This window comes from Rhyacophila brunnea, unplaced genomic scaffold, assembly GCF_057557595.1.
Source record: "Rhyacophila brunnea isolate RB1 unplaced genomic scaffold, BYU_Rbru_1.0 scaffold_24, whole genome shotgun sequence".
In the NCBI taxonomy this organism is placed as follows: Eukaryota; Metazoa; Arthropoda; class Insecta; order Trichoptera; family Rhyacophilidae; genus Rhyacophila; species Rhyacophila brunnea.
The window spans coordinates 14,668,702-14,740,790 of record NW_028232904.1 but is presented as its reverse complement, the minus strand read 5'-3'; the positions used below and the strand labels follow the sequence as shown (position 1 = coordinate 14,740,790).

Genomic DNA, 72,089 nt, shown 5'->3' with positions numbered 1-72,089 from the left:
ACTAATTTCCCGACTAGCTAGACATTTGAAACTTTTAGAATATATCAGAACACGATGCCAATGCATTCTTTTAATACTTTTAGCCCTTTAAGTAGAATTGAATTCATTTTCAGTTAATTCTGTTATGTATGAAAAGTTATTTCGACACCATTATCGGTTGCTAGGGGTCTGGGGTCCTAGCAACTAAATTATTAATATATACGTGCCTTACTATTGAAATCATTATGACATATTGTCAAGTACTTACAATTTTTTTTAAATCGTTTAAGCTAGTCAAGTCAAGTTGATATGGTTCAACAGAATTTAAAAACGTTGTATATATAAAGTTCTTTTTTATCTTGTAATTATTTTTATATAGGTAATATTTTATCTTAACAAATCCAGTATTCTCAAAATATAAATTCATTTTAAATCAAAAATGATGCTTTAGGTAAGTAAGTAGGTACCTAGGTACATACCTAATTCATTTTGCTATTGTCAAAATATATTTTCCTTTCAAGGCTGTCCATGAATGAAAGGTAAAAGAGGATAAGTTTTGATAAAATTGAGTTTTCATATTTCGACGCTTGTTCCCTATTACCTTTCAAATGCTGTCAACCGCAGGCTGTCCATGAATGAAAGGTAAACGAGGATAAGTTTTGATGAAATTGAGTTTTCATATTTCGACGCTTATTCCCTATTACCTTTCAAACGCTGTCAACCGCAGGCTGTCCATGAATGAAAGGTAAAAGAGGATAAGTTTTGATAAAATTGAGTTTTCATATTTCGACGCTTGTTCCCTATTACCTTTCAAACGCTGTCAACCGCAGGCTGTCCATGAATGAAAGGTAAAAGAGAATAAGTTTTCATTGAACTCTAAATTGCAATGTTTACTAAGTTTAACTAAGATTTTAAAATTCAATTAAATCCCACTGATCTAAGCGATATAATACTAAAAAAATATTCGACTATTAGCTGCTGTCTTTCTAATGATTTTTTTATTACCACCTTTAAAATGCACGTTAATTACATCGATCGGCCGCCTGGTCATTACGCGCCAGGTGCGTCTTCAGCGTCCAAAGTATTAATAGGATGTATTCTTAATTCAACGAAAATAAATAAATACGACTGTAAACGAGTGCACCATTTTCGTCGGGTCGCGCATAGCACACCTGAACTATAATGGTTTGGAGAAGGCAGGGCTTAATTGAATTTTAAAAACTAACAGCACCATCTGCCTGTATTCTTAGTTCAATGAAAACAAATAATTATGACTGACAAAAAGTATAGTGCGCACTATTTATGTTGCATGTCAACAGCCTACCTCCACTCCTCGCCACTGCCATTAGACACAGAGATCCATAATTAGAGCTATTAGTAAAAAAAACTTCATCATTTAATATTAAAATATATAAGTAATAATATACTTACAAATAAACTATCACACACATATAATTATGTGTAAACTTACCTACATATGAAACGTAATATCTGCTTCTTACTTCTCAGTACGGCTATTATAATTTTCAGTTAGACCCCTTTTTCTGATTCTATTTTTGTGACCGAATTGCATAAGCGACACTAATTCTTAAATTGAGTCATATTTTTAAAAAGTATGAACACCACCACTTAGACACAATCTTCAGAACCTTATAAAAGTGCAAATTTTAAAAATCGAACCATTGGGTGATTTAGAATGATTTTTTTTCCAAAATTCTTAACTTTTGAACATTTTGTATTTTGTCGGTTATTCCCGATAGCCTTTCACACGCCGTCGACGTATGAAAGGCTTAAAGGAATAAGCGACAGTTTTGATGAAATGGAGTTCTATGTAATGGATGTTCTTTTTCATGTGTAAATAAAACTAGCTTAACGGTGCATAAAAAACATACAAACTATTAAATTTCCATATGTACCTATGTGATAGTTTAATACCTATTAAATGTGTTTTTAAATAAACAGTTCGGTTGTTTTTACAACGTTTTTCTTAGCTTGTATTCTTATTTGTCCGGTGATGCTTTGTCCGGTACAAATCTTGCAATCGATTTTTAACTAATTTCCCGACTAGCTAGACATTTGAAACTTTTATAATATATCAGAACACGATGCCAATGCATTCTTTTAATACTTTTAGCCCTTTAAGTAGAATTGAATTCATTTTCAGTTAATTCTGTTTTGTATGAAAAGTTATTTCGACACCATTATCGGTTGCTAGGGGTCTGGGGTCCTAGCAACTAAATTATTAATATATACGTGCCTTACTATTGAAATCATTATGACATATTGTCAAGTACTTACAATTTTTTTTAAATCGTTTAAGCTAGTCAAGTCAAGTTGATATGGTTCAACAGAATTTAAAAACGTTGTATATATAAAGTTCTTTTTTATCTTGTAATTATTTTTATATAGGTAATATTTTATCTTAACAAATCCAGTATTCTCAAAATATAAATTCATTTTAAATCAAAAATGATGCTTTAGGTAAGTAAGTAGGTACCTAGGTACATACCTAATTCATTTTGCTATTGTCAAAATATATTTTCCTTTCAAGGCTGTCCATGAATGAAAGGTAAAAGAGGATAAGTTTTGATAAAATTGAGTTTTCATATTTCGACGCTTGTTCCCTATTACCTTTCAAACGCTGTCAACCGCAGGCTGTCCATGAATGAAAGGTAAACGAGGATAAGTTTTGATGAAATTGAGTTTTCATATTTCGACGCTTATTCCCTATTACCTTTCAAACGCTGTCAACCGCAGGCTGTCCATGAATGAAAGGTAAAAGAGGATAAGTTTTGATAAAATTGAGTTTTCATATTTCGACGCTTGTTCCCTATTACCTTTCAAACGCTGTCAACCGCAGGCTGTCCATGATTGAAAGGTAAAAGAGAATAAGTTTTGATAAAATTGAGTTATCATTCCACACAAGTATATTTCGCATATCTAAAATTTTTTTAATACTGTTATAAATATACATAAATAATAACTTACTTCGCATGCTTGTACGTTGGTTCTGTTTCGACATCTCCACAATCATTACCTCTTCAAAACATTGTTTATATGCAAATATGACAGCCTGCGGTTGACAGCGTTTGAAAAGTAATAGGGAACAAGCGTCGAAATATGAAATCTCAATTTTATCAAAACTTATCCTCTTTTACCTTTCATTCATGAACAGCCTGCGGTTGACAGCGTTTGAAAGGTAATAGGGAACAAGCGTCAAAATATGAAAACTCAATTTTATCAAAACGTATCCTCTTTTACCTTTCATTCATGGACAGCCTGCGGTTGACAGCGTTTGAAAGGTAATAGGGAACAAGCGTCGAAATATGAAAACTCAATTTCATCAATCGATCATGACGATAAGAATGCCAAAACTATATCCGTCTTCTTTTCAGTGACGAAGGGTGGACGTAGGTCGTGCATATCGAGTATACATAGTGCATACTAAATTTTGTCAGTCAAACATAACATAAGTTTTCATTGAACTCTAAATTGCAATGTTTACTAAGTTTAACTAAGATTTTAAAATTCAATTAAATCCTACTGATCTAAGCGATATAATACTAAAAAAATATTCGACTATTAGCTGCTGTCTTTCTAATGATTTTTTATTACCACCTTTAAAATGCACGTTAATTACATCGATCGGCCGCCTGGTCATTACGCGCCAGGTGCGTCTTCAGCGTCCAAAGTATTAATAGGATGTATTCTTAATTCAACGAAAATAAATAAATACGACTGTAAACGAGTGCACCATTTTCGTCGGGTCGCGCATAGCACACCTGAACTATAATGGTTTGGAGAAGGCAGGGCTTAATTGAATTTTAAAAACTAACAGCACCATCTGCCTGTATTCTTAGTTCAATGAAAACAAATAATTATGACTGACAAAAAGTATAGTGCGCACTATTTATGTTGCATCTCAACAGCCTACCTCCACTCCTCGCCACTGCCATTAGACACAGAGATCCATAATTAAAGCTATTAGTAAAAAAAACTTCATCATTTGATATTAAAATATATAAGTAATAATATACTTACAAATAAACTATCACACACATATAATTATGTGTAAACTTACCTACATATGAAACGTAATATCTGCTTCTTACTTCTCAGTACGGCGATTATAATTTTTAGTTAGACCCCTTTTTCTGATTCTATTTTTGTGACCGAATTGCATAAGCGACACAAATTCTTAAATTGAGTCATATTTTTAAAAAGTATGAACACCACCACTTAGACACAATCTTCAGGACCTTATAAAAGTGTAAATTTTAAAAATCGAACCATTGGGTGATTTAGAATGATTTTTTTTCCAAAATTCTTAACTTTTGAACATTTTGTATTTTGTCGGTTATTCCCGATAGCCTTTCACACGCCGTCGACGTATGAAAGGCTTAAAGGAATAAGCGACAGTTTTGATGAAATGGAGTTCTATGTAATGGATGTTCTTTTTCATGTGTAAATAAAACTAGCTTAACGGTGCATAAAAAACATACAAACTATTAAATTTCCATATGTACCTATGTGATAGTTTAATACCTATTAAATGTGTTTTTAAATAAACAGTTCGGTTGTTTTTACAACGTTTTTCTTAGCTTGTATTCTTATTTGTCCGGTGATGCTTTGTCCGGTACAAATCTTGCAATCGATTTTTAACTAATTTCCCGACTAGCTTGACATTTGAAACTTTTATAATATATCAGAACACGATGCCAATGCATTCTTTTAATACTTTTAGCCCTTTAAGTAGAATTGAATTCATTTTCAGTTAATTCTGTTTTGTATGAAAAGTTATTTCGACACCATTATCGGTTGCTAGGGGTCTGGGGTCCTAGCAACTAAATTATTAATATATACGTGCCTTACTATTGAAATCATTATGACATATTGTCAAGTACTTACAATTTTTTTTAAATCGTTTAAGCTAGTCAAGTCAAGTTGATATGGTTCAACAGAATTTAAAAACGTTGTATATATAAAGTTCTTTTTTATCTTGTAATTATTTTTATATAGGTAATATTTTATCTTAAAAAATCCAGTATTCTCAAAATATAAATTCATTTTAAATCAAAAATGATGCTTTAGGTAAGTAAGTAGGTACCTAGGTACATACCTAATTCATTTTGCTATTGTCAAAATATATTTTCCTTTCAAGGCTGTCCATGAATGAAAGGTAAAAGAGGATAAGTTTTGATAAAATTGAGTTTTCATATTTCGACGCTTGTTCCCTATTACCTTTCAAACGCTGTCAACCGCAGGCTGTCCATGAATGAAAGGTAAACGAGGATAAGTTTTGATGAAATTGAGTTTTCATATTTCGACGCTTATTCCCTATTACCTTTCAAACGCTGTCAACCGCAGGCTGTCCATGAATGAAAGGTTAAAGAGGATAAGTTTTGATAAAATTGAGTTTTCATATTTCGACGCTTGTTCCCTATTACCTTTCAAACGCTGTCAACCGCAGGCTGTCCATGAATGAAAGGTAAAAGAGAATAAGTTTTGATAAAATTGAGTTATCATTCCACACAAGTATATTTCGCATATCTAAAATTTTTTTAATACTGTTATAAATATACATAAATAATAACTTACTTCGCATGCTTGTACGTTGGTTCTGTTTCGACATCTCCACAATCATTACCTCTTCAAAACATTGTTTATATGCAAATATGACAGCCTGCGGTTGACAGCGTTTGAAAAGTAATAGGGAACAAGCGTCGAAATATGAAATCTCAATTTTATCAAAACTTATCCTCTTTTACCTTTCATTCATGAACAGCCTGCGGTTGACAGCGTTTGAAAGGTAATAGGGAACAAGCGTCAAAATATGAAAACTCAATTTTATCAAAACGTATCCTCTTTTACCTTTCATTCATGGACAGCCTGCGGTTGACAGCGTTTGAAAGGTAATAGGGAACAAGCGTCGAAATATGAAAACTCAATTTCATCAATCGATCATGACGATAAGAATGCCAAAACTATATCCGTCTTCTTTTCAGTGACGAAGGGTGGACGTAGGTCGTGCATATCGAGTATACATAGTGCATACTAAATTTTGTCAGTCAAACATAACATAAGTTTTCATTGAACTCTAAATTGCAATGTTTACTAAGTTTAACTAAGATTTTAAAATTCAATTAAATCCTACTGATCTAAGCGATATAATACTAAAAAAATATTCGACTATTAGCTGCTGTCTTTCTAATGATTTTTTATTACCACCTTTAAAATGCACGTTAATTACATCGATCGGCCGCCTGGTCATTACGCGCCAGGTGCGTCTTCAGCGTCCAAAGTATTAATAGGATGTATTCTTAATTCAACGAAAATAAATAAATACGACTGTAAACGAGTGCACCATTTTCGTCGGGTCGCGCATAGCACACCTGAACTATAATGGTTTGGAGAAGGCAGGGCTTAATTGAATTTTAAAAACTAACAGCACCATCTGCCTGTATTCTTAGTTCAATGAAAACAAATAATTATGACTGACAAAAAGTATAGTGCGCACTATTTATGTTGCATGTCAACAGCCTACCTCCACTCCTCGCCACTGCCATTAGACACAGAGATCCATAATTAAAGCTATTAGTAAAAAAAACTTCATCATTTGATATTAAAATATATAAGTAATAATATACTTACAAATAAACTATCACACACATATAATTATGTGTAAACTTACCTACATATGAAACGTAATATCTGCTTCTTACTTCTCAGTACGGCTATTATAATTTTCAGTTAGACCCCTTTTTCTGATTCTATTTTTGTGACCGAATTGCATAAGCGACACTAATTCTTAAATTGAGTCATATTTTTAAAAAGTATGAACACCACCACTTAGACACAATCTTCAGAACCTTATAAAAGTGCAAATTTTAAAAATCGAACCATTGGGTGATTTAGAATGATTTTTTTTCCAAAATTCTTAACTTTTGAACATTTTGTATTTTGTCGGTTATTCCCGATAGCCTTTCACACGCCGTCGACGTATGAAAGGCTTAAAGGAATAAGCGACAGTTTTGATGAAATGGAGTTCTATGTAATGGATGTTCTTTTTCATGTGTAAATAAAACTAGCTTAACGGTGCATAAAAAACATACAAACTATTAAATTTCCATATGTACCTATGTGATAGTTTAATACCTATTAAATGTGTTTTTAAATAAACAGTTCGGTTGTTTTTACAACGTTTTTCTTAGCTTGTATTCTTATTTGTCCGGTGATGCTTTGTCCGGTACAAATCTTGCAATCGATTTTTAACTAATTTCCCGACTAGCTTGACATTTGAAACTTTTATAATATATCAGAACACGATGCCAATGCATTCTTTTAATACTTTTAGCCCTTTAAGAAGAATTGAATTCATTTTCAGTTAATTCTGTTTTGTATGAAAAGTTATTTCGACACCATTATCGGTTGCTAGGGGTCTGGGGTCCTAGCAACTAAATTATTAATATATACGTGCCTTACTATTGAAATCATTATGACATATTGTCAAGTACTTACAATTTTTTTTAAATCGTTTAAGCTAGTCAAGTCAAGTTGATATGGTTCAACAGAATTTAAAAACGTTGTATATATAAAGTTCTTTTTTATCTTGTAATTATTTTTATATAGGTAATATTTTATCTTAACAAATCCAGTATTCTCAAAATATAAATTCATTTTAAATCAAAAATGATGCTTTAGGTAAGTAAGTAGGTACCTAGGTACATACCTAATTCATTTTGCTATTGTCAAAATATATTTTCCTTTCAAGGCTGTCCATGAATGAAAGGTAAAAGAGGATAAGTTTTGATAAAATTGAGTTTTCATATTTCGACGCTTGTTCCCTATTACCTTTCAAACGCTGTCAACCGCAGGCTGTCCATGAATGAAAGGTAAACGAGGATAAGTTTTGATGAAATTGAGTTTTCATATTTCGACGCTTATTCCCTATTACCTTTCAAACGCTGTCAACCGCAGGCTGTCCATGAATGAAAGGTAAAAGAGGATAAGTTTTGATAAAATTGAGTTTTCATATTTCGACGCTTGTTCCCTATTACCTTTCAAACGCTGTCAACCGCAGGCTGTCCATGAATGAAAGGTAAAAGAGAATAAGTTTTGATAAAATTGAGTTATCATTCCACACAAGTATATTTCGCATATCTAAAATTTTTTTAATACTGTTATAAATATACATAAATAATAACTTACTTCGCATGCTTGTAAGTTGGTTCTGTTTCGACATCTCCACAATCATTACCTCTTCAAAACATTGTTTATATGCAAATATGACAGCCTGCGGTTGACAGCGTTTGAAAAGTAATAGGGAACAAGCGTCGAAATATGAAATCTCAATTTTATCAAAACTTATCCTCTTTTACCTTTCATTCATGAACAGCCTGCGGTTGACAGCGTTTGAAAGGTAATAGGGAACAAGCGTCAAAATATGAAAACTCAATTTTATCAAAACGTATCCTCTTTTACCTTTCATTCATGGACAGCCTGCGGTTGACAGCGTTTGAAAGGTAATAGGGAACAAGCGTCGAAATATGAAAACTCAATTTCATCAATCGATCATGACGATAAGAATGCCAAAACTATATCCGTCTTCTTTTCAGTGACGAAGGGTGGACGTAGGTCGTGCATATCGAGTATACATAGTGCATACTAAATTTTGTCAGTCAAACATAACATAAGTTTTCATTGAACTCTAAATTGCAATGTTTACTAAGTTTAACTAAGATTTTAAAATTCAATTAAATCCTACTGATCTAAGCGATATAATACTAAAAAAATATTCGACTATTAGCTGCTGTCTTTCTAATGATTTTTTATTACCACCTTTAAAATGCACGTTAATTACATCGATCGGCCGCCTGGTCATTACGCGCCAGGTGCGTCTTCAGCGTCCAAAGTATTAATAGGATGTATTCTTAATTCAACGAAAATAAATAAATACGACTGTAAACGAGTGCACCATTTTCGTCGGGTCGCGCATAGCACACCTGAACTATAATGGTTTGGAGAAGGCAGGGCTTAATTGAATTTTAAAAACTAACAGCACCATCTGCCTGTATTCTTAGTTCAATGAAAACAAATAATTATGACTGACAAAAAGTATAGTGCGCACTATTTATGTTGCATGTCAACAGCCTACCTCCACTCCTCGCCACTGCCATTAGACACAGAGATCCATAATTAAAGCTATTAGTAAAAAAAACTTCATCATTTGATATTAAAATATATAAGTAATAATATACTTACAAATAAACTATCACACACATATAATTATGTGTAAACTTACCTACATATGAAACGTAATATCTGCTTCTTACTTCTCAGTACGGCTATTATAATTTTCAGTTAGACCCCTTTTTCTGATTCTATTTTTGTGACCGAATTGCATAAGCGACACTAATTCTTAAATTGAGTCATATTTTTAAAAAGTATGAACACCACCACTTAGACAAAATCTTCAGAACCTTATAAAAGTGCAAATTTTAAAAATCGAACCATTGGGTGATTTAGAATGATTTTTTTTCCAAAATTCTTAACTTTTGAACATTTTGTATTTTGTCGGTTATTCCCGATAGCCTTTCACACGCCGTCGACGTATGAAAGGCTTAAAGGAATAAGCGACAGTTTTGATGAAATGGAGTTCTATGTAATGGATGTTCTTTTTCATGTGTAAATAAAACTAGCTTAACGGTGCATAAAAAACATACAAACTATTAAATTTCCATATGTACCTATGTGATAGTTTAATACCTATTAAATGTGTTTTTAAATAAACAGTTCGGTTGTTTTTACAACGTTTTTCTTAGCTTGTATTCTTATTTGTCCGGTGATGCTTTGTCCGGTACAAATCTTGCAATCGATTTTTAACTAATTTCCCGACTAGCTTGACATTTGAAACTTTTATAATATATCAGAACACGATGCCAATGCATTCTTTTAATACTTTTAGCCCTTTAAGAAGAATTGAATTCATTTTCAGTTAATTCTGTTTTGTATGAAAAGTTATTTCGACACCATTATCGGTTGCTAGGGGTCTGGGGTCCTAGCAACTAAATTATTAATATATACGTGCCTTACTATTGAAATCATTATGACATATTGTCAAGTACTTACAATTTTTTTTAAATCGTTTAAGCTAGTCAAGTCAAGTTGATATGGTTCAACAGAATTTAAAAACGTTGTATATATAAAGTTCTTTTTTATCTTGTAATTATTTTTATATAGGTAATATTTTATCTTAACAAATCCAGTATTCTCAAAATATAAATTCATTTTAAATCAAAAATGATGCTTTAGGTAAGTAAGTAGGTACCTAGGTACATACCTAATTCATTTTGCTATTGTCAAAATATATTTTCCTTTCAAGGCTGTCCATGAATGAAAGGTAAAAGAGGATAAGTTTTGATAAAATTGAGTTTTCATATTTCGACGCTTGTTCCCTATTACCTTTCAAACGCTGTCAACCGCAGGCTGTCCATGAATGAAAGGTAAACGAGGATAAGTTTTGATGAAATTGAGTTTTCATATTTCGACGCTTATTCCCTATTACCTTTCAAACGCTGTCAACCGCAGGCTGTCCATGAATGAAAGGTAAAAGAGGATAAGTTTTGATAAAATTGAGTTTTCATATTTCGACGCTTGTTCCCTATTACCTTTCAAACGCTGTCAACCGCAGGCTGTCCATGAATGAAAGGTAAAAGAGAATAAGTTTTGATAAAATTGAGTTATCATTCCACACAAGTATATTTCGCATATCTAAAATTTTTTTAATACTGTTATAAATATACATAAATAATAACTTACTTCGCATGCTTGTACGTTGGTTCTGTTTCGACATCTCCACAATCATTACCTCTTCAAAACATTGTTTATATGCAAATATGACAGCCTGCGGTTGACAGCGTTTGAAAAGTAATAGGGAACAAGCGTCGAAATATGAAATCTCAATTTTATCAAAACTTATCCTCTTTTACCTTTCATTCATGAACAGCCTGCGGTTGACAGCGTTTGAAAGGTAATAGGGAACAAGCGTCAAAATATGAAAACTCAATTTTATCAAAACGTATCCTCTTTTACCTTTCATTCATGGACAGCCTGCGGTTGACAGCGTTTGAAAGGTAATAGGGAACAAGCGTCGAAATATGAAAACTCAATTTCATCAATCGATCATGACGATAAGAATGCCAAAACTATATCCGTCTTCTTTTCAGTGACGAAGGGTGGACGTAGGTCGTGCATATCGAGTATACATAGTGCATACTAAATTTTGTCAGTCAAACATAACATAAGTTTTCATTGAACTCTAAATTGCAATGTTTACTAAGTTTAACTAAGATTTTAAAATTCAATTAAATCCTACTGATCTAAGCGATATAATACTAAAAAAATATTCGACTATTAGCTGCTGTCTTTCTAATGATTTTTTATTACCACCTTTAAAATGCACGTTAATTACATCGATCGGCCGCCTGGTCATTACGCGCCAGGTGCGTCTTCAGCGTCCAAAGTATTAATAGGATGTATTCTTAATTCAACGAAAATAAATAAATACGACTGTAAACGAGTGCACCATTTTCGTCGGGTCGCGCATAGCACACCTGAACTATAATGGTTTGGAGAAGGCAGGGCTTAATTGAATTTTAAAAACTAACAGCACCATCTGCCTGTATTCTTAGTTCAATGAAAACAAATAATTATGACTGACAAAAAGTATAGTGCGCACTATTTATGTTGCATCTCAACAGCCTACCTCCACTCCTCGCCACTGCCATTAGACACAGAGATCCATAATTAAAGCTATTAGTAAAAAAAACTTCATCATTTGATATTAAAATATATAAGTAATAATATACTTACAAATAAACTATCACACACATATAATTATGTGTAAACTTACCTACATATGAAACGTAATATCTGCTTCTTACTTCTCAGTACGGCTATTATAATTTTCAGTTAGACCCCTTTTTCTGATTCTATTTTTGTGACCGAATTGCATAAGCGACACTAATTCTTAAATTGAGTCATATTTTTAAAAAGTATGAACACCACCACTTAGACACAATCTTCAGGACCTTATAAAAGTGCAAATTTTAAAAATCGAACCATTGGGTGATTTAGAATGATTTTTTTTCCAAAATTCTTAACTTTTGAACATTTTGTATTTTGTCGGTTATTCCCGATAGCCTTTCACACGCCGTCGACGTATGAAAGGCTTAAAGGAATAAGCGACAGTTTTGATGAAATGGAGTTCTATGTAATGGATGTTTTTTTCATGTGTAAATAAAACTAGCTTAACGGTGCATAAAAAACATACAAACTATTAAATTTCCATATGTACCTATGTGATAGTTTAATACCTATTAAATGTGTTTTTAAATAAACAGTTCGGTTGTTTTTACAACGTTTTTCTTAGCTTGTATTCTTATTTGTCCGGTGATGCTTTGTCCGGTACAAATCTTGCAATCGATTTTTAACTAATTTCCCGACTAGCTAGACATTTGAAACTTTTAGAATATATCAGAACACGATGCCAATGCATTCTTTTAATACTTTTAGCCCTTTAAGTAGAATTGAATTCATTTTCAGTTAATTCTGTTTTGTATGAAAAGTTATTTCGACACCATTATCGGTTGCTAGGGGTCTGGGGTCCTAGCAACTAAATTATTAATATATACGTGCCTTACTATTGAAATCATTATGACATATTGTCAAGTACTTACAATTTTTTTTAAATCGTTTAAGCTAGTCAAGTCAAGTTGATATGGTTCAACAGAATTTAAAAACGTTGTATATATAAAGTTCTTTTTTATCTTGTAATTATTTTTATATAGGTAATATTTTATCTTAACAAATCCAGTATTCTCAAAATATAAATTCATTTTAAATCAAAAATGATGCTTTAGGTAAGTAAGTAGGTACCTAGGTACATACCTAATTCATTTTGCTATTGTCAAAATATATTTTCCTTTCAAGGCTGTCCATGAATGAAAGGTAAAAGAGGATAAGTTTTGATAAAATTGAGTTTTCATATTTCGACGCTTGTTCCCTATTACCTTTCAAACGCTGTCAACCGCAGGCTGTCCATGAATGAAAGGTAAACGAGGATAAGTTTTGATGAAATTGAGTTTTCATATTTCGACGCTTATTCCCTATTACCTTTCAAACGCTGTCAACCGCAGGCTGTCCATGAATGAAAGGTAAACGAGGATAAGTTTTGATGAAATTGAGTTTTCATATTTCGACGCTTATTCCCTATTACCTTTCAAACGCTGTCAACCGCAGGCTGTCCATGAATGAAAGGTAAAAGAGAATAAGTTTTGATAAAATTGAGTTATCATTCCACACAAGTATATTTCGCATATCTAAAATTTTTTTAATACTGTTATAAATATACATAAATAATAACTTACTTCGCATGCTTGTACGTTGGTTCTGTTTCGACATCTCCACAATCATTACCTCTTCAAAACATTGTTTATATGGAAATATGACAGCCTGCGGTTGACAGCGTTTGAAAAGTAATAGGGAACAAGCGTCGAAATATGAAATCTCAATTTTATCAAAACTTATCCTCTTTTACCTTTCATTCATGAACAGCCTGCGGTTGACAGCGTTTGAAAGGTAATAGGGAACAAGCGTCAAAATATGAAAACTCAATTTCATCAAAACGTATCCTCTTTTACCTTTCATTCATGGACAGCCTGCGGTTGACAGCGTTTGAAAGGTAATAGGGAACAAGCGTCGAAATATGAAAACTCAATTTCATCAATCGATCATGACGATAAGAATGCCAAAACTATATCCGTCTTCTTTTCAGTGACGAAGGGTGGACGTAGGTCGTGCATATCGAGTATACATAGTGCATACTAAATTTTGTCAGTCAAACATAACATAAGTTTTCATTGAACTCTAAATTGCAATGTTTACTAAGTTTAACTAAGATTTTAAAATTCAATTAAATCCTACTGATCTAAGCGATATAATACTAAAAAAATATTCGACTATTAGCTGCTGTCTTTCTAATGATTTTTTATTACCACCTTTAAAATGCACGTTAATTACATCGATCGGCCGCCTGGTCATTACGCGCCAGGTGCGTCTTCAGCGTCCAAAGTATTAATAGGATGTATTCTTAATTCAACGAAAATAAATAAATACGACTGTAAACGAGTGCACCATTTTCGTCGGGTCGCGCATAGCACACCTGAACTATAATGGTTTGGAGAAGGCAGGGCTTAATTGAATTTAAAAAACTAACAGCACCATCTGCCTGTATTCTTAGTTCAATGAAAACAAATAATTATGACTGACAAAAAGTATAGTGCGCACTATTTATGTTGCATCTCAACAGCCTACCTCCACTCCTCGCCACTGCCATTAGACACAGAGATCCATAATTAAAGCTATTAGTAAAAAAAACTTCATCATTTGATATTAAAATATATAAGTAATAATATACTTACAAATAAACTATCACACACATATAATTATGTGTAAACTTACCTACATATGAAACGTAATATCTGCTTCTTACTTCTCAGTACGGCTATTATAATTTTCAGTTAGACCCCTTTTTCTGATTCTATTTTTGTGACCGAATTGCATAAGCGACACTAATTCTTAAATTGAGTCATATTTTTAAAAAGTATGAACACCACCACTTAGACACAATCTTCAGAACCTTATAAAAGTGCGAATTTTAAAAATCGAACCATTGGGTGATTTAGAATGATTTTTTTTCCAAAATTCTTAACTTTTGAACATTTTGTATTTTGTCGGTTATTCCCGATAGCCTTTCACACGCCGTCGACGTATGAAAGGCTTAAAGGAATAAGCGACAGTTTTGATGAAATGGAGTTCTATGTAATGGATGTTCTTTTTCATGTGTAAATAAAACTAGCTTAACGGTGCATAAAAAACATACAAACTATTAAATTTCCATATGTACCTATGTGATAGTTTAATACCTATTAAATGTGTTTTTAAATAAACAGTTCGGTTGTTTTTACAACGTTTTTCTTAGCTTGTATTCTTATTTGTCCGGTGATGCTTTGTCCGGTACAAATCTTGCAATCGATTTTTAACTAATTTCCCGACTAGCTAGACATTTGAAACTTTTATAATATATCAGAACACGATGCCAATGCATTCTTTTAATACTTTTAGCCCTTTAAGTAGAATTGAATTCATTTTCAGTTAATTCTGTTTTGTATGAAAAGTTATTTCGACACCATTATCGGTTGCTAGGGGTCTGGGGTCCTAGCAACTAAATTATTAATATATACGTGCCTTACTATTGAAATCATTATGACATATTGTCAAGTACTTACAATTTTTTTTAAATCGTTTAAGCTAGTCAAGTCAAGTTGATATGGTTCAACAGAATTTAAAAACGTTGTATATATAAAGTTCTTTTTTATCTTGTAATTATTTTTATATAGGTAATATTTTATCTTAACAAATCCAGTATTCTCAAAATATAAATTCATTTTAAATCAAAAATGATGCTTTAGGTAAGTAAGTAGGTACCTAGGTACATACCTAATTCATTTTGCTATTGTCAAAATATATTTTCCTTTCAAGGCTGTCCATGAATGAAAGGTAAAAGAGGATAAGTTTTGATAAAATTGAGTTTTCATATTTCGACGCTTGTTCCCTATTACCTTTCAAACGCTGTCAACCGCAGGCTGTCCATGAATGAAAGGTAAACGAGGATAAGTTTTGATGAAATTGAGTTTTCATATTTCGACGCTTACTCCCTATTACCTTTCAAACGCTGTCAACCGCAGGCTGTCCATGAATGAAAGGTAAAAGAGGATAAGTTTTGATAAAATTGAGTTTTCATATTTCGACGCTTGTTCCCTATTACCTTTCAAACGCTGTCAACCGCAGGCTGTCCATGAATGAAAGGTTAAAGAGAATAAGTTTTGATAAAATTGAGTTATCATTCCACACAAGTATATTTCGCATATCTAAAATTTTTTTAATACTGTTATAAATATACATAAATAATAACTTACTTCGCATGCTTGTACGTTGGTTCTGTTTCGACATCTCCACAATCATTACCTCTTCAAAACATTGTTTATATGCAAATATGACAGCCTGCGGTTGACAGCGTTTGAAAAGTAATAGGGAACAAGCGTCGAAATATGAAATCTCAATTTTATCAAAACTTATCCTCTTTTACCTTTCATTCATGAACAGCCTGCGGTTGACAGCGTTTGAAAGGTAATAGGGAACAAGCGTCAAAATATGAAAACTCAATTTTATCAAAACGTATCCTCTTTTACCTTTCATTCATGGACAGCCTGCGGTTGACAGCGTTTGAAAGGTAATAGGGAACAAGCGTCGAAATATGAAAACTCAATTTCATCAATCGATCATGACGATAAGAATGCCAAAACTATATCCGTCTTCTTTTCAGTGACGAAGGGTGGACGTAGGTCGTGCATATCGAGTATACATAGTGCATACTAAATTTTGTCAGTCAAACATAACATAAGTTTTCATTGAACTCTAAATTGCAATGTTTACTAAGTTTAACTAAGATTTTAAAATTCAATTAAATCCTACTGATCTAAGCGATATAATACTAAAAAAATATTCGACTATTAGCTGCTGTCTTTTTAATGATTTTTTATTACCACCTTTAAAATGCACGTTAATTACATCGATCGGCCGCCTGGTCATTACGCGCCAGGTCAGTCTTCAGCGTCCAAAGTATTAATAGGATGTATTCTTAATTCAACGAAAATAAATAAATACGACTGTAAACGAGTGCACCATTTTCGTCGGGTCGCGCATAGCACACCTGAACTATAATGGTTTGGAGAAGGCAGGGCTTAATTGAATTTAAAAAACTAACAGCACCATCTGCCTGTATTCTTAGTTCAATGAAAACAAATAATTATGACTGACAAAAAGTATAGTGCGCACTATTTATGTTGCATCTCAACAGCCTACCTCCACTCCTCGCCACTGCCATTAGACACAGAGATCCATAATTAAAGCTATTAGTAAAAAAAACTTCATCATTTGATATTAAAATATATAAGTAATAATATACTTACAAATAAACTATCACACACATATAATTATGTGTAAACTTACCTACATATGAAACGTAATATCTGCTTCTTACTTCTCAGTACGGCTATTATAATTTTCAGTTAGACCCCTTTTTCTGATTCTATTTTTGTGACCGAATTGCATAAGCGACACTAATTCTTAAATTGAGTCATATTTTTAAAAAGTATGAACACCACCACTTAGACACAATCTTCAGAACCTTATAAAAGTGCAAATTTTAAAAATCGAACCATTGGGTGATTTAGAATGATTTTTTTTCCAAAATTCTTAACTTTTGAACATTTTGTATTTTGTCGGTTATTCCCGATAGCCTTTCACACGCCGTCGACGTATGAAAGGCTTAAAGGAATAAGCGACAGTTTTGATGAAATGGAGTTCTATGTAATGGATGTTCTTTTTCATGTGTAAATAAAACTAGCTTAACGGTGCATAAAAAACATACAAACTATTAAATTTCCATATGTACCTATGTGATAGTTTAATACCTATTAAATGTGTTTTTAAATAAACAGTTCGGTTGTTTTTACAACGTTTTTCTTAGCTTGTATTCTTATTTGTCCGGTGATGCTTTGTCCGGTACAAATCTTGCAATCGATTTTTAACTAATTTCCCGACTAGCTAGACATTTGAAACTTTTAGAATATATCAGAACACGATGCCAATGCATTCTTTTAATACTTTTAGCCCTTTAAGTAGAATTGAATTCATTTTCAGTTAATTCTGTTTTGTATGAAAAGTTATTTCGACACCATTATCGGTTGCTAGGGGTCTGGGGTCCTAGCAACTAAATTATTAATATATACGTGCCTTACTATTGAAATCATTATGACATATTGTCAAGTACTTACAATTTTTTTTAAATCGTTTAAGCTAGTCAAGTCAAGTTGATATGGTTCAACAGAATTTAAAAACGTTGTATATATAAAGTTCTTTTTTATCTTGTAATTATTTTTATATAGGTAATATTTTATCTTAACAAATCCAGTATTCTCAAAATATAAATTCATTTTAAATCAAAAATGATGCTTTAGGTAAGTAAGTAGGTACCTAGGTACATACCTAATTCATTTTGCTATTGTCAAAATATATTTTCCTTTCAAGGCTGTCCATGAATGAAAGGTAAAAGAGGATAAGTTTTGATAAAATTGAGTTTTCATATTTCGACGCTTGTTCCCTATTACCTTTCAAACGCTGTCAACCGCAGGCTGTCCATGAATGAAAGGTAAACGAGGATAAGTTTTGATGAAATTGAGTTTTCATATTTCGACGCTTACTCCCTATTACCTTTCAAACGCTGTCAACCGCAGGCTGTCCATGAATGAAAGGTAAAAGAGGATAAGTTTTGATAAAATTGAGTTTTCATATTTCGACGCTTGTTCCCTATTACCTTTCAAACGCTGTCAACCGCAGGCTGTCCATGAATGAAAGGTAAAAGAGAATAAGTTTTGATAAAATTGAGTTATCATTCCACACAAGTATATTTCGCATATCTAAAATTTTTTTAATACTGTTATAAATATACATAAATAATAACTTACTTCGCATGCTTGTACGTTGGTTCTGTTTCGACATCTCCACAATCATTACCTCTTCAAAACATTGTTTATATGCAAATATGACAGCCTGCGGTTGACAGCGTTTGAAAAGTAATAGGGAACAAGCGTCGAAATATGAAATCTCAATTTTATCAAAACTTATCCTCTTTTACCTTTCATTCATGAACAGCCTGCGGTTGACAGCGTTTGAAAGGTAATAGGGAACAAGCGTCAAAATATGAAAACTCAATTTTATCAAAACGTATCCTCTTTTACCTTTCATTCATGGACAGCCTGCGGTTGACAGCGTTTGAAAGGTAATAGGGAACAAGCGTCGAAATATGAAAACTCAATTTCATCAATCGATCATGACGATAAGAATGCCAAAACTATATCCGTCTTCTTTTCAGTGACGAAGGGTGGACGTAGGTCGTGCATATCGAGTATACATAGTGCATACTAAATTTTGTCAGTCAAACATAACATAAGTTTTCATTGAACTCTAAATTGCAATGTTTACTAAGTTTAACTAAGATTTTAAAATTCAATTAAATCCTACTGATCTAAGCGATATAATACTAAAAAATATTCGACTATTAGCTGCTGTCTTTCTAATGATTTTTTATTACCACCTTTAAAATGCACGTTAATTACATCGATCGGCCGCCTGGTCATTACGCGCCAGGTGCGTCTTCAGCGTCCAAAGTATTAATAGGATGTATTCTTAATTCAACGAAAATAAATAAATACGACTGTAAACGAGTGCACCATTTTCGTCGGGTCGCGCATAGCACACCTGAACTATAATGGTTTGGAGAAGGCAGGGCTTAATTGAATTTTAAAAACTAACAGCACCATCTGCCTGTATTCTTAGTTCAATGAAAACAAATAATTATGACTGACAAAAAGTATAGTGCGCACTATTTATGTTGCATGTCAACAGCCTACCTCCACTCCTCGCCACTGCCATTAGACACAGAGATCCATAATTAAAGCTATTAGTAAAAAAAACTTCATCATTTGATATTAAAATATATAAGTAATAATATACTTACAAATAAACTATCACACACATATAATTATGTGTAAACTTACCTACATATGAAACGTAATATCTGCTTCTTACTTCTCAGTACGGCTATTATAATTTTCAGTTAGACCCCTTTTTCTGATTCTATTTTTGTGACCGAATTGCATAAGCGACACTAATTCTTAAATTGAGTCATATTTTTAAAAAGTATGAACACCACCACTTAGACACAATCTTCAGAACCTTATAAAAGTGCAAATTTTAAAAATCGAACCATTGGGTGATTTAGAATGATTTTTTTTCCAAAATTCTTAACTTTTGAACATTTTGTATTTTGTCGGTTATTCCCGATAGCCTTTCACACGCCGTCGACGTATGAAAGGCTTAAAGGAATAAGCGACAGTTTTGATGAAATGGAGTTCTATGTAATGGATGTTCTTTTTCATGTGTAAATAAAACTAGCTTAACGGTGCATAAAAAACATACAAACTATTAAATTTCCATATGTACCTATGTGATAGTTTAATACCTATTAAATGTGTTTTTAAATAAACAGTTCGGTTGTTTTTACAACGTTTTTCTTAGCTTGTATTCTTATTTGTCCGGTGATGCTTTGTCCGGTACAAATCTTGCAATCGATTTTTAACTAATTTCCCGACTAGCTAGACATTTGAAACTTTTAGAATATATCAGAACACGATGCCAATGCATTCTTTTAATACTTTTAGCCCTTTAAGTAGAATTGAATTCATTTTCAGTTAATTCTGTTTTGTATGAAAAGTTATTTCGACACCATTATCGGTTGCTAGGGGTCTGGGGTCCTAGCAACTAAATTATTAATATATACGTGCCTTACTATTGAAATCATTATGACATATTGTCAAGTACTTACAATTTTTTTTAAATCGTTTAAGCTAGTCAAATCAAGTTGATATGGTTCAACAGAATTTAAAAACGTTGTATATATAAAGTTCTTTTTTATCTTGTAATTATTTTTATATAGGTAATATTTTATCTTAACAAATCCAGTATTCTCAAAATATAAATTCATTTTAAATCAAAAATGATGCTTTAGGTAAGTAAGTAGGTACCTAGGTACATACCTAATTCATTTTGCTATTGTCAAAATATATTTTCCTTTCAAGGCTGTCCATGAATGAAAGGTAAAAGAGGATAAGTTTTGATAAAATTGAGTTTTCATATTTCGACGCTTGTTCCCTATTACCTTTCAAACGCTGTCAACCGCAGGCTTATTAGCTGCAGTCTTTCTAATGATTATTTATTACCACCTTTAAAATGCACGTTAATTACATCGATCGGCCGCCTGGTCATTACGCGCCAGGTGCGTCTTCAGCGTCCAAAGTATTAATAGGATGTATTCTTAATTCAACGAAAATAAATAAATACGACTGTAAACGAGTGCACCATTTTCGTCGGGTCGCGCATAGCACACCTGAACTATAATGGTTTGGAGAAGGCAGGGCTTAATTGAATTTTAAAAACTAACAGCACCATCTGCCTGTATTCTTAGTTCAATGAAAACAAATAATTATGACTGACAAAAAGTATAGTGCGCACTATTTATGTTGCATCTCAACAGCCTACCTCCACTCCTCGCCACTGCCATTAGACACAGAGATCCATAATTAAAGCTATTAGTAAAAAAAACTTCATCATTTGATATTAAAATATATAAGTAATAATATACTTACAAATAAACTATCACACACATATAATTATGTGTAAACTTACCTACATATGAAACGTAATATCTGCTTCTTACTTCTCAGTACGGCTATTATAATTTTCAGTTAGACCCCTTTTTCTGATTCTATTTTTGTGACCGAATTGCATAAGCGACACTAATTCTTAAATTGAGTCATATTTTTAAAAAGTATGAACACCACCACTTAGACACAATCTTCAGAACCTTATAAAAGTGCAAATTTTAAAAATCGAACCATTGGGTGATTTAGAATGATTTTTTTTCCAAAATTCTTAACTTTTGAACATTTTGTATTTTGTCGGTTATTCCCGATAGCCTTTCACACGCCGTCGACGTATGAAAGGCTTAAAGGAATAAGCGACAGTTTTGATGAAATGGAGTTCTATGTAATGGATGTTCTTTTTCATGTGTAAATAAAACTAGCTTAACGGTGCATAAAAAACATACAAACTATTAAATTTCCATATGTACCTATGTGATAGTTTAATACCTATTAAATGTGTTTTTAAATAAACAGTTCGGTTGTTTTTACAACGTTTTTCTTAGCTTGTATTCTTATTTGTCCGGTGATGCTTTGTCCGGTACAAATCTTGCAATCGATTTTTAACTAATTTCCCGACTAGCTAGACATTTGAAACTTTTAGAATATATCAGAACACGATGCCAATGCATTCTTTTAATACTTTTAGCCCTTTAAGTAGAATTGAATTCATTTTCAGTTAATTCTGTTTTGTATGAAAAGTTATTTCGACACCATTATCGGTTGCTAGGGGTCTGGGGTCCTAGCAACTAAATTATTAATATATACGTGCCTTACTATTGAAATCATTATGACATATTGTCAAGTACTTACAATTTTTTTTAAATCGTTTAAGCTAGTCAAATCAAGTTGATATGGTTCAACAGAATTTAAAAACGTTGTATATATAAAGTTCTTTTTTATCTTGTAATTATTTTTATATAGGTAATATTTTATCTTAACAAATCCAGTATTCTCAAAATATAAATTCATTTTAAATCAAAAATGATGCTTTAGGTAAGTAAGTAGGTACCTAGGTACATACCTAATTCATTTTGCTATTGTCAAAATATATTTTCCTTTCAAGGCTGTCCATGAATGAAAGGTAAAAGAGGATAAGTTTTGATAAAATTGAGTTTTCATATTTCGACGCTTGTTCCCTATTACCTTTCAAACGCTGTCAACCGCAGGCTGTCCATGAATGAAAGGTAAACGAGGATAAGTTTTGATGAAATTGAGTTTTCATATTTCGACGCTTATTCCCTATTACCTTTCAAACGCTGTCAACCGCTGGCTGTCCATGAATGAAAGGTAAAAGAGGATAAGTTTTGATAAAATTGAGTTTTCATATTTCGACGCTTGTTCCCTATTACCTTTCAAACGCTGTCAACCGCAGGCTGTCCATGAATGAAAGGTAAAAGAGAATAAGTTTTGATAAAATTGAGTTATCATTCCACACAAGTATATTTCGCATATCTAAAAATTTTTTAATACTGTTATAAATATACATAAATAATAACTTACTTCGCATGCTTGTACGTTGGTTCTGTTTCGACATCTCCACAATCATTACCTCTTCAAAACATTGTTTATATGCAAATATGACAGCCTGCGGTTGACAGCGTTTGAAAAGTAATAGGGAACAAGCGTCGAAATATGAAATCTCAATTTTATCAAAACTTATCCTCTTTTACCTTTCATTCATGAACAGCCTGCGGTTGACAGCGTTTGAAAGGTAATAGGGAACAAGCGTCAAAATATGAAAACTCAATTTTATCAAAACTTATCCTCTTTTACCTTTCATTCATGGACAGCCTGCGGTTGACAGCGTTTGAAAGGTAATAGGGAACAAGCGTCGAAATATGAAAACTCAATTTCATCAATCGATCATGACGATAAGAATGCCAAAACTATATCCGTCTTCTTTTCAGTGACGAAGGGTGGACGTAGGTCGTGCATATCGAGTATACATAGTGCATACTAAATTTTGTCAGTCAAACATAACATAAGTTTTCATTGAACTCTAAATTGCAATGTTTACTAAGTTTAACTAAGATTTTAAAATTCAATTAAATCCTACTGATCTAAGCGATATAATACTAAAAAAATATTCGACTATTAGCTGCTGTCTTTCTAATGATTTTTTATTACCACCTTTAAAATGCACGTTAATTACATCGATCGGCCGCCTGGTCATTACGCGCCAGGTGCGTCTTCAGCGTCCAAAGTATTAATAGGATGTATTCTTAATTCAACGAAAATAAATAAATACGACTGTAAACGAGTGCACCATTTTCGTCGGGTCGCGCATAGCACACCTGAACTATAATGGTTTGGAGAAGGCAGGGCTTAATTGAATTTTAAAAACTAACAGCACCATCTGCCTGTATTCTTAGTTCAATGAAAACAAATAATTATGACTGACAAAAAGTATAGTGCGCACTATTTATGTTGCATCTCAACAGCCTACCTCCACTCCTCGCCACTGCCATTAGACACAGAGATCCATAATTAAAGCTATTAGTAAAAAAAACTTCATCATTTGATATTAAAATATATAAGTAATAATATACTTACAAATAAACTATCACACACATATAATTATGTGTAAACTTACCTACATATGAAACGTAATATCTGCTTCTTACTTCTCAGTACGGCTATTATAATTTTTAGTTAGACCCCTTTTTCTGATTCTATTTTTGTGACCGAATTGCATAAGCGACACTAATTCTTAAATTGAGTCATATTTTTAAAAAGTATGAACACCACCACTTAGACACAATCTTCAGAACCTTATAAAAGTGCAAATTTTAAAAATCGAACCATTGGGTGATTTAGAATGATTTTTTTTCCAAAATTCTTAACTTTTGAACATTTTGTATTTTGTCGGTTATTCCCGATAGCCTTTCACACGCCGTCGACGTATGAAAGGCTTAAAGGAATAAGCGACAGTTTTGATGAAATGGAGTTCTATGTAATGGATGTTTTTTTCATGTGTAAATAAAACTAGCTTAACGGTGCATAAAAAACATACAAACTATTAAATTTCCATATGTACCTATGTGATAGTTTAATACCTATTAAATGTGTTTTTAAATAAACAGTTCGGTTGTTTTTACAACGTTTTTCTTAGCTTGTATTCTTATTTGTCCGGTACAAATCTTGCAATCGATTTTTAACTAATTTCCCGACTAGCTAGACATTTCAAACTTTTATAATATATCAGAACACGATGCCAATGCATTCTTTTAATACTTTTAGCCCTTTAAGTAGAATTGAATTCATTTTCAGTTAATTCTGTTTTGTATGAAAAGTTATTTCGACACCATTATCGGTTGCTAGGGGTCTGGGGTCCTAGCAACTAAATTATTAACATATACGTGCCTTACTATTGAAATCATTATGACATATTGTCAAGTACTTACAATTTTTTTTAAATCGTTTAAGCTAGTCAAGTCAAGTTGATATGGTTCAACAGAATTTAAAAACATTGTATATAAAAAGTTCTTTTTTATTTTGTAATTATTTTTATATAGGTAATATTTTATCTTAACAAATCCAGTATTCTCAAAATATAAATTCATTTTAAATCAAAAATGATGCTTTAGGTAAGTAAGTAGGTACCTAGGTACATACCTAAATCATTTTGCTATTGTCAAAATATATTTTCCTTCCAAGCGGACCAACTCATCACGCTGATAGTGAAGAGGCGACGTTGGACCTAGCTCGGCCACTGCGGACGCCTGAAGAGAAGTTCAACCTGACTGACCTGTTTCTTACAAGCCACCATATTCCAACGGAAGGGCACCAAATAACATCTACAGACCTACAAAGTTATCTAAAGAATGGATGGGGGACCCGCCGTCGAAAACTACCCATCAAGACTCGCAGCTGGACACAATCTGACATTCGAATGACGTTTTCAAAATGGCGTCCATAGTGTAGTTCGTAGTTCAATTTTTGACCATTCTTTAGATAAGTTTGTAGGACAGTACGCTATGGCCCCCACATCCTTAACCGGGCCCCCAGGCTAGGATCTTTGGCGGGAGCCCCTTACCTATCACTAAGGACAAATACAGTGTGACGCTCCACATAGCGTTTTCCAAATGGTGTATACGGTAAAATTAATGTGTATATTTGGTGTTTTTTGCATATTTTAATACATCCATTTGAATCATAATCGCAGGCGACTTTTTTTTACTGTGGAAGCAATTTTGTGATTTGTGTGTTTATCTCACTTTTCTGATGGACTCGCCTCACCGGGCCCCTAGGCTAAGGCCCTGCCAGAGCCTCCCTTGTGGGGGCCATGCTGTACACGGTGTATACGGCGGAGCCACGGAATGCTGGAATGACGCAAGGAGACTGATGAGTGACAGGGATTCTTGGAAGCGCCGAGTGGTGTCCATAATATGTTTCAACTAAGTGGCGGACAAGACATTTATAACAAAATACATCGAATTTGAAAAAAAAAAAACTTCGCTATAACCTTTCTAGTAAAGCAACCAGCAGCCCGGTAAGTAGGTACTACTACCTATGAGAGAAAATATGGCGTTTTGTGGTAGTACCTAGGTATCTAGTGAAGAATATTAGCTTAGAAAAACTATTTTTTCTCCCATGAATAATATTTGGGAGATTTTCAAAAATTGCTTTATTTTTTAGTCTTTTCCAAATTATTTACTTGTATTAAAACAACAAAAAAATCAATAGTACATAATTCTTGTTAAAATTATTAATTTACAAGTCTGAAAGGCATTAAAGAATCGCTTGTACTCAAAACATGACATCGACATTAGGTACTTCTTTTACCAAAAGTCCAGAAATATAATATTATTATTTATTTACAACATTGAAGTAAATAATGCTATTTCGGTTAACCTATAATATTCATGTACAATACATAATAATTACAAGATAAAAAGAACTTTTTATATACTAAAAACGTTTTTAAATTTTCTGTTTAATAATCATATAAACTTGACTTGACTAGCTTGAAACGATCAAAAAAATTTGTACTTGATAGAAATGAGTCGTATAGTTCCTATATACGATAAGTGCACTTTTGGTCAAAATTAGGATAATGATGACATTTTTTTCTACCGCCAGCGCTCCACAATTTGGTTCAGTTGATTCGTTCCTAAAAACTATAAATTCATATGAAAAGAGAGTTTCAAAATCACGATGAATTCCTATCGGCGATAAATCCACGGTGCGGTTGGTTCCTAAGGCCGATAAATCCATGCGACCTTGTAGACAGCCAATTAGCATTTGCTAAAATCAACATGGCCGTTGTAGCAGTTCGCGTTATCAAAAGTGTCTCATGTTTTTAGTAGAAATACAACGAAATAATGTTTGATCTTAGCCAGAATGTTGCTAAAATGGAAGGAAATACATCAAGGAAACGATTCATCAATTAGGAATTATGGAAAAAGAACGTGGATCATCGGGAAAGGTATTTAAAATAAGACTATTTTGCATTAAATGTTGGCAAATACTGGGTGATTGAGAATTTCTCTCGAATTAAACAATTGTTTTTATTTTAGTTATTTCCGTACTTTTTTGTAATTGTTCTACCTGCACAAAATAAAATCTGTGTGAATGTAAACTTCCCTCGTTTCAAATAATGGTTTTTTAATAAGATTTTTTTATAACATTTTTTTCTGTTAAAAATTACTCGGAATACGTTTATTTAAAAAAAAAAATATTGTGATTACATTCTTGATAGTAAAAAAGTGTCAAAATTATACATAATAGGTACATTGTGTAAAAGTACATGTTGTTTTTTCATGGTATGCTTGATCCAGTGCAAGGGCCTAATGGGTTGGGCGAATGGCTAACAACCATTCCTCGAAAAAAAGGGTCTCTTAATATAACCTTCACTCTGTGGAGGTTCCTATGCTCTGCTTAAGAGCGAAGACGGTAATTACATTTGTGTATCTTTTTCTACTATCACTTACCTAAAAAATCTTTTTAAGCTACCTAACCATGTTATATTTTTTTGATTTTATTTTACTAATCATTTGTCTATTTGATAAAGAGAAGACAAAACTTATGTTCGATTCGTTCTAATGTATTAGGTTTTATGATAATAAATAAATTTAAAAAAAATACGATTTTTATTTTACTGACGAAAATTCCCAGATCACCAATGAATGAAATCATTCTAACAAATTATTTTTGTATTTATTGAAATAATAATTGTTTTTTATTTACCCTATACTTGTCAACCACTCATCGTTAGCGTTGAGAAACAAAGACCGATAAGTCACACCTACTGGGTTCCTAAATACGATAAATTTGACAGTTAGTTCCAAATGCCGATAAATCCATCACTGTTTTGTCAATTTCTCCTTTACTGCTATGAAAATGATTAATTTTATTGTGAATATTTGTATAAAAACAACACACCACCATAATATAAATTCAATCATAGGTTTTCATAAGAAGAAGTAGTTTTAAATGAAAATATTTAGTTTGCAAACATTTTATCAAAGTGGAATTATCGTATATAGGAACTATACGACTCAAATACTGAATAATGAAAATGTCATTTCATATTGATTTCCATAGTAACATACGTATTATTATTTAATAATTTAGTTGCTAGGACCAGCTAGCAACCAATAATGGTATAGAAATAACTTTTCATACAAAACAGAATTAACTAAAAATGAATTCAATTCTGCTTAAAGATGGCTAAAAGTATTAAAATAATGCATTGTCGTCGTGTTCTGATATATTCCAAAAGTTTCAAATGTCTAGCTAGTCGCGAAGTTAGTTTAAAATCGATTGCAAGATTTGTACTGGACAAACAACCACCGGACAAATAAGAATACGACCTAAGAAAAACGTTGTAAAAATACGTAATATAACCATCGGAATATAAGGGAAAAGAAGAAAATAGGTACCTAGGTAATTACATCATAATTACAATCACATCGTATATATAAAATTTACCTAGTTCATTATTAAAAATATTTAAAACCAATAAAGACATCTCATAAAATTCGTATTGAATCTAATTGGAATTTTACTATTTACAAACTATCGCCGCATTGTGTAAGATACGTACAAAATATAAATATTCCACGGTGAAATGTTGAACGAAGAACTCGTCATTTGATTAAAATAATGTTATAGGAACACATGTTCCACGTACAACGGCATACGAAGAAATGTCCTGCGGTGAACTGTATACGTACAAATTTCAAGACACCTCACAAAAGGGGGTCGCAATCAGTGCGCCATATGATGACGAGCCGACCACTCAATAATTCAAGTGAATTTATTTACCCTTTCACCGCATAGCATTTAATTATATTTAATAACCACATTTAAATAACATGCTAATTATATCTAATGGGCAACTAATGAGGGCACAATAGCTGTGCCGTCAGTAAAATACAAAAAATACTCTTCATTTTATTTCGTGGAACCGTGGGTTCGGATTTGGAGAACACTATTGTAGAACATCACAGCCCTTAACCTTAGAAATAGGTAGGGGGCCCATCAAACTTCCTGGCCTAGGGGCCCGCTTCAAAATGTGCAGGCCATAGAGAAACCACTGTTTTTCCATTATTTATTTTTTCTTCCCTCAGACCCACGATGAAAGACCATGAGTTTTGTTAATAAGTACAGAATTGCGATTACTACGGATAGTGGGTATGCGAGTGCACTTTTTTAGCAGTAACGAGAAGGTAAGAGAGCAAACCAAACAGCCTCTTATCATACTGAGAGTAATAACGTTGAACCAGGCTCGAATTTCAATCTAAATTGCCTGTTCTTCAAGCCAACTGGATTGCAGCGTTCTGGAAGACGGCTAAATACTATCCATAGAGTTTATATGGCGGGTATCTAACATAGGTAACCTAAGAAGACATATAAGATTGGCGAGAAGAAGGGATTCTTGTAGGCACTGTGTGGTGTTCATACACTCCAACTAAGGAGCGGACATGGTCAAAGAAAAAAGAAAAACAATGCATATCAATATTATATAAAATTTATTGTAGCAATTATTAATGCTTAATTTATAATATAAAACAGTATTTATACTTATGAGATGGATACATAAATGGAAAATATTTGATTGGAAGTAATTAATATAAGGATTATAATAATCGTATATAGGTAGGTAGGTAATTGAATTGAAATTATTATTTAAACATGACATAGACAGTAATTAAAGAAAACAAGAGAAACATAACTTAAACCAAAGGTTACCATAATAATTATAATACTTTCGTGTTCACACTAATGGTTAAAATATTGTCATGGATAATGTTACCCTAAGACACTTGGTTACAGTCTATGGGTGACAGATAGCCATGTCATGACTTTAACTCGAGAATCCATGTACTTAGTAATTTATAACTGTCATTTCAGTTGTACCGCAGACCCCCCATTATTCAGCCTAATGGCGGGGAGAGACGGCACGAATAAACAAAAAACACAGATAATCCGAACTATGCTTAAAATACTACATATTATTATATATTTCTAAAGCAGACAATTATTTTAACATGTTTAATTATCATTATTTATCAAGAAAATCTGTGATTTTGGTTTGTTTGCAGGAATCTTTCTAATATCAGTTCGAATTTAATTACGAAGAGATAATATATCGTTATATTCGAATTCCCATTGGTCGATGTATTCCAATAAAGTGTCAACAGCTGACACCAGATGGGTTGCCGCAACACATGATTGTGATACATTTTTTACTTATAGGACCCGTAAACATGAAAGTGAGTGTTTTTTTTTAAATTAAATTCATGCATGGATAAACCACACACGCATTATCGGAGGTTTACTGTACTAAGGATCCCATTAGACCAATGACATTATTAATGGCACTCAATACAGTGGCTAGCAAGTAAATTCGCGCATAGCGACATTCGCACATGTATAGGTAGACGTCACGCAATATCCATTATGCGATATCACGTATCGGGAATTTATAGCAATATGACCTTTATTGGAATGGTGTTAGAACAGTGTTTCTAGTGTCAATGTTCATTTGAGCCAACCTGTTTGAACCGAACCATTCGGCGGACCCAACAAAAACATCGGGAATTTATAGCAATATGACCTTTATTGGAATGGTGTTAGAAGAGTGCTTCTAGTGTCAATGTTCATTTGAGCGAACCCTTTCGAACCGAACCATTCGGCTGACCCAACAAAAAGCATGGGGAATTTATAGCAATATGACCTTTATTGGAATGGTGTTAGAACAGTGTTTCTAGTGTCAATGTTCATTTGAGCGAACCCGTTCGAACCGAACCATTCGGCGGACCCAACAAAAACATCGGGAATTTATAGCAATATGACCTTTATTGGAATGGTGTTAGAAGAGTGCTTCTAGTGTCAATGTTCATTTGAGCGAACCCTTTCAAACCGAACCATTCGGCTGATCCAACAAAAAGCATCAGGAATTTATAGCAATATCACCTTTATTGTAAGTGCGTTAGAACAGATTATGCCATTCGGCAGACCTGACAAAAAAGTGAGTGTCATTTTTTTCCCCAGATGCTTCGTCCATATTAATGTCATTGCATTGGACACATTTATTTTAATACTAATTTAAACATTCGACAAAGTAAATTCATTTGATAGTTTTTACACAGTTATGTAATCGATTTTTTTAATCATATCGGAAAGGGCTGGTGAGTTAAACAATGTATAGAAAATTTCAACAGAAACATTAGCGAACTAGTCAAAAATGTGTGACGCAAATTTGTAACAATCACCTTGATCGCAGTGTAGAGTATAATTATGCTTCATAACTTTGCACACCGGCGCTAGGATAAAAATGATGTAATATATTCTAAAAATATTTTTTTTTACATATATTATTTATTACTAGATCTATTAATACAATTTAATATCATTTGATCTAATTTTATGCGAGGTAATCAAGCAGAGGCGTATTACTGTAGTAAAAAGTGCAAAGTTATAAAACGTATACTCTACATGGGTAGTTCATTTTTCAACTTCATACAGGACGTATTGCATGAATATAGAATAGGATAACAGTGTTGTAAAGACACTAACGTCAATTTGTTGTCAAATGTTATTTTTATTTTTTTGACACTACAATAGGCTACAATCACAGTGGTGTAGTTAATCATAGAATTAGTGAGACAATCACAAACACGAGGTTTGGGGAAAGAAAATCACATTGTGACCTCACCAGGAGTTAAATCCAGAAAGGCCAGCGCCAGTGTTACCAACCGTACTATAATTATAGTATTTGTACAATTTTGGTCCGCGTACTATGTACGATATAAAACAGGTATAGTACGCCCAAAATACTATAATTTGGAATATCAGAAAAAAATGTGTAAAAAGACGCTTTTATTGACATAATGGTGCATGTATATATTGATTTAGAATAGTGGTCCTCAGAAAGTTTTCTGGTGGTCCGCGATTTTTTGGCGTCCAAATGCTTATGCTAAATTTTTAATAAAAACCTGTGCAACTGTAAATATTTGAGCATTGTGTTTTTGTCCTTAAATATATTAATGGTTTTACGTGACGAAATTAACTGCTATCATACGTTATTATATTTATATAATAATATGTTTTCCTTATACGTTAGCGGTGCGTAAAACGTTTCTAATAATTTCAGTAATCCGCAGCTGTCAAAAGGTTTAGAAACACTGATTTCGACCATTTTAAGGGACAAATAAACATTTTAAACATAGTATGGAAGTTTAAGTCAGAAATTTGAATACCTGAATTGAAAACTATTTCAGTCAAACAAATAATTTAGATGGACTAAAATACCTTGTTCAGCAAGAAAAGAAAAAATACCTACGCCAGAAGTGAAAAGGAATCTGACAAAATTACTGAAAAATATGTGTTTACAATAGACCTACAATGCGTTTTGGTATATCCAAAATCTAATGTGTCCAGCGCATATTTTAAAACAAAACTTGCCATTCATAATTTTACTCTCTGCAACCAAAAACGATTGATGGTCTTTGCAATGTTTTGATTGAAGTCGAAAGTGGGCTTACTGCAAATAAGCTTTCCAGTGTAATGTGTCAATAATTTACTCTTCCTCTTCTGCCTCTTTCTACGACGACGACGACGACGACTATAAAACCACTATTCTGTATAGTGATGGAGCAGGGAAAAAAAACCAGGAAAAAATTTAGTACTCACCAATGCTTCATTAAATTAATATTGCAATGCCACGTAATATCACCAATGTACATTAAAAAAGGAGAAGGACCACACTCAAATTAAGGTTGAACGATTCGCTCTGTAATTGAAATGAGGTTGAGAAATAAAAAAAACGTGTTCATGCTGATTATATAACTGCGTTTAAAGAAGCCAGGAAAAACCTAAGCCATACCATGTCACAATCTCCACCTATAGTAATAGGGAACGACTCTACCTACGCTATGGCCGGTCCCAAGCCCGGATAAAGGAGGAGGGTTCGTCGTAGGGTTAATCACCCAACATGGTAAAAAAAACCCTGATTACGGACACCAAAACAACTGCCTTGGACCCCGGACTCCCCATAAACCAACGACCCAAGCAAAGAATTAAGGACAAACGATTATATTATATAGAATGTGGGACATGGAACGTACGCACTATGTTGCAGCCGGGCAAGATGGAGGAGGTTGCAATAGGCATGAGTATAAAATGAGCGTGACTGCATTGCAGGAAATAAGATGGGAGGGCGCAGGTTTCATAAACAAGAGAAACTACACTTTGTATTACAGTGGATCTGCAGGTACGCAGGGTCGCTATGGAACTGGGTTCTTAATCAGCTCTGATATACGCAGGGCAGTAACTAGGATTTGAGCCAATTAGTGAGAGATTATGTAAACTTAAACTGAAAGGTACACTTTTCAATATTACGTTCATCAACGTTTATGCCCCAACTGATGATGCGACCGAGGAAATTAAGGATAGATTCTATGAAGATCTGCAGAGAGCCTGCGTAAAAGTCTCCCCACATGATACTCTAATTATCTTGGGAGACTTCAATGCAAAAATTGGAAAAGAGGAAGCATTTAAAGAAGTAGCTAGGCAGCACAGTTTGTATGAAACGACAAGCGATAATGGTGAACGTCTATGCTTTTTAGCGGCTGCAAATAATTTCATAATTAGTAATAGGTACATGGTTTAAACATAAAAATATCCACAAAGGAACCTGGAAAATACCTGGAAGTAATACATGCAACCAAATAGATCACATTCTTATATCAAAAAGAAGAGCGACAACAGTGGAGGATGTGATCGTCTGCAGAGGAGCCAATTGCGATTCTGATCACTTCCTGATGAGAGCAAAATTAAAACAAAAAATCTCCTTAATACTGAAAAAATAAGGCCAGAGAAGAACTAAACGGAGAGCTGAAAAATTGAGGGATGAAGAAATTTCGGATAAATACCAGGAATCTATAGAAACAAACTTTAAAATGACTTTAATAACCGATGATGTGAATGTGGACTGGGAAAATACAAAAAACTGTATTATCACGAGTGCCACAGAAATTCTGGGGGAAAACAAAGCAAAAATAGATGCAGGATGGTTTGATGATGATTGCAGGCAAGCACTGTTTGAAAAAAATGAAGCAAAGAAGAAATGCCTACAAAGGGAAACGCGCCAAAATTACGAAACTTATAAAGAAAAGAGAAAAACTGCAACAAAGCTCTGTCGAGAGAAAAAGCGATTGATGCTCAAGAGAATACTTCAAGACATGGAATGTCAAAGAAGAAACAATGATCCCAGAAAATTTTACAAGATTCTTCGAAATCTAACGAAATCCTATCAACCCAGATTAAACTCCTGTAAGGATAGTGAAGGACAAATGCTGATCGAAAAGAAGGACATTATGGAAAGATGGAAAGATGAAAAGGTTATTTCACAACACTTTTAAATCAGGCTTATAGTAATGGTCATGAGGAAACGGAAGAAGTATTGTACCACACTGCTGAGGAATTTATTAATGAGCCTACTCTGCCTGAAGTAAGAAGAGCATTAAGAACGCTGAAAAACAATAAAGCACCTGGAACCGACAGGATAACAGCCGAGCTGATAAAGAGTGGTGGCCCTACACTGGAAGCAAATATCCACAAGATAATTCTCAATATTTAGGAAAAAGAAATTCTACCTGAGGAATGGAAGATGGGTATAATCGTGCCTATTCTGAAAAAGGGAGACAAAACAATGTGCGATAACTACAGAGGGATCACAATTCTAAACACAGCTTATAAAGTTTTCTCATCTGTACTGTATAGCAGGTTAATGATCTATGGTGAGGAAATCCTGGGAGAATACCAATGCGGCTTCCGACCAAATAGATCCACCATAGATCACATCTATCTCGTGAGGCAAACTATGGAGAAAGCGCACGAATACAACCTGACACTCCACCACCTGTTTATTGATTTTAAACAAGCTTTCGCCAGTGTGAATAAGGATAAGATGCTGCAAAGCCTAAAAATACTGGGAATTCCCTTAAAACTAGTAAGGCTAATAAAGACCACACTGACGGATACTAATTACAAGCATCTGCTTGTAAACAGAGGATGATCGACCATGGTGGCACTATGAAAATAAAAGCAAAAAACGTTGGGATGGAAATAAACCAGTCAAAAACTAAGTATATGGTCAGCACACGCGATCAGGTACCGCTGCAGAATATAGTCATAGGACAGCATGCATATGAAGGGGTGGACAAGTTCATGTATCTCGGATCCAGCCTAAATACCCAAAATAAGACAGCAGAGGAGATAAAAGTCCGCCTTATCTCCGGGAATAAATGATGGCATGCCTGCAAGCGACTGGTGGGGTCGAAAATTCTAGGCCGAAGAAGTAAACTTCTAATTTATAAAACGATTATAAGGCCAGTGGTCACTTATGGCTGTGAGAGTTGGTGCTTGACTCAAAACGAGGAGAACAAATTAGCTGTCTTCGAGCGCAAAATACTCCGCAAATCTTTGGACCCACGTTGGAAAATGGGAACTACAGAATTAAAATGAACCACGAGTTGGAAGAGCTGATTGAACAGCAAACAATCATAAGACACTGTAAGTCCCAAAGACTACGATGGGTGGGATATGTGGAGAGAATGCCTGAAGTTAGAGCGCCAAGGATCATGACGAAGTGGCTACCCCAACGAAAGAGACCCAGAGGCCGTCCAAGCAGGAGATGGGCTGACGCCGTAGAAATGGACTGGCTTCATATAGGAAGATCCGGTAACTGGAGAAGTGTGGCGAGAGAGCGGAGTGAGTGGAGAGCGGTTGTGGAGGAGGCCAAATCCCACCCCGGGATGTAGCACCGTGGAAGAAGAAGAAGATACCATGTCACATATTTATGCCATCATTTTAATAAAAAAAATATTGGTGTTAGATTTTACAAATCCATAGGTACGACCAGGAGGAAAACTAATGACTTATATTCGAGCACCGCAATATAATGGATCTAATAAATGGAAATATTAATTTCAAACTGCGTTTTAGTGAAGAATATCAAGAGCTCCCTGTACTAATAAATTAAAGTACTATTATGCAACCAAAATTCTTTGCAGCCTTCCTCAACTATATCATGAAAGGCATGAAATAAAATAAAATAACTAAGAATACCTTCAGTTCTTGAAAACAAGTATGGTGGCTGATTATTACTAATTTTATAATAATCTGTCATTTGAAGCTAACTCGAAAATTAAAATGAATTAAATATTATTTTGTTCATTTATGTGATGCTTATTACCCCTATGTATGCGATTTTATTGAATTTTCCAACATAATGTAGACAAGCAATAGATACTGTAAAACTTGGTGCTGTTTATTTTAATTCAAACATTGTAACTTCCAGTTCAAATCTCAAAAAAACAAAAGCAAACCATGTAACTCCTCTATATTCTATCTTAATAAATATTTTGTAAAAATTACCAGATTTACTCATTTATAACATTAAAATACTAAAAGTGTTCAAATTTCCTAAACCAGTTCGTTTTATTTTAAAACAGTTTTTTCTTCCTTCTGTGAAGTTGGTTAATACGGAGTTACAAGTTCCGCGCATTTAGTTGACGAAATGTCATTCCAATATTATCTTTTGAAGAAAATATCGTTGCATAAAAATACATTGCATTTTTCAAAAATATGCATACCAACCTAATTATTGTATTATAACTTATTTATTTTTTATTACGGATCATAAGTTAAAAACAGTAGGTAAGTATAATTATTATTTACTGCATTTTTGCTTATGAAACTAACATTGATCCATTCAAAATCATAAATAAAAAGACAAATTTTAAGTATAATAATGTTTTTTTTTAAATTTTGACACTTTTGTGAATACAAAATATTTATTTTTAAGTAATCTATTATAAACCGAAATATTTAGAGAGCATAATTACACCGTTTTGGCTATTTTGCGAGATTCTTTTGAGTGGATCTTCCAAACGGATGCGGTTGTTTTTGTTCGGGATATTTTGACGGGGTACTTAGTAAAAATGGAAAAATGGGAATTTTTCGCGTAATTTAATCGTATCGCAAAATCAAATTTATAGCCTAATATAAGAGATAAAAAATTAAAAAAATCATGTTAAAAGTTTAAAAAAATATATGTAATCGTATGCACCTAACAACATAATTTTAAGGTAAATTTAATGGTTCAAGTATCAAGTCACTAAATTTAAAAGAATAATATCTCTCAAGATATAATCTCGAAATCAATAAAAGTACGTGCACAAACGTAAGCCAATAATAGACACATTGATGACCTAATAAAAGGTTAAAAAAGTTTGTTGGGTTGTTCTACTTAACGTTCATCAAATATTTCATATCGAATAACTCACGCACTATATGAGAAAAAAATAAAAAAAGTATGCAGAATTGCGCATTAGCTATGCGAGAAGAGATTTCACTAAAAAAAATATTTTTTAACCTACGCAGTCAGGTTTTGCATACAAACTTAAAAATTAAATAGCGCGCTGAATACAGGTGAAAAGGCAAAAAAAAATCGTGCACTAACGTTCACTACCAACGCACTGGTGCTTAAAATTTAAATTTTGAAAATTATCTAAGTTTAGTAACACAAGTATCCAGCATTTAGCTGGGTCACCAAATTGAAATGCGAATAACCCCCTTAATGTGCGTGCACAAACGAAAAAAACGCGTGCACAAACGAATGCACTCAAAAAAAGTTGAAATTTCAACATTGGGTGACCCAACGTTTAGCTGGAACACTCAATTTGAAATTGGAATTTTTCGGTTATTATAGGTGCACAAACAACGAAAAAAAATCGTGCACAAACAAACGCACCCAAAAAAAATGGGTGATCCAGGTAAATGGACCTTTTGATATTTTACCTCCGAGTTGCCAGACTTCGTCCGTCGATCGCAATGCAAATTCGATTTGACTTTAAAAGCCTCCCCAAACCAAAGCGAATATTCGCAGCGAATTCGCAACGCCCTCGCTATCGCTGTCGCTACCGCTTGGATTTGATGCGAATTTCGCGTTTGGCCCCACACCAAAGCGTCAGCGACGCAGCCATAGACTAAATAATTTTATTTACGCGCCAGATTTAAAATTGTAAATATTATTAATATTTTACGCCAATTATTCTATAATTTTTATGAATTAAATATAAAAAATACACATACACTATAGCGCTTTCAGAATTGCTACAACTTTTACCCATTTTGCGTAAAGTGTATTTTAATTATCTGAAACAAGGTGGCAGCATTGGATGCAGCCATAGACTAAATACATATACGAATGTCAAAGTGACAGTTGTGTGTTGACAAAATGTACACGTCTTCTGAATGCTTATTACACGCTGAAGATATAATGAGATGGCGTGCGACAAATTACATCGACATTTAATATAACCTTACTTTATGACAGGGCAAGATTGCCATGGCTCATAGGTAAGATAGATTTACTCAGTTTCATAACTGCACATATTATAAATAAGCATTTACCATGAAGGGTTAACAGGAATTGAAGGTAATATGCTATTGAAAGAACATGTCTCCGTTATTTGAATTGTAGGTTTTGACTATTTTGCGTTTCTACGCAGAGGGAGCGTACCAAAAACGGGTAGGCCAAGTCTTCTGCGCAATGAGCCAGGCATCAGTAAGCAGATGCATAGGAAACGTGTCCGATGCTATAATAGCAGTGCTTAGTAATACTTACATACAGTCGCCATACAGCGCTGACAGTCTTTAGTGTTGTGTTGATACCCTCTGATCAATTTATACAATATTACAATGTACATGTCATGTAACTAGAGTAACTGCGCATAGACACAACAAGTAAATTACCTACTCAATAAGAATTTAACGGGAATATTATTTTGTGTCGGTAAAAATATTTTTTAATTTCAGACTTCAAGAAAGGGCAGGTTTCCCGAAAATCATTGGGTGCATTAACTGCACCCATGTGCGAATATACCCGTCATACTTGGAGACTTTCAAAAATGAGCGCAGAAAATTTTCTGTAAATGTGAAATTCGTAATAAAATCTATGTTGTTTCTGATACATTCATATTCATTACGTATAATATCATAACATGACATTTATTTTTATGCAGGTATCTGACATGGACATTCTGGCAGTGAGTGCCAGATTTCCTTTGAGTGTTTATGACCAATTCATATTTAGTGGATTGTTGGTAAAAACTGAAATGAAACATCTACAGAACGACAAGAATTGGGAATTTTGTTTTATTAGGGAAGTATGTTAAACTTTACTTTACTATGGCAGTACCAGTAACAAATATTTTTGTTTGGTTTATATTCATCCGTATTTTGTATAGGTACTTCAAAGGAATCAAAATTTTGCATAGGTATTAATATGATATTTAATGAAACAGTTTTTTAATTATTTAAATCCTGATTTCTAATATTTTTACAACTTTCAGTCGAAAACATATTCAAATTAACAGACTGTGTATATTGAAATCATTCTAGTGCCACCATAGGCCAGCCAGACTCACTACACGGCTGCCCGCTGTTTGACCAGGGATGTGATTGAGTGTTTTTGGATAATGGACCACACCAGATCGCATAGCTACAGCAACAAGTGCAAGACCAACCGTGGCTATACATACAGTATACATGTATATATTAAATATAATTTATGTATATTTATTTATGGCTTATACACCGAAACAAAATATGTCACTTAACTGTACTTGAATATTTTTGCAGGATCATTCAATAAAAAATACTTGGTTTAGGTTAAGAAAGTTTTAATAATCATTTTTGCACAGAATACAAGAAAAATATTTATATAATTATTAGAATTACAATGAGCTTTAAAAGTAACACGATATTGTAATAAAATGGACAAATATGAAAAAAAATAACAATAAATTGTATATAGATAGGTAGACAGGGTTCAGATGATTCTGGCAGTGCAGGCGACTCATTTAGGTGTCAGTATTGTTACTTTCAAATGACAATAACACCGTTCCAATGTGATTCGGTCGTGCCAGAAGACTCTGTCCTTCCTCTATTTAGTAACCGGGCGTTTTACAACTTTAAATGAAAATTAAGTGGGTATATAGATAGTATATGTTTTCTAGTATATTATTTAATTAGGTAACTTTTTATTTCTTTATTACTTGAAATGGTGTTTATATGGTAGATGGATTATAATGGTTTTGAAATATGGTTATTTTTGTTAATTCTACTTTAACTGAGTCATTTACCTTGACAGCTGTTTCGGCACATAAACTTATTTTCGGAACATTCAACAATAATTTGTGATTATAAAAGAGCTACAGGTCACGTAGCAAATTAAATACGCTTAGTTAAATAATAAATACGTACCAAATATTTTACAAAATACACCACATACATCCATCGAATATGGTATATAAAATACAGATTCAAGTATCAAATAATTCTTGGATAAATAATGTTTATGTAAGTATATGTTTTTTTAAATACTTACATGATACTGTGTTGTATAACATTTAAATTTATATTTTTGATTTTGATTTACATACTTAAATGTACCTACATAAATTTGTAATGTACAGTAGGTACTTAATTACATTTTTAACATTAGGAAATTACCATTATTCGATTCTATCCACCCGCCATGTCTATAATCACCCCAACGCTGGATAGAAAGAGACATCACACAAAATTGGCTGTTTGATAATAAATGGTAGTTGAAAAATATTTTAGAGTATGATTATGTCCATAGAAACAGGTTTTAAGTCATTCATATTTGTCCGAATAATGTGTAGCAGAAAAATAGAAATTTTAAAAAGGGTCTATTCAGTATTCACCCCATTCTACGGCAAACATTTTTCTTAATAAAAATAGGTACATCAATAGAGGAATCATAAAATGGACCTTGGCCCTCGCCCACGCCTTATTCATCCTTGTATATTATATTATCACACTTAATGTTTTGGAAAATTCATTAACATTGTGCACAAATGCCACTTTTGTTGATTGACACTTCACTTAGTTGATCTCTTTGTTCACGTGAAGTACAATAAAAGTATGTAGCAGCGAAGAACTAGAGACCGAAAATAGTAGAAGGAGCTAGAAGAGGCTTTCATCTAGCAGTGGAATGACCCCGACTGATGTTTATGATGAAATATTATTTTATTCCTGTTAATGCCGGGGGTTTCATTTTTAATTTCTTCTGGTGCTTTGTACCTACGTTGAAAGGTTGAAGATCTTTGCTAAAATTAAATTCATCACAAAGCATTAGTATATCTCCAACATCATTCAGGTAGGTATTCATGATGATAATATAATATTATGTACTTAGAGGAGGTACCTGACCTTTATATTTACATGCACATAAAATTATTAATCTTATTGCCTAATGCAGACCAAGATATACCTACCTACATAATATTACATGAACAGAAGTTTAAGAACATCTCAATTAAGTTTAAAATGTTTGTAGGTATACAAATTAATGTGAAACAGAAAACATTGGTTATGTTAGGTAGGTACATGGAACATGTAGATATTATCTTGGTTCGCGGTCGGCACTGGGCAAAACCAGTTTATTAGCTCAATATACCTATACATAATGAAGGAAATATATACCTAGTAGGTATATAGGTACATAATATCGTTTTTGTGATTGAGGTCTCTTGAGATCAAAAAACAAACACAACCTAGGTATGTCCTACTGTAAATAACCCGATAGTAAGTAGTTAACCTTACAAAATACCACAATGACGACATGGAGTACCTACTTATCTACCTATATGTATATTATATCTTTAGCTAGGTACAATAGAAATGCTATGCTGCATAATGTTAGATGCAAAAAAATAATCTTAAAGACTACCTATCTAACCTAAAAAAATATTATCAACGAATATAAAATGGGTATTTACGTGACCGATACCGAATATGATTGAAGTAGGTATTGTAAATGATACCTAATTATAACATTATTGATATGACTGCTCGAAAGTCGAAACCAAAACGTCAAACGATCGCAATAAGTTAGAACTGTCAGTGCACTAACAATCAAAGTTATAAAGTTTCTGTTATTAAAGGCTGTGCATGACGCAAATTAATAATATGTATTTTTTAAATATCGGGACCTTAGATTAAAGTTATTTATTTATAATAGCGTATTCATCCTGTCAAAAAACTTTACATACTTTGGTTAGACAAAGATACCTACATAATATTATTATGACGACCTTCATACCATTTTCAACAATTTCCCTGCCAATTTCATCCCATATCTTATCTTTCTTTCTTATGTTTTGTAGTCACTGTCAGAGAAATCATAAAGGATTGGATATTTCCGGACCAACTCGATCAGCTGCTCAATGTCTTCGCCATTTTGATTTTACTAATTCCCTTGGCGAAATTGTCCGCCGCGAATAAATTCGCTGTCGACAGAGTTCCCGAAAATCGCAGCGAATATTCGCTGCAAATTCGCACTCAAGACGCAAGGCGGTCGCGCAAGCGTGCTCTGTCCCGTAAGCCAATACGAGCTTGATTGGCGAATAATTCGCTGCGAATATTCGCCGCGAATATTCGCTTTGGTTTGGGGGAGGCTTAATACGCAATCATTCGGACCGCAAAAAAATCTGTAATTGTTTTAAACATTTTCATTGATTTATTTGTTAATTTACACATTATAAAATGAGAGATTTACCAATTATTTTTTTATTTGTATTTATGAAATTCATAAAAGAAAACGTAAATCTTGTGTTGTTTTCACTGCTATATTATTTTACGCAAGTCTACATATAAATAACACAAAATTATAGGGTTATCAGAAGACATTACGATAATCGCAATTTTTGACTTTTGACAGCTCGACTTTTTTATTCGTTCATTGATCAGTTGCAGAGCATAGACAAATCGGACGATTTATTGTCCTCGTACTTTTGGCTCGCCAATCAGCATCAATAGACAGTCAGCATAGATAATATACGTGAGGTCAGGCTTGGCAACATTGTAATTTGTAATAGCAGAGCAGTAGCAGTAAAATTGCGCCTTCGGTCTCAGCGCGTGTTTCTTGTGTTATCTTTTCAATTTGTTCATCATGGCCGGAGATCGGGCTCAATTTTATCAGATTTTAAGTACACTACTCGCCATCGACAATGACAGCAGAAGCCAAGCCGAGGTATGTAATAATCCTCTTCATTTTATTCCGACAGCGCCTGTTCAATTTGAATGATTTGAGATGCCGAGTCCAAAAAATCTTTCGCGACAACGTGCTTTACAAGCATAGGATGTTGGCTCAAATTTTAATTAACGCGATGACTCACACTGCGATACCTGTCTGTCATTGATAATTGAGGTTGAATTAATGAAACTACTCACCGAAAGAATTATTCACAAACAAAATTGTGAATTTTCATGCAATAAAAAAATCTATTTTATTCGGTGTTCATTTGTCACACATACGTGTGACGCGCCGATTACCGCGTTTTTCTCAAGCATGCTCGATAATAACCTATTACATTTCCTTATTGTACATTGTAATACCATCAATTCACATTAATATGGTTACCAAAATGAGATTTTTAGGAATACTTTAATAGTTTATTACAAGTTATTCGATCTACGAACGTCGAAATTTGAATTGAAATGTCATATGGCAACGGACGTTCCTAACGACAGCTTTAATATTATAAAATGTATTTTTAGACTACTAGATTACAGTACCTACTTATATTAATTTATTATCTGACCAATTTAAAACCCGGGTCAGTCAAGGGCAACCTTTCGCAGGAAAAACGAAATAATTTGATTAATTCGTCATGCATTGTCATCTTAAAATTAAATAGACACTAATGCCATGCTGTACATTCTCGCTTATCATGAGTCACTATACCTATACCTAAATAACATGGATGAATTTCTTATTTTTATTAATAAATAAATATAATTATTGAACATCAATAATTGTGCCTTCTAATTACCATACCTACTCCATATTGTAAATAAAAACTTGGATAATCATACCAAAATTCACACTTCAATGTAGAAACATACAATATATTATTATGAAACAGATGGACTCTAGTCATATTTTCAAATAGGAAAAAATGCAACCATGTCTCTTCCGACCCCCTGCTCCTTACCTCCCGGCTTATGTTGTCTGTAAGCTAGCTATACACCTACATTCTTGCTCGATCGAACATGTTGACTTGCATGCTCGTCGTTGTGTCCACACACTCGAGTAAGTACACACGCACGTTCTTGCTCGATGGTTTTACGCTGATTCCAACATGTCTCAGCGTGTGTACCATCTGGCTCGAAGGTCTGTAATTCTTGCGCGATTGTAATTTAAGTGAGGGGAGGACGCACTGGCAAGGCTAGTGTGGCCTCGCTCTCACTCGTGGTCGAAGTCGTGGCGGTGCGACGGTGGCCTCACAGCGTCTTGTGTTGAGTTGCTCGACTGTGTGGACGCAACGACGAGCATACTTCCAAGTCAACATGCTCAATCGAGCAAGAACGTGCGTGGGTGCTAGGCTCAAGACGCTCAGTCAAAGCGCTACATGTTGAGACATGCTCGAGTGAATTTCTGTCTTTACATCGAGCAAGAATTACGGCCCTTGAATCTTTTTCGCCTCAAGCCGTTTGCTCAATATCGAACAAAAAAGCATAGAGCGAGATGGTACACACGTTGAGACATGTTTGAATGAGCGTAAAACTATCGAGCAAGAACGTGCGTGGGTACTTAATTTATGTCACATTTTATGAACGCTTTCAAAATTTATAATTTTTAATAATTTATATGTTCATTATATATTATGTAAAATAAATAAATTTGAATGAAGACAATTTAAAATTACATCACCAACAAATAACATAAACCTTTCGATTTGGTTTATTTATTTATTTAAGAATACAAAACATTGTGGACATTATAAGTCAAACATTACCCTCACAAGAGAGAAGAGAATATAGAAAAAGAAATATATATATAATAACAATAATAATAACAAAAAAAAAAAATTAAAACATACTTAAGTACAATTTAATACAGAAAAATATAATTTTTGAGAACGAAAAAAATACAATTTTATACAGAAAAATACAGTTTCAAAAATAAAATGCAAAGTACATCATTGAAAATGTCTATGTCTTTAGGGAGCGCATTTACTAGTCTTGCACCCCTCGCTAATGGTGCCTGATAGGCTTGACACGAGGAAACAGTTCCAATCCAGAATAAATCATGACTGCGACCACGTAGGTAATTGACAGGCGCATGGAAATTCAAATTCATTAGGACACCAGGATTGGAAACCATCCCTCGCGATAACAGGCAAAAGTGTTTCAACAGCAGAAGAGACCGACGAGATTCAAGAGAGTGAAAAGTAAGCATGCCTTGTAGAAAGGCAGTCGGAAAATAATCATCTGACGAATTATCGAAAGGAAAATAGTTAAATGTTTTAAAATAAAGACATCGAAGAAATTTCTTCTGGACGCGTTCTAAAATAAGCTTATAGGAAACCTCATAAGGACTCCAGATAATCGACCCATATTCAAGAATGCTACGCACTAATGAGACGTAGAGTGTACGTAATACATTAGGACTCTTGAATGGTTTGGATTGTCGCATGATGAATCCTAGAAGCTTACTCGCAAGTAGAGCCATGGAAGTTATATGCGAGTGAAAGGATAATGAAGAATCAAAAATTATCCCAAGATCTTTCGCCTCAGATTGACGTTTTAAAGAATTTTTTGACATAATATAATTATATTTAATCGGAGTTCTTGACCTAGAAAAAGTAATACAAAAGCATTTGTCAGTATTAAATTCTAATTTATTCTTTTTTGACCAACTTTCAATTGAACAGAGATTTCTCTGTAACATGCAACAGTCCAACTCATTGCGAATCGGTGCATATAATTTCAAATCATCCGCAAAAAGTAAAAATTCTACTCCATCCATGGCTTTAACTATATCATTGACAAATATGAGGAACATAATTGGTCCAAGATTTGATCCTTGGGGAACACCTGAAAGAGTTTGAAAGACTTCAGATGCACACCCAGCGTACTCGACATATTGACAACGATGCGAAAAATAAGATTTGAAAAAATTTACAAAATTAATAGATGATGACAGAAGCACCAGAATGCAAGCAGAAGATGACATGTGGCCACCATTAGTTTAAAAAACAATACAGTCTCAGCAAATAGATCTAAATATCCAATCTAATGACATTGTGATATTTTACCATGTTTTTATTAGCTCGTATTCTTGTTTGTCCAGTAGAAATGTTTTCTTATTTGTCCAAGATTTGTATTGGATGATTGAAGATTTTTAACTGACTTCCCGACTAGCTAGACATTTGAAACTTTTAGAATATATCAGAACACGATTACAATGCATTCTTTTAATACTTTTAGCCATTTTTAAGCAGAATTGAATTCATTATTAGTTAATTCTGTTTTGTATGGAAAGTTATTATTGTTGGTTGCTAAGGGTACATGTGTTACTATGGAAATCAATATGAAATGTCAAAATGACATATCAGTATTCTATATTTATTCAGTATTTATATCAAGTACAAAAAAGAGTATTTATTAATACATAGAATTGTCAAGTTTATATGATTCAACAGAAAATTTAAAAACATAATAGGTAGGTATATCTATAAAAAGTTCTTTTTATCTTGTAATTATTTTATTTATTCTGGCCTCTATTACACATAAGTATAGGCCTTAGTAATCCAATATGTAATATATTTATATAATATATAAAATGGCTCTTCAGAAATTGCCACAGCTCTTATGATTTTTTTTAAAAGAGTGTTTGATTGTTAGTTTTTAAGAGTGAAAACAAAATTTCTAAGGCAAAATATGCAGATCAGCTGATCAGATATTGCTCAGGAAATACTGCAGTTATTAGACTTAAAGATTACAAGGATTACTACCGCAGACTGCCTCTGAATAAAAATTAATAAGTCCTCACTGGATTTTATGTCTCGATTTATAAACTTTTCTTCATTAATTAATAAAGATAATTTTATCTTTGTTTTATTATATTATTTTAGTAATCATTTTTCTTTTGTAATTTGGTTTGTCAGTTTGGACGTAACTATAAATAACTCTTTTTAAATTACTCTTTTTCTATATTCTAAAATTTGGACCTGACAAAGAGCCATATGTGAAATCAAAGCCTTTTTTAAAGCATATCTTTGCATTAATTTAGTTAATGTGTATTAATATTAAGCCACCAACTATTAGCAAGAATTACGACCAACTTTTATTTGCCTCGATGGCTTTGTAATCAAAGCACAGATTTAAACGTTTAGTAATCGGGCAAAAACAATGGTTTTTTGGCTCTACTGAAAAATAATTGAAAATGAGTCTAGTTTATACTCTTATTCACAATGGGTCAATCAATTGATTCAGTTAACATTGGTAAAGCAAAGATTAATTTGTACTAACTATTTATAATTTTTCAATTATATTGTGCTGTTTGCATACTTTCACATATCGTAACAAACATGAAATCAATTTTTTTATGGCAGTAAGCAGCATTGCCTTGCTAATTAAGATTTTTGCATCTGGCATTTTCATTTGACTCATTATTTTGATTTTACGTAATGTCGATATACAACCCAGCAAAGCAACCGTGTCTGCAGGAGTGCCACAAAATATAGAATACGGCTTATTTTATGACGTTATTTAAGAAATCAAAATGTGCCGTAATGTGCCCACTGTTGGCAAACAGCTCAGCAATTTAACGTGTTTTTTTTTTCCTTTCAGGAAGTGTACTCGAAGATGCAGATGGAGTCAAAGGTTTCGCACTTGCTAGCGGTGTTGCACGATGCGTCAGTGGGCGAGGACATGCGGCAGATGGCGGCCGTCCTCCTACGGAGGGTGCTTTCCACTGACTTCCAGGACTTCTACCCCAAGCTGAATGCCGAAGAGCAGACACACTTCAAAGAACAGGTGCTCAGGACCCTCCAGGTGGAGCAGACGCAGAGCATCAGGCGAAAGGTTACTAAATCGACATATTATAATTTCACAGTTTCGTCTTTAGCAATATTCTTCAATTAAATTTACTCGGGTGTATTACTGAAGCTTTGTAGGCTCCATGTTGTGTTCATAAACCCGTGATCAAAAAAGAAGACTCATGAGTCAAATCTCAGGTCTGGTGAATTCATATGTTGTTTTTCAACGTGTAATTAGACCATGAGTATGTACATGGACATAATAGGTTGAGCAAAGTGGCTAACATCCATTTCTTATTACATTTTATTAATATAACCTTCACTCTGGTGAAGTCCATATTCTCCGCTTAGGATTGAACATTATAGGTAGATCGGTATATTATATTTGTGCACATTGATATGATGTGCTCGTAAACATTTTACTTGAATTACATATCACATTTCCCAAATATTAAACATGTTATTGAGAATTTGGGAAGAGAAAACTATTTATACATCATATATAAAGATTATGGATACTCTCATATTTATGTACCTATATATTATGCGGCCCTGGCTATGTTCAAAATTTGTATTGCACCCTCCGTGGCAACAAGATTGCCGACCCCTGTCTAGTGAATACAATCTCCAATAGTTTTCAGTGATTTTGTAGTCGTCAAGCTGACCAATAGATAATTATTTAAAATTTAAATAATTGTTAACACTAGCAACACAACGTTATGTTATGAACCAATTAAAACAAGAGTGGATTCAATCGAATAGGTATCTCTAAGGGCAATGTTGACTATTGCTCTTGACGATAGGCAGAGTCGTGCTCGTCTAATTTGGACATTAAGGTCCTAACGAGGCATTTCAATCCATTCAGACTCTTAGGGCTTCATTGTCATTTCTTGAAAGTCTATTTGTTCTTTGTCAGGTATGTGATGTGGTCGCAGAGTTGGCCAGAAATCTGATGGACGATGACGGCAACAACCAATGGCCGGAGTTCCTTCAGTTCTTGTTCCAGTGCGCGAGCACAGCGGACCCTCACCTTAGAGAGGCAGCCCTCAGGATGTTCACGTAAGACACTTTCTTTCTTCTAAACTAAACTGATAGCTATTCTGATTCCTTAAAGTACAATCAGCTTATAAATCTAAATGACATTTTCAAAGTGTGCACTTCTGCGTTCCACAATATTTGAAAGTTTTACTAATTCCGAAACAATTCACCGACTCTAGGTGGATCTGTGATTCGGTGGCTATTTTCTTTCATACTGCTCTTGTCACACATTGCACACTGGGGTTAAAATCAAATTTTAATTGACTTCCTGACGAATGTACATCACACCGTGATTCAGGCGTCCGTACATATTTTATTGTTTTGGTTGGGAGCTGTGATTAAATTTTTATAAACGGGCTCTGAAATAAAGAAGTTTGAAAACCACTGAATTGACAGATTTGGATAAAACATCTAGTCACGGATGACCAGTGTTCTGTTTTTTTTAATGTATTTTATTTTTGTCAATGGACTGCAATAAATGGCATGGAGGGTTTGATTTCATTGTACAGTCGAACTTGGTTATTACGAGAAAGATGGGACCAACTGAATTTGCTTGTTATAAGCATTACTCGTTATATCAGAGAATAGGTATTTTTAAATGAAATCACATAACAAAAAAGTCATAATTCAAACAAAAATAGAAGTAGAACATAAAAAATCTGAAAACCATTGTAAAAATCCTTGAGACAAGCATGGCATTCATAAACTATAAAAGATGTTCCTTATTGTAATGAACGCTGGTAGGTACCTACTGACTTCAGTTTGGATTTTTTACATGAAATTTCAACCATATGCGTGGATACTTTTTCAAGTTGTCAGTGAAAACACCAATTAGGTACTTTAACACTTAACTAGTGTCATAAGCTTAATCCGATCCCAGCGGCATCGGTCTACAGCCGAATTTTATTGCTTAGGGTCGAAAATGTTTTTAAACGGTCGTCACATTATCAGTTTTAAAATTTTTGCTCGGTATATCCGATAAGTAGCTCGTTATAAAAGTGAATAAATGTATGGAAAAAATCGTAAATTAAAATGTCAACGTATGTTTCCTCATTACATCCAAGATCTCGCTATGTCTGATCGTAATAACCGAGTTTGACTGTATAAAACTGTACTTACAGCTGTTGTAAACCGGGTGCAAGACGTTCAGCGCTTAAATCAGACCAGCCCTGGCAAAGGCAAATGAATATCAGCACACATTCCACGTTTGCTACAAACGAATCTACAATGTTAAATGACAGTTAATTATTATAGCATTAGTCTTTGGCTAAAACAAATCTATCGTGCCACGGTGAACTGATTGATGGATTCATATTTGAAATTGATGAAATAATTTTGCAATATTCCAGCTGTGTTCCTGGAATCTTTGGCAACATGCAAAACCAATATTTGGATGTCATCAAGCAAGTCTTTGGCTAAAACAAATCTATCGTGCCACGGTGAACTGATTGATGGATTCATATTTGAAATTGATGAAATAATTTTGCAATATTCCAGCTGTGTTCCTGGAATCTTTGGCAACATGCAAAACCAATATTTGGATGTCATCAAGCAAGTCTTTGGCTAAAACAAATCTATCGTGCCACGGTGAACTGATTGATGGATTCATATTTGAAATTGATGAAATAATTTTGCAATATTCCAGCTGTGTTCCTGGAATCTTTGGCAACATGCAAAACCAATATTTGGATGTCATCAAGCAGATGCTGAGCGCGTCTCTCATGCCCGAGGTGGACTTTATCGTGCGTTTCCAGGCTGTCAAGGCGGTGGGAGCCTTCATAGCCACACATGACAAGGAGCCTAACATTCAAAAGCATTTTGAAGACGTCTTGCCGCGCTTCATGCAGGTCAATATCATCGTTTAATACACTATGATATTTAAATTACTCTTATTGTACTTTGGTGGAATCGTTATTTTAACGCACAAATTACAGGTTTTCAAGACAATATTTTGCATAGCAATCATCTAATGAATGAGGATTTTTTTTTTATATTTCCACCACAAGCTTTGATGATTTTGACAGAAAATTGGATATATTCTGAGCGGTGCCAAGCATAAAAACAATGCTAGACTTGATGTTTGTGTTGGGTGGTCAGGAATAGTAACTGTAATAAAAGTAGGTTTATATTGCAAAAGTGCCTATTTCCATTTCTGCACTTTTCTGTGAGACATTTAGAAGCAAAATACATGTACAATTTAAATACATTGTGATAGGTAGAGTAAGTTTTTATATTCTCTAAAAAAATTAGACCAGTTACGTTATTAACAGTAATTTAAAAAAAACCAATTTTGTATTTTTCCAAAACTGACTGTTTCCTATGTCAGTTTAGTCCTAGTCAATTTTAAAGAAAATCTTTTGTGTAAGGAATTAGTGCACTATGAAATACATCGCACGCTCTTAGTGTTGTAGTTTAATGGAAAATAGTCAGTTTTGGCTACAAACACAAATACCTAGTCAGTTTTAGAAAAAAACAGAATAATGTTTATACTGGAAATAGTTTGTTTTGAAAAAAATCGTAATTTTCAAAGAGCAAAATCATATGAAAATATCGCGATTTGGTGGGAATACAAATATGCCGATCGATTCCTGGCATATCAATGTATAATTCGCACTGTGAGTGTAAAACCAAGGCATCTGCAAATTTTTCAATTTTCGAGATTAAATTCAAAACAACTGCAAAAGTCGTGAACTAAGTAACTGAGAACATGCAATATTATGTAGATATAAACCATATATTATGGGATTTTTTTTAGAAACGATTTCTAACAAAACGAAGACTTCAAACCCTAATATATCGAAAATATGTCTTTTGCACATGCCTTGTGAATTGTGCATATTTAACTCATTTTTGGAAATAGTCACTTTTGCATTAGAACCATGCGCACTAGAAAAAATGGCATCCTGTGCATCTTCAAGGTTTAATTGTTCCGCTACTGTTTATACTGTTTCATATTTTTATTTGGTTATTGAATGTGAACAGGTTTTTTAAAAGCCATCTTAATTAAAGTATCATAGGTTTGCATCGAAATATTGAAAAAGTAAAATAATAATCTTATTAGTATTTGACTATTAATAACTATTTGTTTTTTTATTCACTTACAAATTATTCCACTAAAATCGTACATCGATCAATGTTACTCTGGTCATTAATGAACTTAGCGCCAAAACGTTTGAATGTGTAAAACGTGCGAAATTAGCTAAATATAGTCTCCCAAATGATATCTTAATGATCTGAAATATTTATTGTATTTGAAGTTTTGAAGTCACTTTTGAATAACATTGGATTGTAATTTGTAGGTTGTTGTAGAGAGTTTGGATCAAGCCGACGACAATGATGCCCTTCTAAAGGTACTCATCGATTTGGCAGAGTCCACTCCCAAATTCCTGAGGTCACAGATTCAGCCCATATTCGCCTTGTGCATGAAGGTAATTATTACACTACTGCAGTCGTTCAGTTTTTCTTGAACTCCTTGCTACTTCGGTAAATATACAAGTATTATCTTTAAACACCACACCGAATTAATATTTTATTAAAATATTTCTTTATTTTCAATTTTGACATGATGGTGTTTACGGCAATACTCTTTTATGGCATTAATTTATTTTATGTGGTCATTAAATGTTAATTTCTAAGATTAGAAAAGACCTCATAATGTCATGCATAGTTCTACAAAGCAGGGCTTCGAATCGAAAACCGAAATCAAACTGATATATATATATTTTTACTTGAACCGAAACAAAACCAAAATGAAAAAAAAATAACAGTTCAAAGCCCTGTCAGTATCACACAGTACACCCCCAACCCTTCAATCACTACAATTATCATTATGTAATTACATATTCCAGGTATTCTCAGATACAGACTGCGAAGACTCGACACGGCAGTTGTGCCTGGAGGTAATGGTGACAATGTGCGAATCTGCCGCACCCATGGTCCGCAAGCACGCCATGGATCACATCAACGCCCTCGTGCCCCTCGTGTTAGCCACAATGGCCGATCTCGATGACGAAGACGACTGGGCCACACGAGACGACATTGACGACGAAGACAACGAGAGCAACAATGTGGCAGCGGAGTCAGCGCTCGACCGGCTGTGCTGTGCGCTGGGTGGAAAGACCATGCTGCCACTCATAATGGCCTCAGTGCCCGCCATGCTGTCCGATCCCGACTGGCGCAGACGCCACGCTGCCCTTATGGCTGTCTCCTCCGCTGGAGAAGGGTGCCACAAGCACATGGAAGTGCTGCTCGACAGCATCGTCATTGGTGTCATTGGATTCCTCACAGACAAGGTAATGAATATTCATAGTGAGGTGCCGTCGTGCCTACATTGCACAGTATACGGTATCATAGTTTTATCTTCAACCAACATGCATATTTGGACTTGGGGCATGGATCCTCATAGAGTCTGATATAATTAAAGATAGCCTTGGAGCTGTCATTATTTAGGTAAGCAGTCACTTAAAATCAGAAACAACTGTTTGTTTACTCTTATTAAATAATTATCAATAGTGTTTTTTTTTCGATACAATATTGACACTACTGAGTATGTTTCAATAAATATGTGTTCAATAAAGCGAATGTTATATTAAATTTTACATGTACCTATTTAAATCAGAGCGTTGGAACGGAGCACTGGAGCAATGGGATTTTACCCGAAGCACCGAAAATTTGTAGTGCTCGACTGCGCCGGATGATTTTTTTTATTATTAAATTTTCCTCCTAAAATCCAACGAATATGGTAAAATGGTACACTTAGCAACACTGGAATTATTTGAAATATGGTAACACTGCCGAGTGATAAATAACGAGAGACTATTTGCGTTCAGAAATTTTGTTTAATAGAATTAATATTGAAACCTGACAATTATTGTAAAACTACTACTCATTTTTATAACATTTATATACATAATAACTACATAACTTTTTACTCGGAGCGGAGCCTGAGCAAGTATTAGGTCCCGGAGAGGAGCAACTCAAAAAGGGTCCGCTCTAACGCTCTGATTTAATTAACAATTCTGTATAATTTGTCTGACAATATAAAATGGCTGTTTCAGCACCCCAGAGTGAGACATGCAGCCTGCAATGCCATCGGGCAGATGTCCACAGACTTTGAACCCATCTTCGAGAAGAAATTCCACGACAAAGTCGTCCCCGGTCTCCTCATGGTGCTGGACGACAGCGAAAATCCTAGAGTTCAGGTTAATACCTTCCTCTGAGTACTCAAAATAGATTTCCTAAGGTGGATTACTGACATAAACTGCATGACTGCAACAAGCGACAACTTTGTACATTCATAAGACACAAATGAATCTTCGTCTAACAGTGGGTGTAATGACATGTCTTTTATACAAGAGTTTGAAATATCAAATAAAAACAATTTTGACTAGATTAAATGGCATCTATGTACTTGGTTGGCAATGCAATTTTATTGGGATGTCTGCCTAAGAGGGTATTTATTGTAGGGTATCGCATTTGCGTGTATTCATATGATGGAACTGTCCTATGTTTGATCATGCCACGCTAGTGCTATATTAAATTTGTCAAGCAATTAGCATTGCAAGTCAATACTTGTACATGTCAGTATCTTGCCAGCAATATTATTGTTGTAATCACGGTTGTGCAGTGAGTCCTAAAGGCTGTGATCCTTTACCAGGATTTTGCAAGAATTTACAATAGCCAATTTGAAAAACTGCACTTTTCGACACTAAGGTGACAACCATGTACGAGTGTAGCTTTACCGAATGAAGCAGCAGGTCCCGATGGTGACTGATCTCTGATAGAGGATTGCATGGGTACTATGAGTGAATCTATTGAAAAATATGTGGCAAATTAAAACAACTTACATAAATAATTGATACTAAATTCTACAGGTAAGTCAATGGCTATTTCGGTTGTAACACCATGATCATGGCACTGGGACAACTGGACGTTACACTGCCCCTTGAAATAACATTCATTAATGAAATAAATAAAACGTCTGTTACAATTTGATACAGAAAATAGACAAGGAAGTTTAATTCTAATAATAATAAGTTACTATCTATTGGTAGTTATAATTGATTTTGCTCTTAACATAATGATTTTTATTGCGGATTAAGAATCATGCCTGAGGCATTATTAAAAAAAAGTCTTCTCGTTGGAACTTAAACATATGCACAATTAAATCATTATTTACGTGTACATATTTAAATTCTCAAGTATTAAATATATATTTTACAAGTACCTATAATTCACGAACGTCTATTCTCGAATTTCATTCGATTGCGTAGCACCCGTTTGTCCCAGCGCCGATTCGTCCTAGACCCATCATCATTTAGTAACTTCCATAATGTTGTTTTCAGGCTCACGCAGCGGCCGCCTTGGTCAACTTCAGCGAAGACTGTCCCAAAAACATACTGACGCAGTATCTCAATGACATCATGAACAAACTAGAATCCATATTGACTGCCAAATTTAAAGAGGTAATTCACCATTCAAAATATAAATTATACTGCAACCACTACAGAATTAATCATTACTCGCATTCGTGATTGTGGCGTAGTTGCGTGGCCAATGTTCGTTAGTGGCGGATTATGCCTTTCAATGCTTCCGTCACTTCCAAAACATTGGAAAATGAAACAGTGCCCTGTTACCGTCCTGTCAATATTTTGGCAACGGATGGTTCTATTTGGCACTAACATTTAGAATAATCCTTTTCATTTTTGACATTTCAAACACCAAAAATTTTAATCATATGAGTATGTTACACCATTCCTACTTATATACTAGAGCTAGGATGACGAGAAGAAGGCTATTCACATCCTTGACTTCTGAATCAGCATCAATGATTTTCAGTCTACTTACACCTTGATTTCAATCTGCCCACTGCGCGTGGAATGTATCGCACTGGGATTATTGGCTTCAATGGAATAATCACTGGCCACCCTGAAAACTCTACGATCAATCTTATCATTTTTTTTCTTCAACGATCATTCTTGAGCATCATTTCTATACGTAAAATCTGACATCAGCTCATTGCATTGTGTGTTCCAGTTGGTTGAAAGCGGAACTAAACTGGTGCTGGAGCAGGTGGTGACCACCATCGCATCAGTGGCTGACACAGCAGGCAGCGACTTCATCGTGTACTACGATAGACTGATGCCCTGCCTCAAGTACATCATCCAGAACGCAAACACAGAGGAGTTGAAGATGCTCCGAGGAAAAACTATCGAATGCGTCAGCTTGATAGGTAATACATATTATAGTACTTTCATTGCATGTGATAACCAGAATCCCTGCTGCCCGTGATTTCTTCAATGTAGGAATTACTTTTCTTACTGTGTAAAATTCATGAATTTTGTGATGAATTGATACTTCAGGAAAATCATTCACACCTCAGAACAAGAATATTTACGAAATAGCTCATCGTCCAGCTAATGTGGCCAGTTTCTATAATATGTATTAAATACCATTAAATTACTACATTATTATGATCGGTTGAAAAATTAACTCTGCTTAGATTGAGATAAGGGTGATTATTAAAAATCTCTGTTCATGTCCTTCAGCATTGTTGTCCTATTCTGCATTGATCGCTGTTAAAATGTTATTGTGTAAAGCATACCTACATTGCAATAACATTGATTATTGTAATGTAATGAACCAGCATGCCATGGTTGTGATTTCATTGTGCTGTAGGACAAAAGTTATGGTCAGGTTACAGATATGTATGTGAAATAGCAAAGGGGCCTGCAGCCATGATATAAGATTATAGTTTTCAATTTGCAGAAAAAAAAATATTTGATCAATGATACAATACATTTATTATTTATGACAATCCAATTCATCATCAGCCGAGGTTGATCCACTGCTGGATGAAGGCTTCCAAACCGCGAGCCGCATGTGGCTTTTTTGGTGTTGGCATGCGACTCTTCGCCAAATTCCCAATTTTTACAAAAACTTGCGAAATTCACAATTTTTATTTTTTGTCATTGATTTGTACACTTATTATAATAAAATGACATTATCGTGAGATTGAAAATTGTGACAGACTTTTCGTAAAACATTATAAATTACTTATTTTAAGAAGGTAATAAAAATAATCCTGACATTTTCTGATCCATTAACACACACGGAACTTTGAAGCTACAATCCAATAAAATTACCACATTTAAAAAGAATGCTTTCATTATAGCCAGATGTACACAATGTTGAGAACTTAATAAATGTTTATGTTATGCGAGTGAAAAAAATGCCCAATGTCCTACTCACCATCTAAAATACGCAAGTTTATTTTTGTTCCTAAACAAATATTAGTGTATGAAGAAATAAATCAAACAAATGGTTATTCTTATAGTAGTAGTCTAAATATAAAATCAATATATTGTGGAACTTAGCCAATATGTTTTACTCTTTTACTCCTGTAACGAAAATATAAAGTGAAGCTTTTTGAAATCAGGTTGTTATTGTATTGGAATGGGATGATTTGGCGATGAAATGTGCAAAGAAATATAATTACACAACTCTGTCGTACACATAAGTGGACTACCGAGACCAATATAAAATAACCACCTACAATAAAGCGAGGTGTATGTTTATTGCGCAATCTTGATGATTGTTCAGGTTAGCACATTGAAAGTTTGTGCCAATAGAATGGTTGTTGAATATATCGAGCATTTGCGAAATATTATTGTACTATCACTGCAGTTCAGTGCGAGATTGGAGTGTGAAAGAGTACATCGACATGGAGTCTCAAATGTCACTTTATTATAGGTGAATATTTTGTATTAAGACTATTTATAACGGATGTCCGCTGATCGATCAATCGGTTTATCAATTTGTGCCTATTTCATAACGGTGAGCTTTAGAATTCTTGGATAATACGTATTGAAATGAGGCTCGGATCCAATCTTACCTGTATGGAGTACAATTGGATAACTTTTTGCATTTGTAGATGGAGCAACGTTTTATGCCATGTATAATGTCCTTCTTCTTCCACCTTTGTCACGCCCCAACATTGGGGCATAGGGCAAGCATAAGGTCATGCCACTTCCCTCGGTCCATCGCAAACTCTTGCGCCTCCCGCCATGTCAGACCTGCAGCACGTAGGTCGCTTTTGTAACACCGTTGCAGGGTGAGGGAGGGCCGGCGATGGAGCCCTTGAGGTTATTCCACAAGAGTACGAGGTGTCACACTCTTTGGGCGGCATCCGGAACACGTGTCCCAGCCACGAAAAGCGTCTCATCGCCGAAGGCGACTGTGTCTGCTCACGAACTCAGGTGTTTGTGGTCGTTGTTCCACGGGATTTAATTTAATATTTGAAATAAAATGTTTCATACAAACCAGTCCCATGTTTGAATCTTGTTTCATGCATAAATAGATATGCGGTGAGGTGAAAATAGCTCCTGACTCATTTATTGTATTCCTTCTCCAGGATTGGCTGTCGGCGAAGAGAAATTCATGAGCGACGCTTCCGAAGTGATGGATCTACTTCTGAAAACTCACAGCGACGGAGATTTACCAGATGACGATCCGCAGACTTCGTACCTCATTTCCGCCTGGTCGAGGATATGCAAAATATTAGGTGGACCTTTTTTTCTTTTTCTTCCTATAAAAATTATCAGGGATCCGTTACGCATGTCTGATTTGATTCGTCCTTCTAATGGAAGATGCGAGTATAAAACGTGCAAGATTATTGTTGTCAAGCAATTAGCATTGCGAGCTCCATGTGCTCAAATATGTCAGTATCTTGACTACAAAGTTATTGTAATGTCTTTTGATTATTTTATGACTGTCTAGCATTGTATCATGTCTTTTTCAGGTCATTGCTGCAGTTGAGTACATATAAAATAATATATCAGCCATTAAGTAATAGGTCTTAATTAAATTCATGGGACTACAAGATATTATATTCTTTCATGGCGCCCTGTGTACTTATTGGTCGATTGAAAATTTTCCTTGTGGAGTCTCAAATCACATTCAACATAAATTTCAAAATAACCTACAAATATGATTGAAAGGTGAAGCACAGCACACAGTACTAAATGATGAACATGTCTTATGGCTGATTGAGACGTGATGAGATATTCTGTAAATAAACGGTTGTGAAATTGTGTCCAGGCAAGAAGTTTGAGCAGTACCTTCCGCTGGTGATGGGCCCTGTGATGCGCATGGCGGCCATCAAGCCTGAGGTGGCTCTGCTGGACAACGAGGACCTGGAGAACATCGAGGGGGATTTAGACTGGCAGTTCGTCAACCTTGGAGAACAGCAGAACTTTGGCATCCGGACTGCCGGTAACTGATTTTAAAATATGGGTTTATTTCCGATCAAGTTTCCAAGGATATGGTTAAGGAGAGATCGAATGACTTGTCTGCCATATATCACTTTTATAGTTTGGCTTATTGTGAAAGACAAGCCATTGGGCAAATTTGTGAACTAACCTACAATGCACTTGCAATTATTTATGCTTATAAGCCAATGAAATGATTTTACTAGATATAAGAATAAAGCTGTATAAAACAGGCAAGTGATGTTATTCAAAAGATTCATAGTCTCTCATTCTGGTGCCGTGCAAGTGAGGGGCACTCCGCGGAATGTACGGTGGGTGCCTCTTTACAATTCTAGATGAGGGTCTCGTATACAAGTGAAATGTTATTTCTGTCATTGACTATTGCCCATATTCCATTGGCAGATTGCGTCTGGCCCGATCGTCTGCCACGACTGTCAAACTCTATTCTCTATGGTTTTCAAGGATCGTGAGCGATCGGGTCGAAAGTGGAAAATTTTCTATTATCTGTCGTGCGATCCTTTCATTATCAAGCGAAGATTGCCGAAAGCGTACGAAAATAGCCGAATATGCGCCTGAGTCATGCAAACGGTCGTTCATTTCATTCGGTCGATTTCAACTGAACAACTACAAGATGGCGAAAACTTAAAAAATATATATGGAGTATCACCGAGGACACAGTCCTCGTCGAATAAATACACGCCAAAGATATAGTGTGGAACGTAAAAAAACTCGCCATATTTAATGACGATCACGCTGTTCTTCAGTTAGCCAACTTTTGACCCAGTGTTTTCGTTTACGGCGAGTCCTGACCGCCTGAGCCAGTTGAAATATAGCCATACTCGCTACAATAAATTAGTCTTTGGATTATTCGATTTCGATATTCGAATTACTCAATTGGTTTGGAGATTCAAGCTCGCCCAGTTATTCATGATGTAAATTAACAATAAGTATACAAACTTTCTATAAATGTCAAACGGCCGCATAAATTTTAACAGATCTGAAGCTCGCTAGGTTTGACAGCTGACAGCTCAGTTTTGTTGACGTAAAATTGCGCGGGAATGCGTTCAGTGTAGCCACCAACCTAAGAAATATCTAGTTTTCACTCAACCTATATTTTTAATAATAGCAACACTAGTATTATTTTAACCAATCAAATCAAGGACCAACGAGATTGAATCGTTGCGTGTAATTGCAAATAGCTAGCGACGACGGTTGGCGTCGATCGTTGGATCGGGTTGGGTCTGTGCGTCTGCCAATGGAATATGGCCTTATGAATGGCTCATCTGTGTTGTGGCATTTAATAATATGATGGGTCGTAATTGGTCCAGGTCTGGAAGACAAAGCGTCAGCGTGTGATATGCTGGTATGCTATGCGCGCGAGTTGAAGGATGGCTTTGCGGAGTATGCGGAGGAGGTGGTCCGGCTGATGGTGCCACTGCTCAAGTTCTACTTCCACGACGGAGTGCGGACGGCTGCGGCCGAATCCCTCCCGCACTTGCTGGAGTGTGCCAAAATCAAGGGCGCCGCTTACTTGCAGGGCATGTGGGCTTACATCTTCCCCGATCTTCTCAAGGCGATTGATTCCGAGCCCGAACAAGAGGTCCTCATCGAACTGCTGTACAGCTTCGCTAAGGTATTCTTTCAATGCCATCTCGGAGTAATTTGATTATAAGTTTCATTATAAGTTTATAAGTTAATGATTCTGCTTAATTATGAAACTCATGGAAACATGAACTCAGTAGTCAGCCCATATCACTATGCCATTCAGGCTGAATGTGGAGATATCGCCGGTGTGTTTATTTTTATATCTGCACTAGCTAGTTATGCATGTTTTCGAAGAATGTAGCTCTGCTTCACTTTATTAAATATTCTTTAATTGACATACAATAGTTTGAAATTACTACATAATATATTATAAGTTATAAATAATCATAAATTAATAGTTGCTATATCCAGTGGTTTAATTGAATAAATGCACAGGATACAGTGACCTTAAACAATAACATTCGAATATTATTCTAATAACACCACTGTCAGGCTTAAAATGTATGTACAGTAGAACCTCGTTACAAATTCATCGGGACCGAAAATCGAAAAAAAAAATCGAATTATGTAATGTATGGGGAAAAAAATTAAAATAAAAAAAAAATATTTTTTTGATTTTAATCAATATCGTTTACCATCATGGATGTCCGGTTCCGTGTGTGTTAATGGGTCATAGAATGTCAGGATTATTTTTAATTACCTTAAAATAAGTAATTTATGATGTTTTACGAAAAGTCTTGTCACAATTTTCAATGACTGGCTCATGAAATAGTGTACTTTATTACGATTTATTGAATATTTTTATATGCCAAGACTCTGAAATAATTTCGAATTACGAAATTCGAATTAAAGGTTTGGTTTTATAATAATGTTCAAGGGACTTTTTTTTCAGGAAAATTTCGAATTACGGCGAATTTCAAACTATCCGTGTTCTTATTAACGAGGTTCTACTGTACATGATGTACATGAGAATGAATAAATTTCGAGAGATAGTTCAGTCCTTAGAGTTAGTTTTTTGTTTATATTTTTAACCAGATTTGAAGCATTATTATATGCTTGAGTGCCAATGTTCGTCAGCGGCAATTGCTTCTATAGTATTGTCACTTCCTAAACATTGGAAAATCAATGAAGCGGACATTTACTTACTGTGGCTCAATCCATCGCTACAGTAATCTCGTTACCACCGCCAACATTTCTTATTTCCGACACGGCCAAGGCGTGGTTGGGAAGACTTTGTGTGCAACTCTTGCACTGACAAGACTAGAAGAAGATTACCCAACACAAAATTGTCCTAATTCCGATTATGTTTCCGCCAGAAGTAAAATAAGACACATTCAAGTTAATCAAACTTATTGTTAATTATTGCAGTGCATAGAAAAATTGGGCGCTGGCTGCCTAACTGATGAAGCCATGGGAGAGGTACTTCGAATCATCAACAAGCTCATGGAAGAGCATTTCGCAAAGGCCGTGCAGAGATCTGAACAGAGGAAAGATGAAGACTATGATGAGGTATGCTGGTTCACCTGTATCTTGATTTTTCGGTCATGTCTCTTTCCAACAATTATCACTTATATTCTTGAAGCCTGTAATGTGAGACAAATATCAAATAAAAGTTCCAAAAGTAAAATAAGATGCGGATAAGCATAATTTAAAAAAAAAACTTTCTATGGGTGAGCACATGCGATAGAAGTGAAATATTTTGTTTTGTTCTCTATTTTCATAATCTTCAACATCGTCATGTTCAATGTATGCCAACTGCGCTTGGAATTCATGTCATTACTGTAAGCTATTGTAATTGAACCAAAGTAGGTAATATGTATTATGGCATGCATGTCTTTGATGATTCAAATGCATGATGTACGAAATTTAAGTGGCAACTGGCGACTTCTTCTATTTTGTTCTAGTTTGCCAAGGAACAATCAAAATTAGGAAAATGTCCAGTATTTCCACGAAGGCACCGTTTATAATATAGCAATCGTTAAGACAATGTTGACGTTTTTTCTTCAGGTGGTTGAAGAACAGTTGGTGGACGAAGACAGCGAAGACGTGTATTGCTTGTCCAAGGTTACTGATGTGGTTCACGCACTCATGATGACCTACAAAGTGAACTTCTACCCGTACCTGGACAGCATCGTGGGACATTTTGTCACGCTGCTCCGCCCCGACAGCCCCGTCTCTGACTTGCAGTGGGGTCTCTGTATCTTCGACGACATCATTGAATTTGGAGGTAACTTCATCTCGACCTATTACTCGGCGGTGAAGAGTGTGTCTTGGAGCTAGGTAGCATTAGATAAAAGATAAACAATTACAAGATAAAAATAACTTTTTATATACCACGTTTTTAAATTTTCTGTTGAATCATATAAACTTAACAATATACAAAATTTTTTTATTGTACTTGATAGAAATACTGAATAAATATAGAATATTGAAATGTCATTTTGACATTTCATATTGATTTCCATAGTAACGCATGTATATATTAATTTAGTTGCTAGGACCCCTTAGCAACCAACAATAATAACTTTCCATACAAAACAGAATTAACTGAAAATTAATTCAATTCTGTTTAAAAATGGCTAAAAGTATTAAAAGAATGCATTGTCGTTGTGTTCTGATATATTCTAAAAGTTTCAAATGTCTAGCTAGTCTGGAAGTTAGGTTAAAATCTTCAATCGTCCAATACAAATATGGACAAACAAGAAAAAATGTGTACTGGACACGAGAAAAATCAAAGAGAAGAACAAGAATACGAGCTAATAAAAATGTGGTAAAATAAGTGCACACTCAAAATAACATTCTACATATTGTGTTTCTAATGTTTAATGGGATTAACATTCAAATTAGATATCTTTCTCTAACTTCTAACTTGTGTTTTGTTTTTTGAATAATCCAGATAATGGAATTCCACTGTATGTGGTCATGTAAAAACTATTTGTAAAACATATGCCACTTGTAACTCAATTAATCTAATGGTCAGCATTTTTAATTATAGAGTGAATTTTATCTTCAGATAATTGTATTGAATGTTACTTTCCCAGGACCAGAGTGCGTTAAATACCAACAATATTTCCTGGAACCGCTGGTGGGATCGGTGTTGAATGCTGCGCCGGAGGTCCGGCAGGCGGCCGCCTACGGCTGTGGAGTACTGGCCCAGTTTGGTGGGAACCAGTTCGCACAGGCCTGCGCCCAGGCCGTCCCTAGGCTAATTGAAGTGAGCCCCCCTACATTATTTCTTCTACAGCCACTGGACTATAAATAGATTTTTGCATGCATCAGCGCAAAATATATGAAAATTGTTTATTATCGTTGAAGGTCAGGTCAAATTGACGGCAGAGATTAAACAAAGTCTTGGGGAAAGCATTATTGGGTGGCATTGTTTCATCAAGAAGGCTTTCGATGAATACGCTAAAAATATTCAGTTACAAGTCGCTTTGAAAAAGTGTATCTGTGAGAACTGGCAGAATCTAATTCAATGATTCCTAAACATTTTGATTGGATCAATATTTTGAGAAATTTTGGGGAAATCTCTACCTGGCGATGCATATTATGTATGTAGGTTCAACCAGAGGTAAATGAGGCATATGTTTTCATAAGTCTGGCCGAATGGATAAGTTATAACCAAGCTAAACATTCAACATACCTCATTGTTTTATTAATAGGTCACAAGATCACTCTGAGTATTTAATTTTTTAGGTTACATGTTATATTCATTTTGTGTGAATCCTCACAGGAGTATCATCCATCTAATTTATCACACTCTTTGGCCAATATGTTACTGAGTGTCGATTGGATACTATTTGCTTGTAGTTTTAAAAAATAATTTAAAAAAAATCAAATGAATAATCTTGTTTACAGGTAATAAATGAACCCACAAGTAGACAACCGGAAAAAATTAGTGCAACAGAGAACGCCATATCTGCAGTTACTAAAATATTGAAATATAACAACACAGCCATCAATGTGGACGACATCATCAGTCACTGGTGAGTCAATCGTACCTTTATTAATTCATTCTGTAAAACACTAAATACACTGAATCATCACTATTTAAATAAGCAATTACAAAATGTTAATAACAGTAAGTATGTCATACAAACATTACGATGTATATCATAAATGGTACCTGTAAGCAAGAATATATTTTATGGCTATTAATATTTAACTTGCCACCAAATAGAAACAGCTCATATTGTCACTCTAGTTATGATCTCAAACTCTTTGTTACTACCCTCCTCGTAACCTTGCAATCATTTGATGAAATCAGCCAATCAGGCACCTGGCATTTACTAATACACTAATACTCAGTGCGTATTATACAAATCTTGTCACTGTACAATTGCAAAGTTACGTGGAGGATACTCTACCACACTTAATAAATGTTAATATTGTGTGCTTGAGTGCCAATGTTCGTCAGCGGCAATCGCTTCTATAGCATTGTCACTTCCTAAACATTGGGAAATCAATAAAGCGGACATTTACTTACTGTGGCTCAATCCATCGCTACAGTAATCTTGTTACCACCGCTAACATTTCTTATTGGCATTACGTACTCGTAAGAGAATTCGATGTATGTGACTAGGGAATCCAATCCCGGGATCTTGATTTTGATACCTATGAAAGGTTTTTTTTTATCAATTTATGGAAAATAAAATAAAAACGAAAATATAACAGAAAAAATACTTTTAAAAACATATAACTACATTAGAAATAAACTGGGTATGAATGAAGTTTGATTTATTAGCCATGTTGCCAATTAATTTTATTTTTTCACATAAATTAATAAAAATGAGAAAGATTTGAAAAAAACAATGCTTCGTACTTTTAACTAGGTGATTCCACCATGATCTCATACGTTTTACGACAGTTTTATATTTGGCTGACTAATTAGATTTATGAAACAGAAAAGCCATAAACCATGATTTACTTTACAATTTTTAATCTTAACCCATTCATTAACTCTTTACTATCAGAAACAGCAATCTAATATAATAATAATGTAACACAATATTGAGTCTACGAAATTTTATAAATGAAAATCGTTTAGATTTGTAATTAGTTTAACCTAAATTAAAAATTCCACATAATATATACGAGTACGATTCTGGTAACATCCGTGATATGAATTTGAGAAATATAATAAATAAATCAAGAAACATTTAGTTAGGTTAGACGTTTCTACCAGAAAATGTTATTCTGGAGACCCACTGGTCACAGGGGGAATCACCGGATAATAAATAACCATTTTTTGCTGCATTACGCCATTGTAACAACATCAGACAAAACTAACCCTTCATGCTTTGGTATTACTTTGGGCATATTATTCAGAATAATGTTTTAATTACTAAAATCTTTAATTTTTTTTTATATTGTGTCAACACAATAATGATTTTTTTAATTGAACTTGTATTTGTTATCTTTAAATAAATAAATAAAACTGTTTAACTCTTACATTATTATTTATGTTACAATATTATTTACTCTATTAAACCTATGTATTTCTAAGATCAAACTCAATATTACCCATAAATGTCTTAAATAGTATAAATTTAATTACACTAGATTTATTTTTGACCGATTTTATCAATGTTTTTTGTATATATAAAAATTTTATATTAACTATCGAAAAAATGCCAATCCCGGGATCGTCAAATTGTAATCCCGGGATCATAAATTTGACTCGGGATTGGATTCCCTATATGTGACCATTCGATTTCTTTCTCCATGTCGCATGCACCGTGCCAGTGGAGTGAATTCTCCGATATCTGATGATTGAACTATTATAATATACTAGAGGGAGTGATATGTATGCAGTGCGTAAGGCACTGGCCTTTCCCTGTGAGCACACAATATATTTATGTCATTTTCTCAAAGCCAGGGTATATGCGACTTTCACTTCTATTACTGAATAACACTACTATTATTGGGCCTCTAGGCCTTCCGTATTCTAATGCTTGATGGCAATTCCACGTTTTTAGTATGGTTAAAATGATGGATGTCAATACAATAATGACAATTTGCTTCGATTACTTGTTTGTATTTCTGATTTTTCGCGATCGTTCAACTAAATAATGATAGTTCACTCTGCAGGTAACTTCTTTTGGCCACAGAGCCCACAGGAAGCGGCACGGTGAAGTGTAGAGATTGCGTGGAGCAACCTGGGTAAATTTCTTCATAAAAACCCTCACGATATCACCACACCGTTTCCGGTGTGCTAACTAACACCTTAGTAGGCCTGTGAAATTTGTCTCGGTCCTGGTAAATAATCTCAGCACAAATGTTGAACATGCAATTGAAAATAACTTACAAATAAGATAAAGATAATTCACTTTAGTGTAAAAGGCGTTTCTTCAATATCTTTGATGTCAAATCTTATTCATTTCCAGGGTGACATGGTTTCCGTTGATTGAAGACTGTGATGAAGCCCCTCATGTGTACGGTTACCTAGCAGAATTGGTAGAAGCCAGGCACCCGTTGGTAATCGGCGCGTCCGGGGAAGGACTGGTGCACGCCCTGGTCGCCACGGCGGCTGCCTTGGACGCCGGTTCCCTCCTCCCCGACTCAGTGGCCGCTCAGCGACTCCTCGCCATCACCAGAGAGATGCAGACCAACCCGCAACTCTTCGCCGCCTGTCTCGCAGCCATGTCACCCACACAACAGAGAGCTCTGCAAGAGGCGCTCAGTGCCACGCCTTAATCCAGCATCCATAATATCTTTTTATACCCCCTCTGTTTCCTTATCCCCTTTCCCCGGTCCAGCCACTCTTCAAAAATCCTTAAATCATGTTGAAATTGAGCCATCACTTTCCGCCTATTGTCTATTGATTAACTTTACTTTAATGAGGAGGCGAAACCGCAATTGTAACAAGTGCCATTTTTTTTTTTTTTTCAAATGAGTTTGTTTCAGTTTTCTAAGTAACACTGACCCTTATTTATATGAAATTTTTATGTTTCATAGCCATATCCTTAGTAAGAAAACAATCTCATTCACACCATTTTACAAATACTTATTTTAATATAAAACACACATTATTTGTTTTATAAATGTTGAATGTCAGTTTGTTAGTAATGACATGCACTTGTTTCCATTGCGGTCATACCCTACCCCCCCCTTAGATGTTATCGGGACTAGACAAAATACGCTGAATCGTTAGCTAGTAATAATATGATATTATAGCTCTCGATTGACACCAGTTTAAATAACGTCAGAAGCCAGGAACTATTGTAATCTAAGATTTTTTAATCGATGATTGGATAGTGTTTGAATACTGACATTGAAACAATAAACTAGGATTTCATGTAATTCTACGCATGATGTTCTCAGCTTTACTTTGTCTGGCCCCGTTAAATATTATATCAAAAATAATACGATATGGATAATCTTTGGGAATATATTCCAAGTTATCACTTATATTATTATAATTATGATAATTATACTTATACTTTCAGTGGGTCCTATTCACAAGGCGGCTATCGGCGGCTAAAGTGATATTTATGTATTGAGGTATTATAATTGTTACAATAAGTTAGCCGTCTAATCGCTCTAAAAGTTAACACAGCCAAGAGAGGGGCTGTTTAAACATTGTACTTTTTGAAAGTTTAGACAGTTCACTTATTGTAACAATTAACCACTTTAATACATAAATATAATAAACTACCGCCGACAGCAGTCTTGCATATAGTATTGCTTCGCGCCCAAATACGTGTGCTCGGCAGTAATGCAAGTTAAAGAATTATGCCCATAAAATAGAGGCTTTGTTTTCTATTTTGGCGTTTGAAAGTTGCAGTGATAAATACAATGCTTCACTGGAAAGTTTTTTTGGACGATCGATTGATATTACGTTAGGTCAAAATTAATATTACGTTTGTATTTTTAATCCCATATTTACAATCTATTATTATTAATTATTATTGTTAAGTTGATGTGGTTGATGATATAACAAAATGGTCCTGTTTTTATTAGCATATTGGTAACTGATGTCTGTACATCTCATCTTCAACGCGTCTTTACGATATGGTCGAATTGCTTCTTTATATTGTAATGTCTAATGCATTTTATATATTATCAGGAACATTAATAAATTTGTTTATGTCAAAATATTTATTTCAAATAACGCATTAAATTTTTTATGCATTAAAAAATGACCTGTGTTTTATTTACGGCAAAAATAAATTACCTATTCATATTGCCGTATGTATCTTGTAATTAAATAATTTTTGTTATCGTGATTTTATATTATAACATACTAAAATAATTTAAAAAATTGGCTACCGTTGGTAAACTATGGTTGGAAATGCTCTTTTTAGGAACATGAGACTCAGGGGTGAGTCTTGGGCTTAGCTACTTTAACGGTCCCAACGCTAGGTGATCGGAAGCCCCAGAACCTATGATTCTGGAATGTGTTCAGGAGGGTTTATTCCACATTACCTATCAATCTTGCTCAGAAAGGGCGCCAGCTCCTCAACTTTAAACTGAAAAGGAACATATAATATTAGGTACTAATAAGATAAGAAAACTCAATTAACCCTTAGACTGCGTATGGCATGTAAACATGCCATAGACTTTATCTCGTATTTTTGACCAAACTAGAAGAGACACTTGTGGATAATATGCTTTAAAAATTAGTTCAAACCTTTAGGTAGACATATCAGGCAACAGATCATAAAAATGTCAAGTAAAACACAAGGAAATATATTTTTGAAAAGAACACTCGTTATTCAGTTGTTTGAATCGCGCGCCATTGCGAAGACGGGTGTACTAGATGCGTCACCAGGGTTATCAAAACAAAACATTGGTCATGCATCGAAAAGTGTGCATCGATAATATTTTTATTTACCTTTTAATTAATTATTATGATTACGTTAGTGTTATGTATTTTCTCTTAGTGATTTGTGATCTCGAAAGAAACATATTGAAGATTTGTTTTTAGTATTTTTTGTCATTATAAATATATGTGAAATAATTATTTCACCCGCCAAAATGTCACTACCACATAATATTATCGAAGAAATAATGCTGGAAAATATTTTATCGATGCACAGCTCTCCAGTAAATTTGTTTGGCTTTGTTCATTGTTCCATGTTTAATATTTACATTATTTTAATGGGTAATAATTTATATTTTTTATGTGCCACGAAACTGTGTTAGCTCTGTTCACATGCCTGGCGATTATTCGACAGGCCCTTTGTACAATGAAAAAGCCGACGGCGCCTCATAAATTATATTATAATAGTATTTTAGCAGTGCGGTAATTATTTTTTCTCCAAAACATCCTAATGAATAAGTGGATGACAACATTATTTTATGGTGACGAAAATAAATATAGGTTCAGAATTTGAAACGGTAATAAAATTTGAGTTTACGACTTACTAAATGCGATAAGCGATAACCCACTGATTATTCCACAAGTGATTTAGTAATATATCTGTCATAGACCGTAACCAACTACACGGCAGCATGTATTCAACACAGCCCTGTGTATAACAAATACAAACGCGTCGAATTTCTCGGTAGTATGTGTTGAAACCGTGTATGTGAAGACTGGACGGCCGCCATTTTGAACGCGCGGTCAAAGCTTGGATAATTTTTAGCGTCTTCAATTTCTTCGATTTATTTTAGTGAGAATGTAACGAATATAGTTTATTTCTTGGTGCATTTGGAATAACTGATATATAGTTCGTCTAGTAATCTATTTTTTAATTTTGGAATCGATCTGTTTTAGCTGTAGTGACCGTTTTAACAGATCAGTTGACTGAAAATAAATTCCCGCGAAAATGGCTCGCAGCGAAAGGGTTAAGATTTGAATTCACTGTAATTTACATAGAAGAATTTACAAACATAATAAAATAAGTAGACTGAACTCCCTTTTACACGGTTTTTTTTTTTACACGATTTCGAAATAACATGGTGGAAAGCCATCAACTCTGAATGCATGCATGTTGGAGACCAATTTGGCCAGAATGTGTTTAAACATGGTGAATAATTTTTGTTACCTTTGATTTTTAAAGTATTTTAGTGTATACTTTTACATGTTTTTTTTTAACATGTACCGCTTGGAACGTATCTACCGTGTAAATGGGGAGTTCAGTGTACGGTGAATTGCAAGGATAAATAACTAGAATACTATACGAAATAGATCTGATGTTCCATTGTTCTGTGTCCAACCTGTTGGCCTGACGACACTGCCCAAAAACACGTCTATTCGTTGAAGGATCACAACAGAGGGGGAAAGATACAGTAAATAAATTACATCAATGCCTGTGCTCATCTGTCCTAGCCCAAAATAAACATTACCATCAAATTAAACGTAATAGCTATAAGTTGTTCACTTAGTCGTAGTTGGCCTACATCTAGATAAAAATGGGAACAGGGTGTACGCAACTTGAATACATGTAAAAGTAAAACAGAAGAATTGCATTGCATTGCTTGCGGTAGTTAATCCTGTTGTTGCGTCACGTGACTTCCTGCAGCAATTTAAGCAAAGGTGTTGTTAGGATTCTTTGTGTGTATATTTGTTTTTAACCTATAAGTGCCGGGAGGTATTAGCATTACTCCACGGACCGCAAATTTATATAAAAAAATAAAACATAATATGGTAGGTACAATCATAAAGACTGTTTCGGTTAAGTACCTATCTCACCATGATTGCAAGAAATGGCAGTGTACAATATATTATATTAAATTATTTAAAAGAAGCGTGTAAACATGCGGTTCACCAAAAATAATCAGGTAGTATAATGTACAAATAATGAAATTATGAAGTATTAAAATCTATTCACCAGAGATATAATTTGTTGGCATGATGATGGCCTAGTGACAAGATGCAACGTATGGTGCCCATATGCTCCACTGAGTAAATGAACATGGAAGAAAAAATTATATTCTTGATCTTAGTCAGCGTCTTGAGATTGAACAATCACCTCTAATCCTGAAGGCGAGTTCTGACGTTTCAATTTTTGTTGATCAACTAAAATCAATTAACTTCTAGTTGACATGTTTCAGTGAATATCAAACTGACATGGTGCCAAGTGCAGTTGTTCATTCGGTATACTTTATGTTCGTGTGTTATTAAAGAAAAATACAATCAGAATCTGATAAAAAATATAAGTATGTAAAATGTCGTGTTTGGGTTAGGAATTGGATTTCCAGCAGAAATAAAATGTGTGCCACTGTGACCCACCCATCTACGTTAAAGTTCCCACCACCACCCGTCATATTATATGCACGGCCGCTTTAAATGTGTCTGAAAGAAGTGATTTTAAGTGCTCATTCCGTACCGAGACGGAGCCGCACGGGACTGATGCTGCAACCATGCACCATAGTGCTTAAAGAGGAAAGTTAGGAAAGAATTTTTTTTTGTTTTTGGACTGGCCCTGCTGTTCGCTGACGTTAAGCATACCCGCATACTAAGTGTCACGAATTGGAATGGAGGAGTTGAGACT

General features: G+C 34.2%; 2 protein-coding genes across 4 annotated transcripts; both read left to right on the top strand.

Annotated features, from left to right (window-relative positions):
• The first annotated feature begins 38,159 nt into the window (after positions 1–38,159).
• On the top strand, positions 38,160–39,576 carry LOC147069098 (uncharacterized). Of its 3 annotated transcripts, XM_085951377.1 has the most exons (4): positions 38,160–38,297; positions 38,757–38,868; positions 38,963–39,106; positions 39,342–39,576. In XM_085951377.1, the coding sequence occupies exons 1-4, from the start codon at positions 38,287–38,289 to the stop codon at positions 39,387–39,389; spliced, it is 315 nt and encodes a 104-aa protein (XP_085807503.1). In that variant the 5' UTR covers positions 38,160–38,286; the 3' UTR covers positions 39,390–39,576. The 3 variants fall into 3 exon arrangements, 1 of the variants encoding a protein (XP_085807503.1); XR_015071255.1 differs by lacking the exon at positions 38,757–38,868 and having other exon boundaries at positions 38,963–39,576; XR_015071256.1 differs by lacking the exon at positions 38,160–38,297 and having other exon boundaries at positions 38,315–39,217.
• A 3,254-nt stretch (positions 39,577–42,830) lies between these two features.
• On the top strand, positions 42,831–68,792 carry Karybeta3 (karyopherin beta 3). The gene is made up of 17 exons (XM_085951296.1): positions 42,831–43,002; positions 47,610–47,843; positions 48,714–48,856; positions 50,481–50,682; positions 52,135–52,263; positions 52,684–53,127; positions 53,893–54,036; positions 55,180–55,299; positions 55,871–56,066; positions 58,248–58,397; positions 58,934–59,107; positions 60,432–60,736; positions 62,017–62,157; positions 62,656–62,875; positions 63,690–63,862; positions 64,507–64,634; positions 67,035–68,792. Exons 1-17 carry the CDS (start codon positions 42,922–42,924, stop codon positions 67,342–67,344), a joined length of 3,294 nt encoding a protein of 1,097 aa, XP_085807422.1. The 5' UTR covers positions 42,831–42,921; the 3' UTR covers positions 67,345–68,792.
• The last annotated feature ends 3,297 nt before the right edge of the window (positions 68,793–72,089 follow it).

What these genes read in the sequence shown, in the direction of transcription:
- LOC147069098 (XM_085951377.1), top strand. An exon ending in ATGAGCGCAGAAAATTTTCT is followed by an intron (nt 38,869 to 38,962) that starts GTAAATGTGAAA and finishes ATTTTTATGCAG; the next exon opens with GTATCTGACATGGACATTCT. An exon ending in AATTTTGTTTTATTAGGGAA is followed by an intron (nt 39,107 to 39,341) that starts GTATGTTAAACT and finishes AAATCATTCTAG; the next exon opens with TGCCACCATAGGCCAGCCAG.
- Karybeta3 (XM_085951296.1), top strand. Translation starts at nt 42,922, where the DNA reads ATGGCCGGAGATCGGGCTCAATTTTATCAGATTTTAAGTACACTACTC. An exon ending in TTGGATTCCTCACAGACAAG is followed by an intron (nt 53,128 to 53,892) that starts GTAATGAATATT and finishes TGGCTGTTTCAG; the next exon opens with CACCCCAGAGTGAGACATGC. An exon ending in GAGGATATGCAAAATATTAG is followed by an intron (nt 58,398 to 58,933) that starts GTGGACCTTTTT and finishes AATTGTGTCCAG; the next exon opens with GCAAGAAGTTTGAGCAGTAC.